At 39.3% G+C, this 68483-nt stretch overlaps 1 protein-coding gene across 1 annotated transcript; it reads left to right on the forward strand.

The window, feature by feature from the left end:
- Positions 1–28387: 28387 nt before the first annotated feature.
- On the forward strand, positions 28388–37473 carry LOC113775457. Its single transcript, XM_027320346.1, has 3 exons — positions 28388–28586; positions 28868–32028; positions 35669–37473. The coding sequence occupies exons 2-3, from the start codon at positions 28915–28917 to the stop codon at positions 37178–37180; spliced, it is 4626 nt and encodes a 1541-aa protein (XP_027176147.1). The 5' UTR covers positions 28388–28586; positions 28868–28914; the 3' UTR covers positions 37181–37473.
- The last annotated feature ends 31010 nt before the right edge of the window (positions 37474–68483 follow it).

A 68483-nucleotide genomic window follows, 5' to 3' on the forward strand; every position in this document is an offset into this window, starting at 1 on the left:
TAGAGACCCGTGTCTTTGGTTTGTCTTTGCATCAATTGAGAGGGCACTTGGTACATCAGATTTGGTGGTAAAGACAATGCATGATGTGCATGAGAATTGCAATCATGCTTGGAAGAATAAAAACATGACTTCTACGTGGCTATCCAATAAGTATATGGAGAGAATCAGGTCTAACACAAAGATGCCCGTTAGGGAGCTTAGGCAAACTGTTCATGAGGATTATGAGGTTGAGATTTCTAAATGGGTGGCTAGAAAAGCAAGAGCCAAGGCTATACAGCTTATTAAGGGGTCTGCAGAGGCACAATACAAGAAGATTTGGGAATATTGCAATGAGATAAAGAAGACACATGAGGGAAGTACTATGGAGGTCATGTTTACCCCATTCAAACTGCCTACAGGTAATCCAAGATTCATGCGACTATACTACCGCCTTGGGGCACTTAACCAAGGCTTTAAGAATGGTTGTAGGCCTATTATAGGCTTAGATGGATGCCACCTGAAAGGCACTTATCTAGAACAATTACTTACTGCTCTTGGAGTGGACCCTAACAATGGTTATTGGCCAATTGCATAGGCAGTTGTGGAGAAAGAACCCACAGAACAATGGAAATGGTTTCTGAAGCTGTTGAGTGAGGATTTGGAAATAGAAAACTAATACCACTACACTTTTATCTCTGACCAATAAAAGGTTATGCACTATATCGTTGTAATCTGGTTTCTATCGTCAAGTTAGGTGTTTACTTTTCTATTTATATTGCAGGGACTGGATAGAGCATTAGCTGAGGTGCTTTCAAACTATGAGCACCGATATTGTGTGCTAGAAATTTTAAGAAAAAGCATCCAGGAGAGGCGTTGAAGGAGAGATTTTGGAATATTGCATGCTGTACTACACCTGAGCACTTCAATAAGGCAATGTCAAACCTGGAGACGTATGACAAGGATGTGACGCCCCCACTTCTCCCTAAAGCAAACCAAAGTGTATCCGCGGGACGCCTGCCCAACTCTCGCCAAGACTCAGTACAATTCCAGTTCAAGCTTATTACCAATAATAACTAATAAGACAAGATGAAGTAAGAAAGAGAACTCGCTTCCATACATAAAATATTCAATCTTACATCACAAGTTCAAAATACATCCACTTTCCAAAATATACAACTTCCCAAAAGATGTCTAGACAAAACATTTCAAAATTCTAGCCAAAAGAGCCATCAAGTAGGCTTTTCCATAATCCCCTTCCAGTTCAGCTCCTGTTAAGGAAAACAAATCTAATGGGGTGAGCGGATGCTCGTGAGGCCAAGAAAATATGTAAAACACATAGTTCAAGTAACAACAGCATTTAAGCAAGAATTAAAGCTATAACATTCAAGTAATTCACAAATTTTCAATTAAACACATTCAATGAGGATACAGGAGCTAAGTTCCACTTGCTTCGCCAAGCCTCAATCGAATACCTTCTCACGATGACACTCCGTCAACCTGGTCGGCTTTTAAGTCCATAGAATTCCACTTAACGTCAATTCCGTCCACCATACACCGCATCGGGCCCAAACATCAATAAAAGGCACTACTACGCGAGTAGGCCAAGCAAGATCTCTCAATAGATCAACCTTACAGTTATCTCATGGTTCACCAAGCTCCTCGACCAAGCCCTTGCTGGCTCGAGTCGCAAGGTCGGCCAATTGAGATTTGGGCGTCCCCACAGTTCAGTTATAAGTCAAGGAGATTCACTCCAATGACTTGCAAGCAGTTCAGTTACAATTCAGTTGCAAGAAGTTCAATTCAGTTGTTCAATCAGTTAAAAGAGAACGAGTGCGATAAAGTACACACTCGACTCAACAATCATAAACCATTCAGTTCATAAGAAGCAATTCACATAATTGCAACAAATCATGCACTTGACACTCACCAATCAAAATAGGGAGTAAGTGCTCAAACAACTTTTAGGTGTCCGCTTCGAGTTCCTCTTGAAGGTTCCCTTGAGCGCCTGAGCAAATAATAATTGACTATCATACACTATTACTTATAAACCCCTTGTTAACAAGAAAGATTGTACACTTGTACAATACTAAGAAAATATCATGAAAGAGAGCCTTAATTACTCGTAAATCGAGGCTCAAAAAAGGGGTTTAATAACACAAGGAAAACTAATTTCCTTCATGAAATCAAGTTTAAAATGGTCAATCAATCTTAAAGGATAGGGAAGAGTTTTCCAAAAACTCATTTCCCATCGAGTCGGAAAATTTCAGTTTTGCACGTCAAACTTAGAAAAATCAGAACTTGCACTCAATAGGTCCAAAATTGGAAAACTTTATACCATTGGAATCTTGGTTCAAAGTACTAATCTAGAAACTTTTCCAAGATTCTAAATGGAACACATTCAAATTTCAGCTCAAAGTGGCTGACTTGAGCATACAAGACAGTTTCGATCATGTTTTTCGGCAAACTTTGGAAATTCGGCAAAATTCACAAAAAGTGAAATAGCCTCTAAAATTTGTAACACAAAAAGAATTTCAATCAAAGTTTCAAACAAACAAACAGAACTAAATTTGAAGTTTTGAGCGTCAAGATATAGTAGCTCAAAGTTGGTAAATTTTTACCACTAAACAGTGAATTTTCCAGATTTGAAAGTGAACTTTGGGACATCATTTGGGTATCAAAATGGTTTTAGAATGACACCAAATTTGGTACAATTAAACTCTCATATGAGGGCTATTCCTCTATCAAATTTCATGTAAAAAATCGTACGGAAAGGTAGTTAACAAAATTACCAAAGTTCAAGAAATTTCCAAGACAAATCTGTCTTCTTGTTTTCTTTCCTTTTTCAAACACTTTGCACCATGAAACCAGTCCCATTTTGATTCATTTGTGAAACCAAGATCCATGAAACATTTCATAAGCAATTGATAGTTGGTTGACATCAAAATTTCAAAATAAAACATCTCACAAACAACTAAACCAGTCGTCCAGCCAAAAAAAGGGTTTTCTAGTTTTGTCGCAGTTTGGAAATTGGACCATATCTCACTCAATACAATTTGGAATTGTGAATGGTTGGTGTCGTAGAAAACTAGAATCATAAGGCTACATTTCATCAGAACAAATTGTTTTCAAAATCAATTCATAAGTGAGAGAAAATAGAGCCACAAAATTCAGCATCTACCTTTCTCTCGGATAGGCCATCAGAACAGGGCAGTAACTTTGCCGACTCACTACGGCTCACTCATTTAGAACTAGAAAGTGCATTTTATACCATTGTAAAGCTACAAATGTCTAGTTTCAAATGCCATAAACAGCACTTCATTTTGACATCTATATAAAGAGATATGTTCGATCAAAGGGATACTGTTCAAGCTGCCAGAACACATTTTCCAGGTTTCTTCACATTTCGAAATTTCAAGTTTTACTCAACCAATTCAAATGATTTTTGGTAGAAACTTTCTGCACACCATATACAACATATATACATCAGTTTTATAGTCATTTGAGAATCAAAATTTCAAAACAAAGGCACGGCAAAAACAGGACAGATTTCGGCTAGCATCCATGCGCAATTTTTCCTTCATCTTTCCTTTATTTTCTATCCATAATCAACTCATCTAAACACATAACAACCACAATCAAGCATTTACACCTCAAGCCCCCTACCTAGAGGTCACCACAAGACCGCTAGGCTAACATTTAAGAGCAAGAAAAATAAATTCCTCAAGTCCTCTAGCCTAATCCATGTGTAGGGTTCAAACCCTTGCAATTGAAGCTCCAACTTTGAAGAAAAATGGAAAGATTAGAGGAGATAATGGATACCTCTTGAGCTCTTGAAAAACCAGAAATTTATCACTACAAAAGCTCCAAGAAAATCGCAAGATGGAGCCTTTCACCAAGCTAGAGTTGCTCTCCAAGTGATATGTAAGTTGTGTGAAAAATTTGAGGTGAAATGGTAGCAAGAATTGGAGTGAAATTTGGTGAGCCTTCTTCCTTCTTCCCTTGAGAGTTTCGGCCCGCTATGGAGGTGAGGAGAGAGAGTGTGGCTGATGAATGAAGCTTCTTGGGGAAGCTTGAGTGATTTGTGGTTAAAATTTGAGCAAAAGTCAACTATGAATAGTACTCGCGCGCGAGGGTTTCGTATCCGTTTTCTTTCAGGTTTGTTTCACTTGTGCACTAAACCTCCAATATAATTTCTTTAACACTATAATTATTCATTTTTAGTAGTCTAGAATAAATTTCTTAAATCTCCATTGGGTCGTTTTGACGCGAAAAACGCGAACTTTCGATTTGCGTGCGATAAAACGAAACTTAAAAGAAATTCTCGCAACGATAATATAAGAACTAATATTATGGTAAATAATCATAAAAATAACTATTTTAGAAATAAAAACATGAGTCCTCACAAAGGAAGCACACAACTGAGTGAAAAAGGCACCTCATCCTCGGCATTAGTGCAAGGCATTTTTCCCAACTCATACCAAATGTGATATGCTGGTCAATAACCTTTGTGAATCTTTCAATATTCATATCCTTGAAGCTAGAGATCAACCTATAATTTCACTACTGGAGACTATCAGAGAGTATATTATGGATAGGATTCAACAAAGAAAGGCAGCCATGGAGAAATATAAAGGTCCTATTGGACCATTGCCCACCGAAATTGTTGATGAGAGGGTGAAGCGTTCAACTCACTGGAATCCTATTTGGAATGCTGCTGTTGGTTATCAATTGAAGGGCCCTAAAGGAGACCAATATGCTATAGACCTAATAAAAAGGCATTGCACATGCAAATTGTGGGCCGTAAGTGGAATTCCTTGCTGTCATGCAATAGCAGCAATTCATAGGAATAATGGAAATCCTTATAACGAAGTTGAAGGTTGCTACAGTACAGATCTATTTTTGAAGATATATTGTAATGTCCTCCAACCAATTAGTGGTAAAATTCTATGGCCCCCATTCACCATGCCTATATTGGACCCACCACTCACTGTTGCTCAACCTGGGAGGCCAAGAAAGGCTCAAATGAGAGACATCACAGAAGGAAAAAATCATGGTAGAAAACTGAGAAGGAGAATTGTTATACATTGCAGAAAGTGTGAGAAAGCAGGTCACATGCAGCTACATGCTGAAAAGAAGGGTCTACTCAATCTAATCAAGTAGAAGAGGGTACTGATATTGGTGTACATACTCCACAGGGTGCAAAAAATCCTAAAAGTCCAAAGTCCTCTACGAGGCCATCTAAAAGGCAGACTATAAGTGTATAGAAATTGTGGTATACATGAAAAGGCAGATTAAAATCTTACTTTTTGCTATTTGCTGCCATTGACAGGTTAGAAAGGACCAGCAAAGGAAGAAAAAAAGAAATGTGCAGTGACAATCTCCTCAAGTACACGAGGCATTTGAGCATCAACATTCGGGATTTGAATCGGAACACCAACATGAGCATCAGAATGAGACACATCAACAACAAGTGGATCAGCAAGACCACCAATCATCATTCCAGCATGGCGCTAATCTTCAAGAACAGCAGGCCTCTTGTAGCACTCCCTTAACACAGAAACTACCTCCTAAGAGGTAGAAGCAGAAAAATTCAATAAACTAGCCTTTAACGAATGCTGATAAAGGATTTATCAATCTGAACTATGCATATTTGGGCAAGCAACCTCCCTTCACTATTGGGAATTGGAAGGGAAAATGGAGTGGCAGGGGTAGAGGAAGAGCTGGTAGACGAAGGGGAACTGGAGGTACAAGAGGATAGACAGCAGCTTAATCCAACAACACCTACTGTTTTGCAAACCTAGCAGTACTTTATTGTTGGATCTCTTTTGACTGGGAAATGTCTTTTGTCTTTTGTAATAGACAGCTTTTGACCAAGTAATGGTTTTGTCCAACTGCTTAGCTTTTTCTGTATAAGTGGATTAGTTTTTTGTCTACTAATTGTTAAATGGTCAAGCTTGACTATTGTTTTGACTGCTATGTTGGATGGTATCCACTTGTAAATGAATATAATAGCGCATTTTGTTTTGTTTTGTTTTATTCTGGTTTCTACTATTATTTTTAGCATTCATTCAATTTCAATTGGATGGTACAATTTTGTTGGATGGTACCCACTGTTTTATCTTGTAAAGCTATGTTGGATGGTACCCACTGCTTTATTCTATTTTGTCTACTAATTGTTAAATGAATGTCGTCTTCATGTGTGGCTGCCAACCTGCCATTACAATTTCACAGCTACACCAGTTCAGATCAAACTTCATTCTATTACTTCCATTCTTCCAAAAGCATAGAGTACAATTCAACTGCATATTCGTTAGCCTAGCTAACACTACAAAAGGCCAATATACAATGTGGCAGGATTACAACACAATTTTTACATTATCTTAAAATCATATTACTCCACAGTATCTTGATAGATACAATTTTCACATGAACACAATTTTCATAGAGCTTCTTCAATTTGCAGCATTCCAGAAGTCCATCTTCCATCTCGAGGCCAAACCACCATTAATAAGAATAAAACCCAAGAGAGTACCAGTAGTCTTACAAGCCACTTCCTAATATGCTTTTGCCTCGCCAATTCGTGTTCCATGTCCTTCACTTTCACCTTCAACTTTGCAACTTTTGACTCCAATTTGGTCAGTACAGTTTGCAATTCATCCCTTTTGATACGAACGTCGCCAACCTTGTGACGAAACCCGTAAAAGATTAGATTCAGGATCGACAAGAGGACACCAAGTTTGGAGCGGATGACCTCAACCCGTTAATCACGTGGTTAACGAACCTTGGTATAATGGTAGAAGACGCCACAACCTAGTGCGATTCTAGATTGATAAGTCACGAACACCTAGAGAAATTCTAAGGTATTCAAGAAGCCTTGGAGAAACCAAGAAAACTCTCAAAATCTGATTTATTGATTGAATGCCTAAAACCATTAGAAGTGTGGGCTATTTATAGCCTTACATAGAGATGAACAACTAAATGTGGAACTAGTCTAGAGTTGTGGTCTTGACTAAGACTAACAATTGTAGGCTTGACTATTTCCATAAGACTAAGAATTGTGGGCTTGACCAAACCTTATGAGGTCATCCCTTAGGTAAACAACCTTATGAGGTCATCCCTTAGGTAAACAACCTTATGAGGTCATCGCTTAGGTAAATAACCGTATGAGGTCATCGCTTAGGTAATTAAAGCAAGACTATGGACCATTAAGCCCTTATTACAATGACTTAACTAAAACAGCAAATGTGACTAGAGAAGGGTCACACATGGTTCTCTTTGACGTGCACTACATGGATGACTTTCATTCCTTCATGCTCAAGACTCTCAATGACCTTGGGGACAATTTCTTGGCCTTGTATCTCATGAACAAGTCCTTGGAGTTCCTCCCTCATCTTGTTAGCTCGTGCTCGAGTTACGGGTCCTAGGGGAACTCGAATAGTTCGCAATGGTGTCTCTTGGTTCGTATCACCTTTGTTGCTCAGTTGCATTCACCCTTCTTAGAAGACCAGGTATCACCTCAATTGACCGACGACACATTTCCCCATCGATCCAATCCTAAAACTCGCAACCCCTATCTGTGCATACTGCATACCTCCTGCCAGGATTCCGAGATGTCCACGAAGTCACCATCTTTGTCGATTTACCACAGGCGCACACAGGGAGAGTTGAAGTGTTCAATCTCCTCATTTTCGGCTCAATTGAAACCAAAAATCTACTACTACCACTCCTACAAGCTTCAGATGGAGTGAAAATAGAGAAGAAGGAGATTTTTAAGGTAAGTCCCTCTGCTATGCTGACGAGATTGCCCCCACAAATGTTATGAGAGTAGTCCGTGATGTCTCTCCCGTCCATCTTAATAGCAAAATTGGACGGATGAACTAGAAATATACACTTTTTTTAATTCGAAGACTACATTTGTGCAATTATTAGTTGGAGGACTAAAAATGTGCAAAGTTGAAAGTTGGAGGACCACCGCGGTTTTTTGCCCTTTATAATAAGATAGGGATTTTTTTGGGTCGCCAGAACTTGCACATGAGGTTCCTCTATACCATCAAGAAAGCAAGAAGCTCTCTCCTAGTTGGAAATAGTACGACCTCTCATCCCCCCTCCCCTTCTCCCTGTCATTTTTTTTTTTGCAAGCTGTTTCAAGATCAAATTAGGCTTGTTGTAGTTGAGTAGTTTGTTTGATGATTGTACATTCTTTTGAGTTGTGTCTTTGTTTGGTGCTGAGGTGCCAGTTTACTATCTAGGACTTACTTCTAATTTTTTTAAGTGTTAAAAATTTTCCATGATTCTCTAAATATCTCTCTGTTATTTGGTGGAGAAAATGCGACATAGGTTGTCATTTTATAAGTAGGATTTGTTTTGCAACCTTAGCACATTATTAGGCTATAGTGTTCCCTGTCACTGTTTGGTAGACTATATTATATACTTGTCAAAAAAAGATAATCTAATCTGTTTAAATTCCCTCATTAGCCTTTTTGATGCACATTTTATGGAGGTTTTCTCATTTTTAGTTCTGGATTCATGAAGATTGGCCACCACAAGCAATCATTTTGAAATACTTGATGATGATCTCTTGCTCTCATGTCAAGTAAAGATTTCTCGATGTTTTATACTTCTACTCATTCCAGACATACAAACATTGAGATCTCAAGACAGCACTTAATTATACTAATAAGTTGTAGTGATTCAATTGTTTTTCTAATGTCCTTATTTTTGGTTCGTTTGGCGATTCTTCCCCTGAATCTTCTTATATCATTTCTGTTGTTTGTTTAGTTGCAGGATGCTCCCTTGAGTAAAGACTTGTGTGATGAGTTTCATGTTGATGCCTGGAGTGTTCAGTTACAATTCTTGATAAATTGTTATTTTTCTTTCTCTTTATTTTTATCCATTTTACTAATTAATTTGTGATTGACAAGCTAGCCTTGCTTTCCAGTTTCTACTGAATTATACAACTGCTCCAAAAATTCTTTCTTTTTTACTCAATAAAAAGTTCTTGTCTTTTTTCCTTCTTTTATAGTTTGTTTTTCTTCTTGCCAAGGATTCCTTTTTTTTTTTTCCTTTTACAAATGGTTTTTCTCTCGTCTCTTGTGTGGTGGTTCTTTTGGGGTGTTTTCCTACATGCATTGGTTAAGTTGTTTTCCAATTTTGAATTTCTTTTGGCTTTTCTTTTGTGCCTCAAGTGGTTGAGTTGTTTTTCCAGTTTTGAAGTTCTTATCTTGTGCTTGGGCTATTTGATGGGATTTTCTAATATCAGCACCATAGCTCTTCTGGAGCAAACTTAACTTGTTTCCATCATTAGTAATGTAATATTCACACCGTCCTTTGCAAACTTCCACTCCGTAATAATTTTTCCAATCTCAGTATACAATTGATGAAGCCCCGTCGAATGAGGCTTCCTATCCTTCAAAGGACTCATGAGCAACATATTTGTTTCATCTCTCATTAAAAGTGCTTTTTTAGGAGTTGAATGCCCTATACTCGAACTCCTCCTCTTTCCACCATTATCAAACTTGACATGAACACCGTTATCATGAATCCCAGGGCTAAAATTCTTTAACCACCTGAAACACCCTGAATCACCCTTAACCCACCCAATGAACTTTTTTTCATACACTTTCAATTTATTGTCTTCCATGGCCATTAATCCATACATATTTTTACACAGGCAGTCCTGAAACATAGTGAGAAAAGCATATTTCTTGCTTGCTAAATACATGATAAGTCATATTTTCTTTTTTCTTATAGGACATTTCAGCTACTGTTTTTGATTCAATCGACTTCCAGGATGGCATGACAATTAAATTATATCATGGCATTCGCAGCTGGGAAATAAACATTAAGGATAAATGTTTTCAAGAAGGGTGAAGTTCATATTGTATTAACAATCTGATTCGTGAGAATAACATGCTTTTCTTGTGAAACAAATGGACATTTGAGCTATGCCTCTATGCCTTTCTGTGCTTCATAGTCAAATATTTTGATGACATGGACGCTCTCTTTGACTATGCTACCAAGCACTAAACTGGTTGCTTAAGCCTCAAGGTAATAGCTTCGACTTGAAACATGTGACGACCCCACCACCTCCTAAGGCATACTCTAGGGTTTAACAAACCGTCTGCTCAACTCTCGTCAAGACTCACTCGCTAATATTAACTTGAGAGATAATATTAACTCCAAACTAAGCATGAAACTCCTCAATCAAATATTGCAAACCATCTAGCTCTCCAAAACATCCATACTTATGTGTATAACTAGATGGATCTAAATACAAATAATTCAGTCAATTCATTAAGTACAAATAGGATAGTAATTACTTAAAGCGAAGACTGCAACTCTCGAACTCACTAATCTTCAGATTCACGATTCCAACCACTGTCTTGAAAACAAACTAAAGGAATAAGCAAACCCCAATAAGGTTCTAAGAAAACATGCAATCAAATTGGCAAGATAACAATCACATACATCAAAATCTTAAAGCAAAAAAAGTAAACTACAAGCAAAGTCATTAACAGTTCACATATTCAAATAAACAATTTAACACAGTAAGAAAAGGATATGGGTACTGATACAGCTTTAGAAGTGGCTTCGCCAGATTCCCGACGTAGCACTTATTCCCGTTCAGTATTCAAGGATAGATTCATGAACTGATACAGCTTTAGAGGTGGCTCCCATCAAGTTCTAGTCGTAGCACTTATTCCCATTCAGTATTTCACTTATAGCCAGTTCAGTAGCAGCGTTTTTCGAGTCCCCATGGTTCGTCAATCGCCTCGACCAAACCCTTGTTGTCTCGATTTGACTAACTAGCTAATGGGGTTTGGGATCCCAAGTACGAGTATAGTCGATGAAATAACATCTCCAACCGACTTTCAAGGTATGCACATGTATATCAGTTCACTTGTAAACAGAATAACAAGAGCTCAGCCAAGTTAGGTCGAGTGCGATAAATACACACTCGCCTTTGCAGTTTCAAGATATCTAGTAATTTCAAGTAACAAGTCACATTTCGATTAACAAGTCACATGAAACATCAGTCAAGTAAATTACATGGTCAAAACATGCAGTTGGAACACTCACCGACTTAGCGCAATCTTTATACTTCAATTACAGGTTCGCCTCCTAGGCCCTTCTTGAACCCTGCGATCATATATAGTAGAGCATGCACAAAAGTAATAAGGCATCAAATTTTCATCAAAACCCAAGGTAAAAAGCGACTAAACCTAAGTTCTTAAACCGCCACTCAAGTTGTCAAATTTCCAGCAAGTATAACTCGTATTGTCCTTCAAAATTCACACGGTTTTCTTGTTCAAATCAAGTGGAAAACCACGTACATGATAGGTCAATGATTCAAGCATATTATGGAACAAAAACATGTCGATTATAGTTAAGATTTTTACTAAAATGGGACAAGGCTCTTGGCAAGAAAACTAAAACTACAGCTTTAGGGTTTCCTCCAAAAATCTATTTTTTTCTAACTTTTTAACTCTACACATACCTCATGCATGTTTAGCTAAAAGAGATAAATGATACATGAAATGAGTTCTGACCAAAACTAGTAAAAATTTTGGAGTTAAAGCTACAAACTCTAGGCTCTAATCCAATGGCCCTTAAGAGTCAATCATAAACAGAAATTTCAGCAAGGTTCCCTCAACACCACCATTTATCTCACTTGAATTTCAAGCAAAACATTCCTTGTATGACATGAAAAGAGGGATAGAAAGTATATTATGTACATGGAGACAAAATCCAGTAAAGTATTTTGCAAGAAAAGAACCAAAATTGCAGCTTTATCCACTCGGATTCAACCGCAAAGTTTCATCTAAAACAGGTTACATGCATGCTGATTTCTAATCAAAATCTTAACTTTCTTTCATGGTTCAAGCATAAATCCTGCAATATATCATAGCGTGACTATATGGCATAAATCTCTTTGAAAAACTTCAAAAAAAAATGGAAGTTACAAGCTGGAAAACACAGCTCACACCATACGGTTTAGGCAAGAAAATTTCCAGCAACTTAACCCCAAGTTCCTCCATCTAACTTCCAACTTTCAACCTTAACTTCATGACTAAAATACAATAGATCATAATGAACATTTCATGAGGTGTATGGTACCTATTCTTGGCAAGATGATACGAACTCGACCCAACAAGAACCTGTCTTGAAGAACCAAGTTGATCAGGCAGCGGAAGGATCTATCTTGACCAGGTTATGGAACAATAGCTACCTTACTAGACCTAAAGAGAACCCGTCTCTAGAAACCTAGTGGATTGGTTATTGGTTTGAAAGAACAAGATGATGTGATCATCTTGCCTTGAACATCACAAGTATCCAAGCTAAATATTTGATACAGTTCAAGAAGAAATTCAAGTTCCATCAAGGAACTCCATAAAAGGAGACAACTCAGTTTTATTAATTTATCTCTGAAAAGGTTGTCTTGCAATGGAATAGAAAAGGCCTATTTATAGCTAAAAACTAAACCACTAAGACTAATCCAATTTGGATAAGGATTTAGTCACTTATTTAGTCACTAAGACTAATCCAATTTGGATACTGTGACAGCCCCGCCTCCCCCTAAGGCGTACCAAAGGGTTCGGCGGACTGCCTGCCCAGCTCTCGTCGGGACTCAGTCGTTCACGTCAATCCTCAATCGAAACTAGAATAAACCCACAAGACTAAACATAACAACGATCCAAAACTTAAAGCAAAACTTATATACATTGCTAGCTAAAAGGGAGTACAAACATCGAGTATACAAAGGTTCTCAATTCACCATACATCCAGTCCGTGCCGAGCACTAGGGCGAGAACCATTACAAAACCAAAGAAACCAGTCTAGGCTAGACTCTACCGAGCTCTCGTCCTTGCTCGCCGTCCCCTGTTAAGGAAAACAAAACTAAAGGAATGAGTTAAAAGCTCAGTGAGGTTCCGAACACATAGGCAACAAGAAGTTCAATGCATTCATTACATATAACCAATAATTCAAGGTACAAATACAAAATAAAGCGATAAACACATTCATTAAAAGGATACGGGCTCACAGGGAGCTATATATTCGTTCGTTCTCCTGTCATTCCCCTTATTCCTCCGGTCAATTAAATAAAATGCATTTTTGGTAAATAAAACCCTCGTTCGTTCTTTCGTTTCGTTCACCCCCTCCTGGAAATTGGCCAGGCTCCACCAGACTACAAGGTAATACTCGAGTATACCAAATTCACCCAGGGTTACCATATCGCCCGACCGAGTCTGCTTCTGGCTCGAGTCGATCGGTAACGAAGGGCACGGCCCAGTTCAGCCAAAAGGCTTACATCATGCGCAACTAATGTAGCAATCATTAAATCATTGAAAATTTCACGTTTCATTTAGGTCGAACGCGGTAAAGTACACGCTCGCCTAGAAAACTCGTTTTGGAAATCCTTGAAAGCACTTAACACATTATCAAATAAGAACACAAGTCATGAAGTCAAGAAAAATATAGCAAACAAGGAACACTCACCTATTTACGCAAAACAACGTGCAAATATCCTTCCGGATATTACCTCAGTCACCGAGAAAACTTAAGATTAAACGAGAGAGAATATTACAGTTCATCGAGCAAACAAGTAAGTGAAATCAAAGAAAAACCGGCAAATGATAAGTAAAACGTATAAAGACGCCTTTATAGTGAAAAGGGGATATTTGGATCGGAGGACGGAAATAACTAGGGTTATAAAATGTCCGGCGAAAAACACTTGGACCAAAGACAACTCGAACTCCAACGAGATAGGCTAAAAATATTATTTTCGGGATTGTTTATGTGGTTCAAAATCATCTCATATTCAAGTAGATATTATAGACTAAATATCTTAATGAAATTCATGTAAAAGGGAGGACAAAATACCCAAGAAAACCCTAAACCACTCCTTTTTATTTGGGTAAGAGTAAGTAAACATTTGGAGTTTCCAATTGAAGAAGGATCATGTTTTAAGATGGAAAACGGTCATAGTATTTGCCAAACGAAAATATACAAATTCAAATAGAAACTTAACCCTCGAGCGAAAATTTGGGCAGCACGCCCTTTGTATTTACCTATTTTTCCAGCCATTTATGGCTTCATTGTTTTTCTCAATCAATCCTAAAGTCACACACAATATCATCTCATTTCAATAGCCATTCCATAGGCTCAAAGTCATATAAGTACAAAAATCAAGCTAACAACATGTGCGGAAATGAAGTTTAACAAAACACAGATTTGACGGGTTTTGCGTAACGGACATATCCGAAACTACGCTTATCGGATTGGGATGTAATTTATACCGTTTTGAAGCTAAGAAGAGGGCTACAATTTTGATGAAGACCACTTAGTCCAAATTCCAGTGTAACCTAGTCAAATTCCCAATTCCCAGAACCAAGTTCCAACGAATCGGCTAATTAACCGTACTACCTTTAAATGGCCATATCGTAGGTTACCAAAGTCCGTTTAAGGCGTTCTTTGAGGCGTTGAAAAGCTAAGACAAAGACCTACAACTTTCATGAAGACCACTCAGTCCAGTTCTCACCCTAACTAGGTCAAATTTACCAAAACAACTCCAGATTTTCCAGTTCGAAATTTACTGCGGAAATCAACTAGCAGTCCTGCTTTATTCACTCATATCTCAACACACACAACTCCAATTCAGGCAATTCCAAAGCCATTTGAAAGATAAGATACAAGGCTATAATTCTTAAGAAGACATCATCAACCAATTCGGTAATATTCCTGGTCAAACTAACCACTTACAGAGGCTGATTTTCATTTTCGGACAGAAACAGGGCAGCAGGGGTATTTCGGTCTTTTCACAGGCTACGTTACTCCGATTGAGCTGAAATTTTGTAGGCAACTATAAAACATCATTCTCTACAACTGTTATGTTTTAACCCAAGGCTAATTCGGCCTCTAACTAGGAGAAACAGTACCGGGCAGAATGGGGTAAAAAATGAAACCCTAAACTGGAATTCATGCATTCAAGTGCTAATCTTCCACAAAACAACATCTAAAACAACTAAAAACCACTAATAAGCAATTAATTGAAGTAAAGAGGATGTTCTTGGCAAAATACCTTATCTCCCTAAGAAAGATGGTAGCTTAGGCTTTGTCCTCCAAACATCCTTCCATTCAAGTTCCTAATCTTCCTTAACTAGCACTTTGTATGGAGTAATTTGTGAAGTTAGTGGCTAGAACTCAAGATCCAAGCAAGGATTGAAGTTGGAATTGAAGTTTTCTTTTCTCCTTTTCTAGCTAGAAGATTCGGCCAAGAGAGCATAAGAAATGGGAAAGTTTTGGTCAAAATTAGCTTTAAGAAGGAAACAAATATCTTGGTCAAAAGTCCACCCTCGAATAGAAACGTGACATGTGGCACCCTTTATATTTAAGCTTATCTTCTTGTCTCTCCATACTAATTAATCTAGCAAACCTCTAATTATCTCCTAGCATCTTGTAAATTAATCCCATAACACAAAACTTAAGCTAGTTGTCCGAATAATACGCACTTAACGCACTAGCGGGTCCCACGTCAATACTACACTTCAAATTTAACGTACACTAACTTATATCAAGAAAATGATTTGAAAACTATATTCACTTACTTATAAAAATGTATAGAAAATTAATATATTGAAGAAAAGTATAAATTTATAGACAAGGAAATAAAATAATGTCTAGAAAACATATAAAATTTTTTCGGGTTCTCACAGATAAGGATTTAGTTACTTATTTCCCTAACTACTTTTAAATTGCTCAAATAACTCACATAGCTGGCCATATTTATTCATAATAATAACTAGCTAACCAACTAAACAAAAAAAAATCAAACAAAACAAAAAGAAACCAAAAACATGAAAATCAAACAGCTAGCGCTCCATCCCCTCCACGACTTCATGTATTCCAATAGAGTCTTGAACATCATGGATTGGATTGAAAAAACTCTCAAGCATCTTGGCGCGAGATAGTGATGGTTCCACTGCTCGTATCATTCCCCTCCTCTTGAAAGCGATTCGTCCTCGAATCGAGATTTGGCCAAAAGAAACATACACGTGTAGCAATAATAGAGAACTTTCAGTATTGCAAAGGGAGATGGAATTGGTAATGGAAATAAACTGAAATTTTTTTCCCCACACAATTAAGGATTAGAAATAATAGTTTTGATGGACTCCCAAAGATGCTAGGAATTCAACAGCAAAGGAAAGTTGTGCACAATGGGGAAAGGAAAATCACGAACTTACTAATTCTAAGTAAACTAGGAATTGGAAACCCTAAGGACTCTTCTACCACTTAACCACGGATGGATACCAAAAATGAAAAAGCAAACACAACAAAATACAATCTAAAATTTTTTTTTTTTAATTTGGATGAATAGTAACATGGATGAACAGTAATTCGGATGAATAGTAATGCTACAGTAGCGATAACAATAACGCTACAGTACCCCCTGTGAACACTATCCGCAAAATTTTTTTTTTTTTTGGCTTTTGACGACTCGACACAAGGTTACGACTTCACTTGGAAGAAATTTAATTGAGAGTTAAACCCTCGAAAAACCTGTTTTCAAGAACCTAATCACACCAAGAAATTTCAATCTCGATCAATCAAGGGGATAGGTTAGACTCAAGCGATAAAATCAAGAAAACAAGAATAAAATTTTTTTGTTTCTTTTTTTAAATAAAAAGGCGGCTAGGGTTTAGGTAGAAAAACAAATAGGAAAAATAAGAAAAGAAAAAGGATATTAACCTGGGTCAAGAGCCGAAACTCTGATTCTAAATGAGACGAACTCGATCCAACAAGAACCTGTCTTGAAGAACCAAGTTGATCAGGCAGCGGAAGGATCTATCTTGACCAAGTTATGGAATAATAGCTACCTTGCTAGACCTAAAGAGAACCCGTCTCTAGAAACATAGTGGATTGGTTATTGGCTTGAAAGAACAAGATGATGTGGTCATCTTGCATTGAACACCACAAGTATCCAAGCTAAATACTTGATATAGTTCAAGAAGAAACTCAAGTTCTATCAAGGAACTCCATAAAAGGAGACAACTCACTTTTATTAATTTATGTCTCAAAAGGTTGTCTTACAATGGAATAGAAAAGGCTTATTTATAGTTAAAAACTAAATCACTAAGACTGATTCAATTTGGATAAGGATTTTGTCACTTATTTCCCTAACTACTTTTAAATGGCTCAAATAGCTGGCCATATTTATTCATAATAATAACTAACTAACCAACTAAACAAGAAAAATCAAACAAAACAAAAGAAACCAAAAACATGAAAATCAAATAGCTAGCGGTCCATCTCCTCCATGACTTCATGTATTCCAATAGAACTGATGTGTGCACGGACCTTAGCCCAAGTAATGATCCAGTTCGAGTTCCATTGGGCCCAGTCATACGTGCACGGGCCAAGCGCTTCAAGGAGTCCCTTCAAGCTCTTGTGCGAAATGTTCAAGACCAACAAGGAATCCATTGGGATATTGAAGGCTTGGAAGGTGATAATTAAGCTGTCTACATGATGATCCAAGCCCATGAAGAGAGCCCATGAAGGGTTGATCGACTAGGCCCTAAGCCTTAGTATTAGGTTCAATTGTTTAGAGTTGGATTAGATTAGTTTATTTGAGTCATGGGCCGGCCCACCTTGTCCAAGGAGTGGCCGACCTTCCTTATCTAGTTTCTTAGGGTTTCATTAGCCCCTTAGCCTATATAAAGGCTCACTTTGTACGGTTAACGGGTACACAATTTTCATAATAAAATTCTGATTTGTTTCTCTTCAATTATTGAGAGCATTCGATCCTTTACTTGCTTTTGGCAAGGGTTCTTGAGCAATCTCGCGAAGGTCCTTGATTATTCTACCGACCTATCTATTAGAGTAATCACCTCTGTTGGAGTCGTCGTTCTACTACCCTTCAACCAATTCGTGTCGTCCGTTTTGGTTTTAGGTCCCGCAATCCAAGCGTTGGACAACCTCGCTAGATCCTTGGGCAAGCGTGCTACATGTCTCGAAACGAGTTGATCGAGAGCCGTATCAGTTGGCTTCAGAGATTAGGTGGAGGTATCTTTCGTTATATCTTTGTTTCTCGTAGTTGTGTCGTAGGGTTTTTTTTTGTGTTTTGTCCGCTGCATTGTTAAAAAAAAAATTCTGTCCGCATTGGTTTCGTCCTTTGTCGCATCAATTTTGAGTCGTTTGTTTCAAATCTATCCGTAGTAGTTTGTTGCATCAAGTGCTAGTCGTTTGTGTATCCATTGTGCGTGCTTGTTGATCATCCAAATTCCAGTCCGTTAGCATCTCTTGTGTGCGTCAAATCTGGCCGCGACTTGTTTGTGGCAATGAGTCGTTAGTTGTCTTCAAATTCTGTCCATAATCTTGTGTCTTGTTTCGTGCCAAACTGACTTGAGTAGTTGAGCGACGCTTGGGCAGCAAGAAGGTCGGACCTTGGGCGGCTAGGGTTTTCCTTGCAGCTAGGGTTTCTCATTGCGCTAGGGTTTTCTTCGTCCAAACCTGTCCAAGTTCTTGTGAGTTATCCTAGTTGTTTGTTCTTAATTTTCTAAACTGATTTTTGGTAAAACTAGTTGGCGTTTGTGAATCTTGAGAGAATCTACAAGATTTTAAGGGTTTCTTAAAAGTCTTGAAGTTCTTGAAACTTGGAAGTTCTTGTAAGAACTTGTGGTTCTTGATCGTTGATTGTGGGAAGATAGAGGGCTGACTAGATTTTGATCTTGACCCATTCGACCAAGTGTTTGTGGCGTTTGTTAAGTCAAAAAAAAAACAGAAACAAAAAAAAAGAAAAGAGAATCCGATTGGCAAGATACAAAGAAAACAAGAGAGGAAAGTGAATTTTATTGCCCAAAACCGTCTCTTACATCTTGCTTCCAATCCAAAACAGAAAATTAAGCAAAGGAAAAAGAAAAGTACTCAAAAGTTTTGACCTACCTCTTCTTGAGGTTCTTGATCACCTTGTGTCTTGGAAACTTGTACCACCTTTCGAATAATCTGATCACCTTGCGTCTTGGAAACTTGTACCACCCTTCGAATAAACATCTTTTTATACTCTCTTACGGTGGTGAAGGGCTTCCTTGGTTTGGGAGTAAAATTCTTGGGAAATTCTTGAGTAGCCAGCCCGTTGGGAGGAAGCTTGATGCATCTTCTTGAGACGCCATCTTCTTGCCTTGACCAATAGTCGAATTATCTTGAGCAGTAGGACCAGAAATTCTGAATTGCACTTGTGTGGTGTGTGAGTTTGGATTGTGCGGTGGGGGAGCTTTAAAGGTTGTTGCCGCCGACTTTAGATTAGGGTTTGGAAGTTTCTTAAAAATGGTTTCCAAGAGGAAAAGGATTTTCTAAAGGTTTCCAAAACTAACTTGCTTTCCAAAGTCAATTAGGAAACTAAGTAAAGCACTTGGATAACTCTTGTCTCACCTGGATACTCTCCTACATTCTCTCCTACATTTTAGGAACACTCTCCTACATTCTCTCTTACATTTTAGGAATACTCTCCTACATTCTAAGAACCAACTCCTATATTTTAGGAAGCTAGGGTTTCTTTCTTGTGTGTTTCCATTAGCGCACTTCCATTTTTGTCCGCCACTATTGGCCTTCCAAATTCGTCCATTCCCACTTCATTTTGCATCCACATTTGTGTCTTACCTTTTTGGTTACTCTTGTGGAAAAAGTTGGTGACAATTATTGGGCTTGAGCGGCCTTTCTCAACTACCTGACCCAACAAGTAAAGGTATTTGGTAAGTCCATTAGAGTGCTTTTGAGTGATACACACGAGAGTGAGTGATACACTAAGGGAGTGAAGTGAGGATATACTTGTGTTGTTTTCCTTGTTACTAACCTTTTGCAAGGCATAAAGAGGGACAGAGCAAAATCAACCGACCACAGACTACTCGTTGATGTTCACCACCATGAGGAACGAGCTCAGGTGAATTAGTGAGCAACAAATGGGAGAGTTGCACACTCGCTTTGAGGAGCTATCCAAGCGTCTTACACGAGGCTCTCGTTCTCGGTCGTACAACCGGAGTAACCATGGCACCAAGGAGGCAAATAGTGATGAATACTCGGGTAGTGAAGATGACGAGAGAGCCGAGAGGCCTAGAAAGGACACGCCTAAGAACGAACTCAAGGGACTCAAAATTCAAGTGCCTGCGTTCAAAGGCAAAAGTGATCCTGAGGCTTACTTGGAATGGGAAGGCCGCATCGAAATGGTCTTCGACTGTTATGACTATAGCGAGGAACAAAAGGTGAAAGTTGCCACCGTTGAATTCACCGATTACGCCCTAGTTTGGTGGGACTAAGTGAGGACCCATAGAAGGAGAATGGGAGAACCACAAGTCCGAACTTGGCGAGAACTCAAGGCATTGATGCGCAAGAGATTTGTTCCTAGCTACTACAATCGTGATCTCCACTCCAAACTTCAAACCCTCACTCAAGGTAACATGAGTGTGGAGGACTACTACAAAGAGATCGAGATGGCCATGATGAGGGTGAACCTTCAAGAAGATAGTGAAGCGACCATGGTGAGGTTTCTTAGAGGTCTCAACCCTGACCTTCAAGAAGCCTTGGAGCTCCAACATTATTTGGACATGCATGATCTTCTTCAACTCACTATCAAGGCCGAGAGGGGAAAGAAATTGAGGTGAGGAGCCTGTACCTTCCAAACTTCCAACTCGACTTCATGGAGGGGCAACCAACCACGGAGAGCGACCCACGAAGCTGGAAATTTGGCTACACCAACTTCATCTAGCCGAGCTCAAGGTAATGCTCCTAACCGGAATTCCAATTTTACCCTTAACAAAATTGTTGATGCATCCAGGTCCACTTCTAAGGCATCTTATGAGACTCCTAAGACTAGGAATAGAGATGTCAAGTGCTTCAAGTGCCAAGGGTTTGGACATATCCAGTCCCAATGTCCAAACCAAAGGATCATGTTAGTCACTCACAATGGAGAGATCATGTCCGATGACGACGATTGTGAGAATATGCTTGGATTAATCAAGGGCGATTGCTTGGAGGATGACTCGGCTGAGGAAGAATGTTCTCCTATTCAAGGGGAATAGGGTGTTTGGTGGCACGACGGGTGCTAACCGTCCGAGTCAAGGAGGACGAGCAATTGCAAAAGGAAAACTTATTTTACACTCGTTGTAAAGTAAGTGATAAAGTGTGCAGTCTCATCATTGATGGTGGGAGTTGCACCAATGTGGCAAGCTTACTAATGGTTGAGAGCTTGGACCTTCCTACCACTAGACATCCACATCCATATCGTCTCCAATGGCTAAGTGAAGAAGGTGAGGTACGTGTCTATAAACAGGTACGTGTTCCTTTTTCAATTGGCAACTATATTGATGAAGTTGTGTGTGATGTTATCCCTATGCATGCAACACATGTCATTCTAGGAAGATCTTGGCAATTTGATAAACATGTCACATTTGATGGTAGGGCAAACAAGTACACTCTATTGCACAATGGTAAAAGCATGGTCCTGACACCACTCACACATGCACAAGTGTATGAGAACCAACTTAAATTGCAAAGGGAGTATGAATTGGACCACCAAAAGAGGAAACAAAAGGCGGTCGACCCTGGCAAATGCTCCACTTCTACAAGTAAGCAATCGACCAAGGGTCAAGTGAGCACACCTAGTGTTACATATGACTATTCACTCATTAAACCCACTACTAGGAAGCAAAACATGATCATTAAGGCTAAGGATGTTAGAAAGATTGTGAATTCTGATCAGCCTGTACTCCTCATGATTTGTAAACATGTGCTTTTAGATGTTGGTGAGCTCGATAAGACATTGCCTTCGAGTATTGTTGCTCTTTTGCAGGAATTCGAGGATGTGTTCCCTGATGAGGTCCCTGATGGCTTACTACCCATTCGAGGGATTGAGCACCAAATCGACCTGATTCCTGGAGCACCACTACCCAACAAACCGGCTTACCGCATGGGTCCTGAGGAGACAAAGGAGCTTCAAAGGCAAGTTGATGGCCTATTAAGTAAGGGTTGGGTAAAGGAAAGTCTAAATCCTTGTGTTGTGCCTGTGATACTTGTTCCTAAAAAGGATGGTACTTGGCGCATGTGCACTGACTGTAGAGCCGTTAATGCTATTACTGTTAAATATCGTCATCCCATTCCTAGGCTAGATGATATGCTTGACGAACTTGATAGTGCTGTTATTTTCACTAAAATTGATTTAAGGAGTGGCTATCATCAAATTAGGATGAAAGAAGGCATGAATGGAAAATGGCTTTCAAAACTAAACATGGTCTTTATGAGTGGCTAGTCATGCCCTTTGGATTGACTAACGCCCCTAGTACATTTATGAGATTAATGAACCATGTTTTGAGACACTTCATTGGGAAGTTTGTGATTGTCTATTTTGATGACATCTTGATATATAGTCGAAATGAGCATGAGCACATGGAGCATTTGAGATTAGTTCTTAATACACTTCGAGAGGCGCGTCTATACGCCAACCTTAAGAAGTGCACCTTTTGTACTAATGAGCTTGTGTTTTTAGGCTATGTTGTGAGTTCACAGGGGATCAAAGTAGACGAGTCCAAGATTGAGGCCATCAAGCAATGGCCAACTCCAACATCCGTCCCTGAGGTGCGCAGCTTCCATGGATTGGCGGGCTTCTACCGGCGATTTGTCAAAAACTTCAGCACCATTGCTGCTCCATTGACCGCCGTGACAAAGAAGAACGATAAATTCCATTGAGGAGAAGCCCAAGAACAAGCATTCCTTACCCTCAAGGACAAACTCACCCATGCACCTGTTCTAGCATTACCAAATTTTAACAAGACCTTTGAAATTGAATGTGATACTTCTGGTGTAGGTATTGGCGCCGTCTTCATGCAAGACAAGAGACCTTGTGCCTTCTTTAGCGAGAAACTGGGAGGTGCTGCCTTAAACTACCCTACGTATGACAAAGAGTTGTACGCACTGGTGAGGGTTTTGGAGACCTGGCAACACTACCTTCGCCCTAGGGAGTTCGTGATACACACTGATCACGAGTCATTGAAGTTTCTCAAAGGGCAATCAAAATTGAGTAAAAGACATGCCAAGTGGGTAAGTTTCATTGACACTTTTTCTTATGTCATTAAGTACAAAACTGGCAAATCGAATGTGGTAGCTGATGCCTTATCACGTAGACATTCCTTGCTTGTTTTTCTTCATGCTAAGTTACTAGGGTTTGAAATGATTAAGGAACTCTATGCACATGATCATGATTTTGGTGACATATATGCTGCTTGTATTAAGAACCCGCATGGAAAATACTTTTTGCATGATGGATTCCTATTCCATGTAGATAAGTTGTGTGTCCCTAATTCTTTCATTCGTGATCTTTTGGTTAGAGAGGCACATAGTGGTGGTCTCATGGGACATTTTGGTGTTGTTAAGACTTTAGCAATGTTGCAAGAACACTTCTATTGGCCCCATATGAGTAGGGATGTTGAATGCATGGTTGGTAGATGTGTCACTTGTCACAAGGCCAAGTCTAAAACAAATCCATATGGCTTGTATACCCCATTGCCCATTCCATATCATCCTTGGGTAGACTTGTCTATGGACTTTGTCTTGGGCCTACCTAGGTCACCAAGGGGTAATGACTCCATCTATGTGATAGTTGACAGATTCTCGAAGATAGCTCATTTCATCCCTTGTCACAAAACTGATGATGCATCTCATATTGCTAACTTGTTCTTCAAAGAAATTGTTCGCTTGCATGGTATGCCTCAAACCATTGTTAGTGATAGAGATGTGAAGTTCTTGAGTTATTTTTGGAAGACTTTGTGGTCTAAGCTTGGCACTAGATTATTGTTTTCAACCACAAGTCATCCCCAAAGCGATGGCCAAACTGAGGTTGTCAATCGCACACTTGGAACATTACTCAGGGTTTTGATTAAAAAGAATCTTAAATCTTGGGAAGAGTGTTTGCCACATGTGAAATTTGCTTACAATAGAACTGTTCATAGTGCAACACACTACTCACCATTTGAGATTGTATATGATTTTAACCCCCTGACTCCCCTTGATTGAGCACCCTTACCTTCCTCTGAGCACACAAGCTTAAATGGGAAAAAGAAAGCTGATTATGTGCGCAGGTTACATGAAGCTGCTCGTGCAAATATTGAGAAGCGTACGTAGCAATACATCCAGCAAGCTAACAAGTACCGTCGCAAGATGACCTTTGAACCTGGCGATTGGGTATGGCTACACTTGTGAAAAGAAAGATTTCCCAAGCAACGCCAAGGGAAGCTATCCCCAAGGGGTGATGGACCATTTCGAGTGCTCCAACGCGTCAATGACAATGCCTACAAATTGGAACTACCTAAGGAGTACACTGTTAGCGCGACTTTTAATGTCACCGACTTGAGCCCATTCCTTGGCGAGGAGGATCCAGATTTGAGGACAAATCCTTCTCAAGTGGAGGGGACTGATGTGTGCACGGACCTTAACCCAAGTAATGATCCAGTTCGAGTTCCATTGGATCCAGTCACACGTGCACGGGCCAAGCGCTTCAAGGAGTCCCTTCAAACTCTTGTGCGAAATGTTCAAGACCAACAAGGAGTCCATCGGGATATTGAAGGTTTGGAAGGTGATAATCAAGTTGTCTACATGATGATCCAAGCCCACGAAGAGAGCTCATGAAGGGTTGGTCAACTAGGCCCTAGGCCTTAGTATTAGGTTCAATTGTTTAGAGTTGGATTAGATTAGTTTATTTGAGTAATGGGCCGGCCCACCTTGTCCAAGGAGTGGCCGACCTTCCTTATCTAGTTTCTTAGGGTTTCATTAGCCCCTTAGCCTATATAAAGGCTCACTTTGTACGGTTAACGGGTACACAATTTTCATAATAAAATTCTGATTTGTTTCTCTTCAATTATTGAGAGCATTCGATCCTTTACTTGCTTTTGGCAAGGGTTCTTGAGCAATCTTGCGAAGGTCCTTGATTGTTCTACCGACCTATCCATTAGAGTAATCACCTCTGTTGGAGTTGTCGTTCTACTACCCTTCAACCAATTCGTGTCGTTCGTTTTGGTTTTAGGTCCCGCAATCCAAGCGTTGGACAACCTCGCTAGATCCTTGGGCAAGCGTGCTACGTGTCTCGAAACGAGTTGATCGAGAATCGTATCAAGAGCCTTGAACATCATGGATTTGATTGAAAAAACTCTCAAGCATCTTGGCACGAGCTAGTGATGGTCCCACTGCTCGTATCACAAGAAATCCATCAAAGGTTCACTTATAGAAACTCTAAACTAAACTATATATCTTATGCACCAAAGCTGAAAATTTAGAGCATAACTTGAAAAACATGAATCCTCCCTAAAATCCTTCCTTTTCATCAAAATTGCACATATATAAATCTCTAAACTAAGCTAAATAGATTACACACCAAAAGTAGAAATTGCAACATAATTTGACAAAAACATGAAATCTTTCATAAAGATCCTTCCTTTAGCTTCTATAACATCATACCTCAACTAAACTGAAAGATAAGGGAAGAAAACTAGGGTTTCTAGCTAAGTTTACCTCTTTACCTCCAAAACCTAGGATGACAAGCAAATCAAGAAGGTTGCAAGGCTTTTCTCCTCCAAATACTTCTTCAAGAGCTTCCTTCCAAGCTTGATTCAAGGTTTAATGGAGTAGATTAAGGTTTCTCTCATGTTTTCTCACTAAATAGACAAGAAATTAAGGTTAGGAAAGGAGTTTTTTCTCTCCCTTTCTCTCTCTATAAATTCGGCCAAGGTAGAAGAAAAGAAGAAGAAATGGGGATGGAATGAAAGCTTGGTGAAGATAAGAAGAAGGCTTGGTCTTGGTTAAAGGTTTCTAGATGATTGACACTTGGCAAGCCAAGAAGAAATACCTATCCATTTGCCTCTCATACACTAAAATATCTAGCTTTCCTCCAATCATTTCTTAACACCTTTTGTCACATAAACCTTTTTTGTACAAAACTCCCTCTTAACACCAAATTTATTGCACACACCTCACTAGTTGGTCACATTAGCATAATGCACTATGAAACTCAATATGCAACAAATTGAATGGGGCAATAGTAATAAAAGTCATGACTTAACCATTAAATCAACCAAAAATTCAAGACAAGTAGATTAAAATACAAAATATAAAAACAAATTTTCGGGTCCTCACAAAACATACATTCCTTGGTTACTAACTTACTATACTGATAATCACTCATGTTTATGCCTTTTTTTAATATCTGTAGACTGCATGCACGAGCAAGCTAGCTTGTCTAAACTTAATGAGAAGACACTGACAATAATTTGTACAAGTGGGTATATAACCTATACCATTGGTATGAGCCAAAGGACTTTCCACTAGAATTGATACAGCTTGGTTGTTGACCACACTCTTTGTGCCAGTGAAATATTCCTTTATATTCCATAAGGTTAGAACTCTTTTATTGTTATCCGATTCATCTTAAGAGGAATTCAAAGACTGTACCCATGGCATTTTAATTTCACTGTTTAGCTCGGTTAACTCATAGTCAACTAAATCTAAGAATCCAATCACTTGTTTTTTTTTCAAGCTACTATATCACAATTGGATCAATGTTGTCGCATACAATGAAGATGTCTTTATATTTAGCTTAGTATTTCCCTTTTTTGTCCTGTGAAGCATAATATATACATGTGGTCACACTCTATTCTACAATTCATGAAAAATAGTAAACTTGATTCTCATGTTAAACAAGAAATGGAGTGAGATAAAAAAAGAATTTTCCAAGTTCCAGCTAAAGTGGCTCTATATCTCAGCAGTACTTTTTCTCTCCTACGAAGTACGATATATTCGAATCATTACATCCTATACTTCTACCCTTCATGAAAAATGCTGAACTTTATTCTCATGCCAAACAAGCAATAGAGTAAGATAGGAGAAGAATTCACCAATTTCTAGCTAAAAAAGTATTAACTTTAAATTCCAGCAATACCTCTCTATAAATCTAAAAAAATATTCATACTATTTTCGTGAAACGATTTTGCCTTCTACTTATTCATGTATATTTATGCTTAGCCGTGTACACAAATTATTAACCAACAAACATTTTTGTTCCATGAATCCATATGCTTAAGGGGGCATGTTTTATGTTTATTCCAATGCACAACGCGCGTTTTATGCCTCCTAATATTATTAATCAAAACTGAAACACACAAACACCCCATTCCGGAGACTAGCGGGGACTTCACCTCTAGTACTAGTTAGTGGTTAGTTGAAGTCCAACCTCATTTTTAACCTCCTCCCCCACCCCCCCTTCCCGTCCCAAAAAAAAGGTTTAGAAAAAATAAAAAGACGGGCCAAATTGGTCGGCACTCGGCAGCCAATCTGAGTCAATTTTAACCGTAAAGTGAATGTCCCGGTCTGATCCATTGTTGCTGCCATGCCATCCCAACCAACTTAAACAATTGGACAAATTAAAGTAAAAGATGAGAATAAAAATCCTAAACGCGAGAAAGTAATGATCACCCACGTCCAACCCCAAGGCCATATTGACAACAAATAACATCTGGTATATACAAATATATCACATATATATTAGTAGGAGATTTCTTGGGGTATTATCTTATTTAGACACAAGTAGGGATGGCAATGGGGGCGGGCACCCTTGCGGGGAGTCATTGGGACGGGGTTGGTGGCGGTGGGGCGGGTGGGGGGAATTTTTTCCCCCCGTTTGAAAATATATATGTATATAATTATATATATATAATGATATTATCAATTATACTACTAATTATACATGTCTATTAATAAAAATTATTAATTATTTATACTAAATTTATTAATACATTTATGTTAAATTCCTAACTACACTTAATACAATAACATTTTTTTATAAAAAAAAACACAATAATAATTTAGTGATTGTATTTGTATCAAAAGTGAAAACTTGATTATTTTAGTTATATTTGTTTTAACAAATTAGATTATATTCAAATAACCTTTGTTTAATTATTTTTATAAGTTTCAATTGTGAAGTTACAATGAATAATAATTTGGTGATGTGTTGATATTTTAGTACTTGATTATTTGCTCAAATTTAATTATAATAAAATTATATAATAAATTTTTTTTAACTTCACGGCCATGGGTGTCCCCGCGGAGGAGGCGGGGGACGGGGTGGGGGCGGGAGGAATTAAAATGCAACGAGACAGGGGTTGGGGGAGGTGTCCCCCGCCCCACTCCCGCCCTATTGCTACCGCTAGCCACAAGCACTTCTAATGGAATCATATCCATCTAATCCTTTCCTGCAGATCATAACTTGTAAAGGGCTTGATCTAATGGATTCGATTATTTGTCCGATCAAATATAAACCAAGATCCGAAACAAAATCTCAAAAAAGATAAAAAATTAATTCACCTTGGAAAAACAGAACAGGAAGGTTGACCGAACCAAAAAGAAAAGAACGGACTTTTCCTTTTCCACATTGCCTTTTCTCTTCTTCGATCACTTTATACAATTATTCGCATACATTCACAAAGCTCAGCATTATACGAGTGTTGTCACAGAAGATCATTACTTTCCACTTCATTTTCTTCTTGTATTTTCTGGGATTGATCTCCTGTTTCAAGCTGGTAAAGTAATTGTTTCCAATTCTTTTTTTATTAAATTTTTTCATTCATTTTTTTTTCTGCCACTGTAAAAGAAAAACAAATCTTATCTTCCATAGTTTGGGTTTTGGGTACTGATTGCAATATTATCTGATTCTACAATTTTGTTCTTCCTCACTTAATTCTCTGATTCTTTAGGTTGGTTTTTGGTTTATGTACTTCATAATTTAGTTTTCTGTTTGAGATATGAATTGACTTGATCTTACGGAACTGGGGATTGTTTGTAAAAATGTATTTGTGTGCAGATTATCAAAGATAAAAGAAGAAGGGAGCGTTTCGAGAAAAAAGAAAAATGGCTGTTGAAATGTTGGAGATGGTGGTTAAAATGAGGAAAATTGTGATCTTTACGACCAAAAGATGTTATAGATCATTTTGCAGTCATCCGTTCCTTGTGGGTATGCTGTGTTTTTTATTATTTCTGTACAGATCATCTCCTTTTGTGTTTTCTTTACTGGTGTCTGCTTCTCCTGTTCTTGTTTGCACTGCTGTTTTGCTGGGCACCCTTTTAAGTTTTGGGCAGCCGAATATACCTGAAATCGAAAGAGATGAGAAAACGAACCATGAGATTGCATCTTTGAGAACTGGGGTATTTGGGGATGATGTTGTTGTTGAGAAGAATGAGAGCTACAATGTTGAGAAGTTCACAGATAGGAGAGGGGATGTGGTAGAGCAGCTAAATGGTGTTGCAAGTTCAATTGCAAACAGGGCTAGTGAGCTTCATCGAGGTGATGGAGTGGACTATGGAGCTCCACTCATCAAGGCAAGGTGTCAGGATATTGAATTTGAGAATAGGCTAGTTGCGGAAGAAGGGAGAAAATTACGTGATGAGGGATTTGAGGAGAAAAATGAAATAAATGATGACAGACCAGTTGATGGCAATGCTAAGACAGATGATGAGGATCTTGAATTGGAAAATGATAAATCACCAGCTGAATCCTTTGATTCTGAAAGGGTGAATGTAGATTCTCTAGATTCTCCTCCTGGCTCACCTTGGAAACATGTCGAGGAAGGGGAGGAACGAGAAGAAGAAGAGGAGGAGGAGGAGGTAGAAGATGATGAGGCTTTGGATTCTGGGTCTGATAGAGCTGAAAGTTCCTCTCCTGATGCTTCCATGGCTGACATAATTCCAATGCTTGATGAGCTCCACCCCCTTTTAGATGAGGATGCTCCTCAACCTGTTTCATTGTCACATGATGTCTCAGATGCTGCTTCAGAACGTTCTCTTAGATCCAGTGACAGCAGTAGTGAATCAGATGATGATAATGATGAAAAGCAGGAAGATGCGGAAGCTGCTGATGAGGAAAATGATGATGGCGATGATGAGGATGAAGTACAAGGAAACAGAGAGGGCCAAACAAAATCTGCTATTACATGGACAGAAGAGGATCAAAAGAATCTCATGGACTTGGGGACATCTGAGCTTGAAAGGAACCAGCGTTTGGAGAGTCTTATAGCAAGAAGAAGAGCACGGAAGACCATGAGCATGATGGCCGAAAGGAACTTGATAGACTTGGACAGTGCCGATCTTCCTTTCAATGTCGCACCCATTTCAACTGCAAGAAACAATCCTTTTGACCTTGCTTATGATTCCTATGATGATATGGGACTTCCTCCAATACCAGGATCTGCCCCATCTATTTTACTGCCAAGGAGAAACCCTTTTGATCTGCCTTATGACTCAAGTGAAGAGAAACCTGATCTTATGGGAGACAGTTTCCAACAAGAGTTCACCTCATTTCAACCAAAAGAGCCCCTCTTCCGGAGGCATGAGAGTTTTAATGTAGGGCCTTCAATCTTTGGCCCAAGCAGGCAAGAGAGACAAGACAGCAGGTTAAGACCATACTTTGTCGCGGAAAGGATGGATTCAGATGGAGCAGGCTATTCATCTTTTCAAAGACAATCCAGTGAACTTAGTGACTCCAAGGCAAGTTCTGTTCCTGAAACAGATTCTGTGGCTTCAGCTGGGGACATAGATGAGAAGTCCCTGGTTGAAGAAAATATTTCTCATCAGGCAGAGGCACTGAGTTCAGTTCCTGAGGTGGTGCTGATGGACCCAGCTGGAGATCTGGATGACAAGAACCTCTCTGAAGAAGATATATCCCAAGAATCAGATCTCATCTCAATGAAAGAATATAAGAGCCCCACTGAAGAGGATATTTCTCATGAACAAGAGCATATCTCCAAGATAGAGCATGTCTCGGAGCATGTTGGACATGGAAGCCAATCTTCTGAAGAAACAGACACCTTGGAATTGGACGAAATTGAGCACAGAGATGTGGAAGCGAATGGGGTCAAAGTTGGTTTGCTGCATGTTGATAGTCATCACAAAATTGAATCACTATCAATTGAGGAAGGAAGCTTTTCCAGTAGCATGGAATTGGATCAAACTGAAACTTGTTCAAATGCAGAAGCTGTGAAACAAGTATATCAAAGTACTTCAAGCTCATCTTCATTGTCAGATGTGAGTGAAAGGATCTCTTCAGAGAGGGAAGTAGGAGGATTTTCTAATCTTGTGGAAGGATGCATTGATGTTGGTGAAGAGGCTGGTGTTTCTGCAAGGCCTTCAGAAGAAGGGTCAGATTTGAATATGGCCCGTGATACTCCACAGAAGGAGCCAGTTTATGATTCAAGTCCACCTGCAGTTAGGAAGAACTGTTCTTCATCTTCTATGTCATCTGACTTTCATGTGGAAAAGGAAATGCCAACTCTGTCAATTAAGAGACCTCTTTCTTTTACTGAACGAGAATCTGAATCTGGTAAGGAGGAGAGGGACAAGAATGCCTCTGATGATAATGATATGTCTGCATCGGTTGCTTTTCCAGTAGATGAAAATCAACGTGAAACTTGGATGGCAACTGATACAAGTGGCAACCACATGATCGGAGTTGATTTGTCAGGAGCTGATGAAGTCTCTAACAGCACAAGTGCTCCTGAAGCACCTGAACCACATGTGAAGCTTGCTTCTAGGGACTCAAAATCATTTCAGGACACTGCTGTCAAGGGAGATCTTACACATCAACGTGGAAGTGAGCATCAAGCTGATAACAGCTTCGCTTTGGTTGATGCAGATGTTCATCTTTTGGTCCAGAATGTTGTTCATTCAACTTTGGAGTCTATGGCCACTTCTTCTGAAGATCAAAAGTTTGTTGAGTCAGATGAAACACCTTCACTGGCTGTTAAGCCAGTTCTGCATGCCAACATGCCATACACTGTCGGTCAATCTACAGAATACCATCCAGAGCATTCAGTTGGTGATGATGTTCATGTTGAAGGAAAGGAGAAACAAATATTTGCACATGATCAATTTACTGCAGAAGAGAAGCCTACAACTGAATATAGTGAAGAGTTGGTTTTCTTAGACAAATCTAGTGATGAAACCTATTCCAGGGCTAATCATGAAGGGCAGGTTAGTCTCCCTCTCCCCCTTTCTGTATTTGCTTCCCTTGTGTTGGTGGTTTTAAATCTATTCTCTATTTTCAGTGCTTTTTTCATTGATGGATATTCGGACATTATGGTTAAATTGCCCAACATTCACATTATCGCTGCATATAAAATAATTAATTAGGCATATGTTGCCAGAAGTTCAGATCAGCAGTATGAGTTCTCATCAGTTTCAGATGGAATCTCTTTTTCCACTGAAATCAAGTTAGATTACAATATATGTCTTAATAGTAACCGCTCGCTGGTATTTTGAGGCATTAAAAAAAAATGCTTAGATAATCAAATTTGTGAGCTCTATTCATTTGGGCGCTGAGATGACTGTCTTTGCTGTGCTCCTTTCCCCTTCACAACTATCTCCTTTGACTCAAAAAGAAAAAGAAAATATACCAGTTGTTTTGTTGGCATGTGGACAGATATTCATAAGATTCAGTGTCCTGTGAAATAGAGGAGGTAAGGAGCAGATGCCCATACAAGCCTTGGGCAACTTCTAAGAGGGTTGTAATAGAAGTCAGTATTGAATCTCTAAACACGCTGACACCTTTTATTTGTGTAGTTGCTCGATTTTGTTATATCATATGTACTGTGGTCCATAGTATAGATGCTTCCTTTATCTGTGAAGAATTGTCACTTTTTAGAGTTGCTACATTTCTCTAAAAAAGGATTTATATTTTGTAGTACAGTTGTTGACCCAAGTAACAATATTTTTCAGTCATTGTTTTGGGTAATTATTTTTACTATCATTATCATTAGTTGTTCAATTCTGCATTAAATAAATCATTTTCCTTGATTTTAGCATTCTATTGTTACATAGTCTAGCTGTAAAGATGTAGCTCTAATTTGCTAGTCCTATGAGCAAATATGACGTGTTGATTATACATTTTTTCTTCCAAGTCGTTTAAGCAGACATGCACAACATGCCTGCTTGCCTTACTGACTGACCCATCAATGGAGTTTCATGTGTCTGACATTAATTAACTTTCAACTGTCAATATCCTTGTGGGTTCTCAGACCTTCATTCTTTTCTAGTTTGCCACATTATGACTTATGAGCTTCCTTCGTCGTCTTTAACCTATCTCATTTTATTTATGCACATTACCCTTTAATAGGCCATAAATTATGAAGGTTGGGAGCCATATCTGCTACACCAAGTTGTGCAGGTTGGCTTTAAGAATAGTTGCAGTAAATCCTTGTTTTGGAAAGGGAAAATGACATGTTTCATCCCTCACATTTCACAAAAATATTCTTTTCGTCCCTCACTTTTAAAATGAAGCAATTTCATCCCTGACATTTAAAAATTAAAGCTATTACATCCATGAACCTAATTTTCAATCTGAATCAAACCATCCAATAATCCAATAATAAATTTCGGAGATATAATTGATAGGTCACTCGGTCAATTTCATCATATTCACATGACATTTATCAAACCAAAAAAATAAATATTATAACATAAAGGCCATTATTTGTTTTGGAATAGTCGGGTTTTTCTTTTGGGTAAATCTTTTCATGCACCGTTAGTATATTCGCTTGCGAGTCTAAATGTGTATCATAAATGTGTTTAAATTTAAATTGAAACGATATGGTAGGTACATAAAACTATCAGTGTATACAATGACAATGTAGGAATTCAAGTTGAGTTATATTCAAGTTGAGTTAACCAAGTGATCTACCAATTATACCTCCAAAATTTGTAATCAGGTTGATAGGTGGTTTGATTCAGATTGAAAATTGGGTTTAAGGATGTAATAGCTTTAATTTTTAAATGTCAGGGATGAAATTGCTTCATTTTAAAAGTGACGGACGAAAAGAATATTTTTGTGAAATGTAAGGGATGAAACAGGTCATTTTCCCTTTTGGAAATGCTGAATTCTATACACGACTGATTGGAACATTTGGTTGTTAATGGAGGAAAAGAAGTTCATTTGTCCAACATGCTGATAAGTTATAGAGAGGCTATGTGTCAAGGTATGCAGTAGAGTTGGCCAGCGAACATGAGCACTTATACATGATTTAGGACTGCCCAAGTTCTACTGCAACTTATATCTGCATAGTATTCTTTTGAAGTAAATTTTATTCTTTTAAATATTATCATATCAGATAGCAACCAAAAAGTTTAGGTCAGATCAAAGTTTAACATATGAGCGATTGCTATCAGCATCTCAAGAGAACAAATAAATAAATAACAAAAAAGTATGGACTCCCTGATTGTCATCCAGGGAAGATGTCATTCAGAGTCCAGTCCATTAAAAATTTAGTTTACCATGTTTAATATGCTGAGATGTTGCTATACCAATGTTAGGAAAAGCATTGGAACTGTATATTTGAAATTTTAAGTAATTAGAACTGAAAGGAAAAAGAAAAAGATAGCCAGAATGGAAAAAACTCATCTTACTGGCTTTTCTGTAAACAAACACTAATAGGGACTTTGGTTGTAGATAACAAATCCTGTAAGAGGGATTTTGTGCTATCATAAATTTCAAGTAACTTAAACCTTTGACTAGCTGGTTGAATGATATTGTGGTCTTTCATTGTTTAAAGAATATGCAACAATTTGATATATGACTCTTGAGATTGCTATCATTTTTATTGTTCCATGGGGATGGGGAGATGAAATTGTATTCTAGTTTTGTAAATCAAGTGGAAAAGAAACAGTTACATATGTTTGCAAAACTTGTAAAAGAGTAAATTACAATAAGCTCCTTTGAGTTTACTATTTTGATAAAGAACATTTCTTTGGGTTTCTGAAATTATGGATTGGCTCCTTCATGGTTTGACTGACAAACTGGAGGAATAAATACCATTTTATTAATTTCCGAATAGGGGGAAAAAAGAAGAAAAGAAAAGAGGATATACTTGAGATGGTACAAAGGGGAATTCAACACAGAATAGGAACAAATGCTTCAGGAATACTTGAAATGGGTTGTCCTCATGATCATGGTGATTTGCATAGGGAGGTTAGTGTAAAAGGACAGATGAAGAGCTTTTTTTGAGATGCTTTGGTCTGACTTAGGTACAGTTTCCATCAAAGTCTCCTTCTAGAAGCTAATAGATCATTACAAGACCTAGAATCAACAGCAAACTTCTAGATCTTGATGATGATAAAGTCGTAGATAATGATATTGAGGAAACTCAGATGAATCCATATTCTCAACTTGGAGCCTGCCACCTGTTTCCTATTGGAGGAAAAGATGTCTATTCCAAATTCAATTATTCGGTCACCAGATCCAGCTCAGTTATTGATAAAGTGAATGTGCAGTCACATCATGTAAAACACGAATTTGTTCTCCATAAATCCAAAGGATGAAAAGGTGCTGAAAATATGGAAGAGTCGTTATATTTGTTTTCTAGTAATTCAACTTAGACTGGTAATATGGTTGCAATTCTATTTTGTACAGAAGCCTTAGTTCTCAAATGGCAATTTTTTATGCTTTTTGAGTGTTGGAATGCAGTTTTGTGCAATACTCAGTCCTTTTTCTTTGTGTTAGTAAAATCAGTTCCATAAAATGTACTTCTAGCGGATATGAGAGTGGAATATGAAATATACTTCTAACTTCATCATGATTTGTGCAACTCATAGCTTCTCTAATTTTTCTAACAAAACTCAGGAGAGTGCAGTTATCGCTGAGGAGATAATTGAAGAATTAAGCTCTCGAGACAACTCGAACATCACAAGTCCCCATGAGCTTGTGCAGGAAGCTTCAACTAAGATCAACTCTCCAACTAGCCCTGTATCCATTTCCATTCTGTCCGAGACTTATGAAAGCAGAGCAGCTGAAGCTTATTCGGATATTGAGAGCAACAGTGTTCATAATTTTGGAAATGATGACCGGCTTCAGGCTTTGGAGGACATAAATTTTGCAGCAGAGGCAACTATTTCTCAAGTTAATGTGGAAGATATTGAAAATGATGCAGATGAGATAAAGGAAATTGATGAAGTATTATTATCAGAATTAGATGCAGTTGGTGATTTTAGCATAAAAGAACTGCTCACAACCTCAAATGAATTTGAAAAGCATGTGGGTTCTGTTGAAGAGGGTTTTTCTATCTCGGATGATACTATACGTAGCACTAGCCCACTTGATGGTGACTCTATTAAAATGCATGAAAGTATCTCTATACCACCTGTGATGAATGCATGGCCATCCGAGGAGGATGATGTTGCTCAATATGTAGAGGAGATTAAATGTATCTCAGAACCTCAAACGTCTGTGACAAACACAACTGAGCTTGCTAACTTATCTAGTGGGAGTTCAGTTGAGGGAGTTCAGATTCACATAGATTCCAGATCAACAGAACAAGAGATGTTGCCAAGACAAAATCAAATTGGGCTTGCAAATCCCTGCACGAAACAAAATGCAGAAGAGGTCATGCTTGATATGCCAGTGATTGAAGCACAATCAATACAAGATGTTGAGTCCAGCTTGAAGATATCTGAATTGATGTCAGCAGAAAAGGTGGTCATGCTTGGAAGTACTGAGATTCCCCCTCAAAGTGAAGCCAATGAAGCAAGCAGTTCCGGGATGCATGTGCTTGAAGCACGAATGCATCTAGGTGCTGAGCTCACCTTTGAAGATACCACTCCGTTTGGCTCCTGGGACCATGGACTGCATGAAGGGTCAAGCCCTTCTGAGCATAAGATGGATTTTCCACCAAGTCAATTAGAAGATGCTGATTTGGATCTTAGGCAATCCAACAAAATTGGCGTAGAGAGAGAGATGCTGCCTGATTCAATTAGTGATGGTTTGCATGAGGCAGAAATTAAATATTTGGAACGAAAAGATTCAGAGTTGTATATTTCAGGAACTGGATCTCTAAAGGATCCAAGCTTGGATCTGAGACAAGCCTCAGAACATCAACAAGATAAGGTGCTGGAGTCATCAGCATTATTTGAACAGAATGAAGCAGGCACCTCAAGATATCTGCAGTCAAATACAAATGAATTGGGTGTACAAGAGGAAAGCAATGGTGCTGATGAAAAGCTGGATCTAAATAATGTTGAAAGTCCTGAAAGTTTGAGTACTGATCTTGCTAGTAATCAAGGGGAAAAATCTCACAAGTCAAGCACTAGATCTAGCTCTAGCTCTGATTCAAGTTCAAGCGATTCTGATAAAGAATGAGAGCATGATTCAATAACTGAGAAGGAGAAAGGGAGTGCTTCTCGAAGTTGGGTTTGAGTTTATTCTTGGGACTGGTATTATAGTGGGTTGTTCTTAATTTCTGAGGAATTGTGACTTGGGTTTGGTTTATTGTGCTTGATTGAGATGATTGATTTTTTCAAGAATCAGGCTTGTTTCGAATTCTTGAAGTATGATATTTTCTTCTTCGAGCAGTTTTGGCATTTTCACCATGTATTGCTGAGTGTAAATCTAAGATGTCTTCTTCTTGTTTAACAAATCCCATTTTGTTTTCACTTCTCTGTGTTATTTTCTCCATCGGAGTAGATTCCCTGATCTGAACTGCTAAGCGGCAAGGAAAATAGAGATTCTTTGTCCAGCAACATTTCCAAATGTTGATGGAATGCTTTCTGAAATATTGCATCACACGTCTGGGGATACGATATTGTCAATGGCAGTTAGCATGCACCTTTCTTCACATTGCACTAGAGTACCTCTGCCCATTGTTCCATTAACCTTACCTCAGTATTATGCGAGACAGTAATTTCAGTGACAAATTTTAGACACAAATGTGATTTGGAAAAGCATAAAGAATTAACTTTATTGATCCACTTGGGCTGCCTTCGCAATTATGTGAGATTTCACGTTCCCTGTCAACTTGAATTGTTATATTATTATTCAAAGTATAAAGAAATACATGTCATCGATCGACTTGCACTACAAAAAGTAGAAAAAGTATAAATTTAAGGTAAATTATAGTAACATCCTTTTAGTTTTTACAAAAATCAGAGACCTTCTCTCTTGATTTATGAATAACAGCTATATCCTCTCTTGTTTGTTAGATAACATAAAAAATCTCCCACACTCTTAATTAATTGAGAGAAATTGATTAATTTTGTTATAAATTCATTTTAAGATCTCCAAAATGTCCTTATAATTACATAGTAGATATTAAAAAAAATAAGAAAAGGGGGCGGAACTAAGTTTTCTTTTCTTCAAAATTTATGGTTGTAAAAATTTGATGACACCTAATTCTTTGCATAACCATAAAAGTTGGCCCTCCATCAATTTTTTTTCATTGTTCGAATAAGTGCTTATATATTTAGAAGTACATATAGAATTTTTTTTTCTAACTCAACTTCGCAACTTAATTGATGCCTTGATGCTATTATCTAATGCTCACGTGTGGATGAGTTGCGGTTCCATAGGATCAAAAGATTTGTTGAAAATATGTGTGAACAATGGAATTTTAATTAATTTTAAAAATTATCATTGGTCTATAAATCATGTTTATGATTTATTTTTTATCCAATTGAATATTGCCACATATCATGCACACTTGGAAATTTGGCTATTCGACAGCTAATCATGTCTCTTTACATGTCAAGTTGAGGTGTTTCGACCAATTAAAATTGTTGAAATGTCTTTGCCAATCAAATTATGCCATGTCATATGTCTCTATGACTTGGCAAAATTATGGATAAATATCTAAATAATTATTTCTTTATTAAAGAGATAATATTTAGAGTTATTTAATCAATGTATATGTCTTATATATTGCAATGGTTCGTCCAATTAAATTGTGTCATATCATATGCCCTTACAAGCCTAATCAATCAAGGAAATATTTATTAATATTATCTCTTTATTAATAAATATCAAATGAAGATATAATATTTAAAGTGGTATAATTCTGATATGATTTCATGTTTTGAAGACAAGCAAAGTGGCATGCGTGGTTTCAAATTCCACCCTATTCTACAGCTATAAATAAGGAGTCTTTCCACTAAAACTCACAAATCACATATCTCATGCTCCCATATTTTCTTGAAACTCCAAGGCTGTGAAGGTTCTGCATCTTCAAGGTCTTCAAGTTTTTCAAATATCAAGACTTGAATCTTCAAGTATTCAACTCCATCAAGTTCTTCAAATCTCCTCGGATTAATGTTTACGGAGAAGAATCAAAGGAAACTCTTTACAAATTAGAGAAAATTTCGAAAATTGTAACTCGCATATTTTCTTAAAATGCATGTAATTCATATTTGTCATATATTTTTCATGTATTGTAATTTTATTGCAGACTTGAATTTTATCGCATACAAATTTCTTGCATGCCTGGTAGGACCATCTCTGCCTTCCATCTCTTCTCTTTGCATATCCAACCGCCTATATCAATCAATGGTTCTGAAAAACAACAAATCCATGACTACTCGCTCTAAGGCTACTATTACCAAATTCGCTAATAAGGCTGCATATGATGATGCTACAAATACTCTCTTGCTGTTAGACCTGTGACAAGAAGCATGATAAGAGTTTCCACCCAAAATAGTATGGAAGTTCCATCTGCATCAACTTCCGTCTTTGGTTCAACATCACCAATGATCTCTTCTCCGACACTGGGTCCATGGATGTTCTTGCCTCAATCGAGAAGACCCTTGCCATGCTTGAGTTTGGATCTAGATCCAAACTTTCTAAGCATGAAGATGACCTATCAAGTACTAGATCAATATCTTCTCATGAAATTGCTGAATCAAAACTCCTTGTTGAAGATTCTGCAACATTTTATACTTTCTCCACAATGCCTGCAATGATGACAAATATAGCAAGTTTGGAAGAGCAAGTCATGAACATGTCCAAGATGATGGAAACGATGATGAAGCACATCAAAGACCAAGATGCGCTCAAACCAAAAAGATTGAGCTACTAAAGGAAGTTGCATGAATTTCATGGACAAGCACGTGAGACTTCCTCGTCCCAAGGCAAAGATAAAATAAAAGAAGTATACGTCACCGATAAAGGAACAATTCCGATAGAACAACTAAAAGAGTTTTGTTGAAGATGTGATCAAAGTCAAGAAAGAGAAAGGTTCGAAGGCAAGTTTCACTTACTTCAACCCTTATACTGCAAGGATTGACTACTGTATCTTTGATCTATTCCAATGGTGATCTTGACTACTGCTCCCACTTGCTGATGAGTGGATTTCTTCTCCAATTGACTCTGAAGACTTGGCTTGAGTTTCCCTCTTATTAGTTACTTTTACAAACTCTTGATTGTCTAATACTTTAGTTTCATCATCCTCTTTCCCAAAAGTTGCTTAAAACCTCTTGCACATCTTCTCTATTAAAGTTGTCTACCTTATTTCTTTTGCTATCTCTTGTTGATAGTCCTTAGAAGAACCATCCATCAAGACTATACTTTTTAAGTGGGCGTCAATGTATTTTCCTTTCTTTTTGTTGATACTTGAAGAATTGGTAGCAATATCCATTCCAGTCGTCTTCATTAATGCCTTGCTTATTTTCTTTGCTTCAGTATTGCCTTCATGCATTGGTTCGTCAATAGGGATAGCCTTACACTTCTTTGGTGATGATGGTTTTCTATTTTTCTGGGGAATTTTGACGGTGAGCTTAAAAGCATTTGGAGAGACATTGTTCGATCGTGATGACTACCAAGCATCATAGTCCTTTGTGATCAAAGAGTGCTTCCTTTGTATAGGTATAATAATTCTGGATTGTATTTGCGTGCGAACTGAGGAATTTCATAGTTAAATAGCCTCTCCTAGAGTATAAGTATGAGTGATCTCCTTCAAGTTGTTCAGTATGTCTTGACAAAAGCCAAATTGCCTACTAAATCTGTAAGAATTGTAGCTCTCAACAATGAAGAAATTGTAGCTCTCAAATAACAAGATCGCTGACTAATGAAGTAGTTTACAAGTCTTGATGATAAGGATCCATTGTCAATCAATACCATCTCTTCCTTCTTAGTCCAACAAAGTCTCAAGAGTGTCAATCAGTTTACTTCTTTAGGCCTCTCCTCGGCATCTGATCTACCATAAAATATTGCTATTTTCTCACCACTAAATCTTGTCATGCGAGCATAGTGGCCTCTTACTTGAATGTTTTCATAATACACATCAAAGTATTGGCCAATCCAAGCATAGAGATAATGGATGGGGGAAATAGCTTCAGATTCTTCTAGATTAGGGGCGTGAACGATCTCCCTCAACCCATGATATATACCTGCAAATAATGGAATTGCAAGGCAAAACTTCTTTTTGGTGGCCATTAAGCATGCTATCTTGAAGACACTTGGGGGAATGCAGTCGACTTTCTTGTTTGGCAAGAGAAATTTGCAGATCCAACATGTAACGGACACAACAATATAAGCCTTTTTCCTCAATGATTCTTGAATATTCAAGGTATCAAAAGGAATATCATAATCTTTTGTATCTATGAGGTGATAGGATCTCACGCTCTCGGAGGATTGTGCGTCAGCTTGGGTTTTGATGTTGTCTTTCTTCTATTTGCCCTATCTGGAGGAGCTTGGTATCTCATCTCTCCTTTAAACCAAACGTGGATCCAGTCCTTAATTTGCACTCCTTGATCATCCGTCCAAAGATGATAATATGCCGAGAAGAAATGCCTGCAACTCTTAGGAAGAAATGGTTTTCCTTTTTTATCAATATTGAGAAGCTCCTTAACTGATGGGACAACTTTGTCAAAGAAAGTCCCTTCAAGGGAAAGACCACCAAGTCGATAGAGATCCCAAAGTGTGATGGATAACTTCCCGATAGGTGTATGAACTGTGTTTGTTGAAGGACTATCACAAACTTGCCTAAAAGGTGCTGGTGCATTAGTTAACCCAAACGGCATAACCAACCATTCATATAAACCATGCGTAGTTTTAAAGGAAGTCTTCCATGCATCCCCTTTTTTCATTCTTATTTGATGGTAGCCACTTTTTAGATCAATTTTAGTAAAAATTATAGCTCCATGTAGCTCATCCAGCATGTCATCTAGTCTAGGAAAAGGATGGTGATGCTTTACCGTTATAGCGTTTATGGCGCAACAATCGGTGCACATCCTCCAAGTTCCATCCTTCTTGGGCACAAGTAGAACGGGAACGGTGCATGGGCTCAAGCTTTCACGTACCCACCCTTTGTCTAGAAGCTCACCTACTTGACGTTCCATCTCTTTAGTCTCCTCAGGGTTGCTTCTATAAGGTGGTCTGTTAGGCAAGGTTGTGATATGCTCCTCGGTCAACTTGTTCCGAGACTCGTAGCACGATTGCCCAAGGACCTAGACGGTTAATCAACTCGCTTGGATTGCGGAACCTAGAACCAAGAGGGACGACTCAATTTGGTAGGAGGCGGTAGAACGACGACTCCAATTGAGGTGGTTACTCAAGTAGATAGGCCGGATGAACAACCAAGGACGGCACACGAGATTGCTCAAATAACCCTTGCCTTGCAAGGAAGAATGTACTCTCGAAATTGTAAGAGAACAAACTGAAATTTTATTATCAAAAGTGTCTAACCCTTTGCTTGTACAAAAGGCGCCTTTTTATAGGCTAGAAACCTAGGAGCCTAATCCTTTGTGGTCAAGGATTGGTGGTCCATCTACTTAACTAGAAAGGGAAATTCGGTCCACTCTTTGAACAAGTGTGGGCCGATTATTCAACTCCAATAACTAATGAAATTAAAACATGACTAACAATGCTAACTAACAACTAATCACTCGATAATGATCAACCCGACTTGCAAGTTAAACGACTAATGGTGCAAGGGTTCGGCCCACTCCTATTAGTCACATGCGTGGTTCGCATTTGGCTACTCATGGGCTTGGATCAACGTGTAGACAACTTGTTTAACCCCGTCCAAGCCTTCAATGTTCCTATGGACCCCTTGTTGGTTTTGAACAACCCTAACAAGGGTTTGAAGAGACTCTTTGAAGCGCTTGGCCCGTGCACGTGTAACTGGGCCCAATGGAACTCGCACTTGTTCATCACCATCACCATTCGTGCACACATCAGTCCCCTGCACTTGAGAAGGATTTGTCCTCAAATCTGGATCATCTTCTTCAAGGAACGGACTCAAATCCGCGACATTGAAAGTCGAACTAACATTGTATTCTCCACAAACTGAAATTTTATTATCAAAAGTGTCTAACCCTTTGCTTGTACAAAAGGCGCCTTTTTATAGGCTAGAAACCTAGGAGCCTAATCCTTTGTGGTCAAGGATTGGTGGTCCATCTACTTAACTAGAAAGGGAAATTCGGTCCACTCTTTGAACAAGTGTGGGCCGATTATTCAACTCCAATAACTAATGAAATTAAAACATGACTAACAATGCTAACTAACAACTAATCACTCGATAATGATCAACCTGACTTGCAAGTTAAACGACTAATGGTGCAAGGGTTCGGCCCACTCCTATTAGTCACATGCGTGGTTCGCATTTGGCTACTCATGGGCTTGGATCAACGTGTAGACAACTTGTTTAACCCCGTCCAAGCCTTCAATGTTCCTATGGACCCCTTGTTGGTTTTGAACAACCCTAACAAGGGTTTGAAGAGACTCTTTGAAGCGCTTGACCCGTGCACGTGTAACTGGGCCCAATGGAACTCGCACTTGTTCATCACCATCACCATTCGTGGACACATTAGTCCCCTGCACTTGAGAAGGATTTGTCCTCAAATCTGGATCATCTTCTTCAAGGAACGGACTCAAATCCGCGACATTGAAAGTCGAACTAACATTGTATTCTCCAAGTAGCTCCAACTTGTAGGCATTGTCATTGACACGTTGAAGCACTCGAAAAGGTCCATCGCCCCTTGGGGACAACTTGCTTTGGCGTTGCTTAGGGAATCGTTCTCTCCTTAAGTGTAGCCAAACCTAATCTCCAGGTTCAAAAATCATCTTGCGACGATGCTTGTTAGCTTGCTGAATGTATTGCTGAGTACGCTTCTCAATATTGGCTCGAACAGCTTCATGTAACCTATGCACAAATTCAGCTTTTTTTTTTCCCATCTAAGCTTGTATGCTCAGAGGAAGGTAAGGGTGCCAAGTCAAGGGGGGTTAGTGGATTAAATCCATAAACAACCTCAAATGGTGAGTAGTGTGTTGCACTGTGGACAGTTCTATTATAAGCAATTCAACATGTGGCAAACACTCTTCCCAAGACTTAAGATTTTTCTTAATCAAAGCCCTTAACAAAGTCCCAAGTGTACGATTGACAACTTTAGTTTGTCCATCGCTTTGGGGATGACTAGTGGTCGAAAATAAGAGTTTAGTGCCCAGTTTAGACCACAAAGTCTTCCAAAAGTAACTCAAGAATTTTACATCTCTATCAATAACAATTGTGTGAGGCATACCATGTAAACGCATAATTTCTTTGAAAAATAAGTTAGCAATATGAGATGCATCATCAGTTTTATGACAAGGGATAAAATGAGCCATCTTTGAAAATCTATCAACTACCACATAGATGGAGTCATTACCCCTTTGAGACCTAGGCAGTCCCAAAACAAAGTCCATAGATAAGTCTACCCAAGGATATTTTGGAATTGGCAATGGGGTATACAAGCCATATGGGTTTGTTTTAGACTTAGCCTTATGGCAAGTAGCACATCTACCAACCATGCGTTCAACATCCCTTCGCATGTGTGGTGCTCTTGCAACATTGCTAAAGTCTTAACAATGCCAAAATGTCCCATGAGACCACCACTACATGCCTCTCAAACCAACAAGTCACGAATGGAAGAATTAGGCACACACAGCTTATCAACATAGAACAAGAAACCTTCATGCAAAAAGTATTTTCCATGGGGGTTCTTAGTGCATGATTTAAACACTTCACCAAAGTCAATATAATGTTCATAGAGTTCCTTTAACATCTCAAAGCTAAGCAACTTTGCATCAAGAAAAACTAGTAAAGAATGTCTACGAGATAGTGCATCAGCTACAACATTCGTTTTACCGGTCTTATACTTAATGACATAAGAGAAGGTGTCAATGAAACTTACTCACTTGGCATGCCTTTTGCTCAATTTCGGCTGCCTCTTGAGGAATTTCAAAGATTCGTGGTCCATGTGTATCACGAATTCCCTTGGACGGAGGTAGTGTTGCCATGTCTCCAAGGCTCTCACAAGTGCGTACAGCTCCTTGTCATATGTGGGGTAATTTAGTGCCGCACCTCCCAACTTCTCACTAAAGAACGCACAAGGCCTTTTGTCTTTCATCAACACAGCTCCAATTCCTATACCAGAAGCATCACATTCAATTTTGAAAGTCTTATTAAAGTTAGGTAATGCTAAAATAGGTGCGTGTGTGGGTTTGTCCTTTAAAGCAAGGAACGAATTTTCTTGTGCTTCTCCCCAATGGAACTTGTCGTTTTTCTTCATCACCGCGGTCAATGGTGCTGCAAGGGTGCTGAAGTCTTTGACAAAACGCTGGTAGAAGCCAGCGAAGCCGTGGAAGCTTCGCATATCCTCGACTGTTTTTAGAGTCGGCCATGGTTTGATGGCTTCAATCTTTGTTTCGTCTACTTTGATGCCCTGTGAGCTAACAGTATAGCCTAGAAACACAAGCTCATTAGTACAAAAGGTGCACTTCTTAAGGTTCGCATAGAGGCGCGCCTGTCGAAGTGTATCAAGTACCAATCTTAGGTGCTCCATGTGTTCATGCATGTTGCGACTATAGATCAAAATATCATCAAAGTAAACAATGACAAATTTCCCTATGAATTGCCTTAAAACATGGTTCATCAATCTCATGAAAGTACTGGGTGCATTTGTCAACCCAAAGGGCATGACTAACCACTCATAAAGACCATGTTTGTTTTAAAAGCTGTTTTCCACTCATCTCCCTCTTTCATCCTAATTTGATGATAGCCACTTCTTAAATCAATTTTAGTGAAAATAACAGCACCATCGAGTTCATCAAGCATATCATCTAATCTAGGAATGGGATGACAGTATTTAACAGTTACAGCATTAACAGCTCGACAATCAGTGCACGTACGCCAAGTACCATCCTTTTTTGGAACAAGTATAACAGGCACAACACAAGGACTCAAACTTTCTTTAACCCAACCCTTACCTAATAGGCCATCAACTTGCCTTTGGAGCTCCTTAGTTTCCTCGGGTCCCATTCGGTAGGCGGGTTTGTTGGGTAATGATGCTCCAGGAATCAGGTCTATTTGGTGCTCGATCTCTCAGATGGGTGGTAATCCATCAAGGACCTCATCAGGGAACACGTCCTCGAATTCCTACAACAAAGCAACTACACTGGAAGGCAAAGCCTTATCGAGCACATCAACATTCAAAAGCACATGTTTGCATATCATGAGCAATACAGGCTGATCAGAATTCACACATTTCCTAACATCCTTAGCCTTAATTATCATGTTTTGCTTCCTAGTGTTCGAACTTGTTAGAGCTTGATCATTTGTGACACTAAGGGTAACGACCTTGCCCTTGGCCGAATGCTCACTTTTTGAAGTGGAGCAATTTCCAAGTTCGGCCGTTTTTGTTTCCTCTTTTGACGGTCCAAGTCACATTCTCGTTGCAATTTAAGTTGGTGCTCATATACTTGTGCAGGTGTGAGGGATGTTAGGACCATGCGTTTACCATTGTGCAATAGAGTGTACTTATTAGACCTACCATCAAAGGTAACAAGCTTATCAAATTGCCAAGGTCTTCCTAAAATGACATGAGTAGCATGCATAGGGACAACATCGCACACAACTTCATCAATATAATTGCCAATCGAGAAAAGAAGACGTACCTGTTGTAGACACGCACTTCTCCCTCTTCACTTAGCCATTGTAGTCAGTACGGGTGTGGATGTCTAGTCGTAGGAAGTCCCAAGCTTTCCACCATTAACAAACTGGCGACATTGGTGCAACTTCCACTATCAATGATGAGACTGCATACTTTGTCACTTACTTTACATCGAGTGTAAAACAAGTTCTCTCGTTGCAATTGCTCATATTCTTTGACTCGCGCGATTAACACTCGTCGTGCCACCAAGCAACCAATTTCACCTTGAGTGGGTGAACACTCTTCCTCGGCCGAGTCATTCTCCAAACAGTCATCCTTGGTCAAGGTCGGCATCTCCTCACAATCGTCGTCATCAGATATGACTTCTCCAGTGTGAGTGATGAGCATGATCCTTTGATTCGGACATTGAGATTGGATATGTCCGAATCCTTGGCACTTGAAGCACGTAATGTCCCTACTCTGAGGCTTATGAGTCTCTTGAGCAGGCTTTGAAGTGGACCTGGATGCATCAACAAACTTGTTAGGGGTAGAATTGGAATTTCGATTAGGGAAGTTACCTTGTGTTCGGCTAAAAGTGGGTGGTGTAGCCAAATGTCCAGCTTCATGTGATGCTCTTCTCGACTGACTTCCCTTCCAGACATTCGGATTTGAGGAGGGATATGGTCGGCCACCTCTCCTCAATTTCTTTCCCCTTTCGGCCTTGATGGCTAATTCAAGTAGGTCGCTCATGTCCAAGTAGTGTTGTAGTTCCAAGGCTTCTTGAAGGTTAGAGTTTAAACCTCTAAGAAACCTTGCCATTGTGGCCTCACTATCTTCCTAGATATTAGCCCTCATCATGGCCATCTCGATCTCCTTGTAATAGTCCTCAACACTCATGTTGCCTTGAGTGAGAGTTTGTAGTTTTGAATGGAGATCGCGGTTGTAGTAGCTTGGAACAAACCTCTTGCGCATCATGGCCTTGAGTTCACGCCAAGTTCGGACTTGCGGTTCACCATTTCTCCTCCGTCCAGTCTGTACATGATCCCACGAAATGAGTGCATAGTCGGTGAACTCAACAGTGGCAACCTTCACCTTTTGTTCCTCGCTATAGTCATAGCAATCGAAGACCATCTCAATCCGGCCTTCCTATTCCAAGTAAGCCTTAAGGTCACTTTTTCCTTGGAAAGTAGGTACTTGGATTTTTAGTCCCTTAAGCACGTCCTTAGTAGTGTCCCTTTTAGGCCTCTCGATTTTTTCTTCTTCCTCACTTGCCGAGTAATCCTCATAGTTTGGCCCTTTGGTACCATTTGGATGTCGATTGTGAGATCTAGATTGAGAGCCCCTTGTGAAGCTCTTGGAGAGTTCATCAAAACGGTTGTGCATTTCCTCCATTTGTTGCTCACTAATCTGCTTGAGTTCAGATTTCATAGCATTGAACATCAAAGTGTAGTCGGCGGTTGGGTTAGCTTGCTCCATGTCTTTCGTTTGCCCTGCAAAGTGTTAGTGACCAAGAAAGTAATATAAATAGAACCTCACTTCACTCCCTAAGTGTGTCACTCGCGCTCGTGTTTTCACTCCAATTCACTCTAATGATCTTACCACAATTCTTACTTTGCCGGTTTGAGTAGTTTGAGAAACGCCGCACAAGGTCCTCAAATTGTTCACCAAACTTCCCACAAGAGTAACCAAGAACAAGACATAATTTTGGAAACAATTTGGACACGGTGGAGTGTGGTTTGGAAGCTTCCTAAAGGCGGACAGATTTGGAAAAGTGGCGCTAATGTGAAAGGGAAATGAACAAAACCCTAGTTTCCTAAATTGAGAGGACTTATTCAAGTGAAAATAGGAGAGTTTCCTAATTGAATTTGGAAACAAGTTAGTTTTTGGAAACCTTTTGGAAAACTTTTTCTTCTTGTAACAACTTTTAGGAACTTCCAAATTCTACTCCAAGAAGGATTGCACAAATTAGATTTGGTTCCAACTCCCAAAAAAAATTCGGTTGCTTTCTTTCTTTCTCTTGTTTTGTTTTCTTGCCAACCGATTCTTCTTTTCTTTCGTTTCTGTTTTTCTTTTCTTCTTTTTTTTTTTTTGACTTGTAACGAACAAACACAACACAAAGCTTTGACCGATTGGATTATTTTCCAAATTTGCTTTCGGTCAATTCAATTTCACAAGACACCTTCAAGAACTTCAAGCTCCTTCAAGAACTTTCAAGGAAGTTATCAAGAACTTCAAGAATTTCAAGAGTGTGTTCAAAAAATTCAAGAAACTCAAGATTCTTGTAGGTTCTCTCAAGATTCACAAATTACCAACAAGTTTCACCAAAATCCAGATTTGAAAACCAAGCAAACACGTTGGACAGATTTTGGACAGATTGGACAGAAAACCAAGAACAAGATTGGACAGATTTTGGACAGCAAGACACGACAACAATGGGACTTACGACTCCACTTCGTTTGGACAGATTTGACAACTACGGACAAACTTTTGTTTTTACCAAGCAACAACACAAACCCACGGACGCAAGTTCGGATAGAAATTGAAAGCTACGACAAGGTACAAACACGGGCAGAAATTTGATGCAACAATTGACACAATTTCGGACAGAAATTGAAAACGCCAATAACGAAACAACTTCAGACAGATTTGAACACTTATGGGCAGACTTCAACAACGCAACAAGTGATCATGAACTTCGGACAGATTTCAACAATGGAATAAACAACAAGTAAGTTCGGACAGAAATTCAATGCAAAGGACGGAACATTGCACGACACAACAAACAACACGGCAGCGAAAAACAAGGAACCGTAGAACGAACTAAACAAGAACAAGGAAGTGGATATAACGAATTGATACCTCAACCAGCTCTGATACCAACTGATACGCTCCTCGGTCAACTTGTTCCGAGACTCGTAGCACGATTGCCCAAGGACCTAGACGGTTAATCAACTCGCTTGGATTGCGGAACCTAGAACCAAGAGGGACGACTCAACTTGGTAGGAGGCAGTAGAACGGCGACTCCAATTGAGGTGGTTACTCAAGTAGATAGGCCGGATGAACAACCAAGAACGGCACGCGAGATTGCTCAAATAACCCTTGCCTTGCAAGGAAGAATGTATTCTCGAAATTGTAAGAGAACAAACTGAAATTTTATTATTAAAAGTGTCTAACCCTTTGCTTGTACAAAAGGCGCCTTTTTATAGGCTAGAAACCTAGGAGCCTAATCCTCTATGGTCAAGGATTGGCAGTCCATCTACTTAACTAGAAAGAGAAATTCGGTCCACTCTTTGAACAAGTGTGGACCGATTATTCAACTCCAATAACTAATGAAATTAAAACACGACTAACAATGCTAACTAACAACTAATGACTCGATAATGATCAACCTGACTTGCAAGTTAAATGACTAATGGTGCAAGGGTTCGGCCCACTCCTATTAGTCACATGCGTGGTCCGCACTTGGCTCCTCATGGGCTTGGATCAATGTGTAGCAACTTGTTTAACCCCGTCCAAGCCTTGAATGTTCGTATGGACCCCTTGTTGGTCTTGAACATTCCTAACAAGGGCTTGAAGAGACTCTTTGAAGCGCTTGGCCCGTGCACGTGTAACTGGGCCTAATGGAACTCGCACTTGTTCATCACCATCACCATTCGTGCACACATCAGGTTGCCCCAGGAATGAGATCAATTTGGTGCTCAATTCCCCTCAATGGAGGTAACCCACTAGGCACATCCTCCGGGAAGACATCTTGATATTCCTGCAAAAGGTTAACAATAGAACTAGGCAAGGAAACATCAAGTGTGTTAGTCACATGTACTTCTTTACAAACCAAAAGGAATAGACTGGTCAGAAAATAAATCCTTTAGCACGTCCTTGGCTTTCGCTAGCAATACTTGTTTTTTCTCCCTTTTCCCCTCTTTGGCCGAGCTTCCTTCCCCCTTTTCCCTTCAATTTTATCTCAGCCTAACTCCCCTTTCTCTCCATTCTCTCGATTTTTTCCCTTCCCTCACTTTCTTGCCTTTTCTATTTCTCAAGTTCTAACTCAAACTCCCTTTGAAGAGTAGCTTGATTCTCATGCACTTGTTGAGGTGTAAGAGGCACAAGCACAATCTTTTTATGACAATGGAAATATGAATATTTGTTAGTGTATCCATCCCAACTAACTTTCTTATCGAATTGCCAGGGCCGGCCTAAGATGATATGAGCAGCTTGCATAGGCACAACATTGCATAAAACCTCATCAGTGTATCTACCAATGCGAAAAGATACTAAGACTTATTTAAGTACGTATACCTCTCCGCTATTGTTGAGCCACTGCAGCTTGTAGGGCTTGGGGTGGTTAGTAGTAGTTAAGTTTAATTTCTCCACCATGTGTGGACTTGCTACATTGGTACAGCTTCCAGGGTCTACCACCAAGCTGCAAACCTTGTCCTTGATGTGACAACGCGTGTAGAATATATTTTCGAGTTGTAGATCCTCCATGGTAATTTGAGTAGCTAGAGCTCAGCGAGCTACTAGGCCAACGCGTTCTATTGTGGGCTGCTTCTCTTCTATCTCTTCTCCGTCATCCTCAACCAAAGGTGGCATTTCCTCTCCATCCGTTAGCACTTCTCCATTGAGCAACATAAGCATGGCCCGTTGGTTTGGACATTGGGAAGCAATGTGTCCAAACCCTTGACACTTAAAACATTTAGTGTCACGATTTCTTGGCTTAGAGACTTCTTGATTGGCCTTAAATCCTTCCCTTGGAGTCGGCTTGGAAAATGGAGCGTTCGGCTTCAAAGCTCCTCTCGACACTCCACTTGGTTTTGATGAATTTTGTGCAACCACTTGACAGCTTGGTTTTGATGAATTTTGGGCAACCACTTGACACTCCACTTGGTTGGCTGATCTCACTCTTCATGGTCAAGTTTCTCCAATTTTCGGTTTGGAAGTTGGAGTTTTGACGGGTTTCACCCCTTCTCTTTGAGTCTCCTTTCTACCCTGATAGCTTTGTCCAATAGTTCCCCCATGTCAAGGTAGTGTTGAAGCTCCACAACATCTGCAATTTCGGCCCTTAATCCCCTTATGAAATGAGCCATAGTTGCCTCCTCATCTTCATGAACATCAGCCCTCATGATTGCCATTTCCATCTCTTTGAAGTACTCTTCGACTGTCATACTACCTTGAGTGAGGGTTTGCAATTTATGGTGCAAATCCCTGTGGTAGTAACCAGGTACGAAGCGATTTCTCATGATCCTTTTTAACTCCTCCCAAGTTCGGATGGTTGGCTCCTCATTCCTCCTTTGTTTGATGCGAAGTTGATCCCACCAAATAGCTGCGTAGTCCGTGAACTCTATGGCTGCCAACTTCACCTTTTGGGGCTCCGTGTAGTGGTTACAATCGAAAATCAACTCAATCTTCCTTTCCTAATCCAGGTATGCTTTGGGATCCGATTTACCTTCGAATGTTGGAATTTTCAGCTTTATTCCCTTGAGTTGATCATCCCCATGTTTGGATCGATGTACCTCTTCCCTCGGCCCTTGCTCTTCATCCTCAAACTCACCCACCGAATTGGAGTCACTTAGTTCATTCAAGGGGAGTTTTCCTCTAGTTTTCTTAGAGGATTTCCTTGATGATTCCGGTTGTTCGATTTGCTCTTGCATGGACTCGAGTTTGCGATCGAATCTTCTTCGCATTTCCGTCCACATAGCATCCATTTTTAATACTAATTGGGCAAGGGTAAGGTCGTTTTCGTGAGCCATGTCAAATCCTGCAAAACTTAACAAACATTAGTAGTAAATGCCTCTCCTCCCTCCCTTGCGTGTTTTCTTTCATGCTCGTGTATCCCTCAAGTGTATAAGTCACTCTAATGCTCTCACCAACTCCTCTCAAATCACCGGATTATCCCTCTTGAAGAAGTAGAATTCCTCAATGAGTATCAATCAAACTTCTCTCCAAGTTACACCAAGAATGTAACGTTTAATTGGTTGAAATTTGGAGGATAATAGCTGACTTTGGTTGGCTTAAAAAGGACTTAAAATAGGCTGGAAAAATTTGACTTGACTTGGTCGAACAATTAAACTCGAGATTTGGAAACTTAGGACTCAAATTAGGAAACTAGGAAGATTAAATGTGACACCGAGACTGATTTGACTTTCCTTTGGGACCTCTTAGACACGAATATATTCTGGAAAGAGACTCAAAGGCACTTTTAACCCACAAGTTTGTGGCTGGACAACTTGCACAAACGGACAAGAATGTAGCAGAATTTTGGACACCTAGAAGTACTCTACCCGACTTGCACTTGGCTGCTTTGTTTCTGGGAAGTGCTTACGAAGTTTCCTTGGAATTGTTTTTGGCAAGGATTGGTAGCTATTTTGGGTAGTTTCCAACGGCTGCAAACAGTTTTGGAAAGTTAGGAATTGGTAGTATTTGATGGTGACTAGAATTTGTTCTACAAGCCCAAGCCAACTAGGATTCCCAAAACAAGACACCTTCTTGATCCAAATCTGTTTGCCTTTCTTTGGTTTTTGCGTTTCTCTTTCCTCTTTTTTTTGTTTTGTTTTGTTTTCTTTAACGCAAAACAGATTGGTTCTTCTTTTTTTTTGTCAACTTCGGATCAAGAATTCAAGAACAAGAAACGGTTGGGACTTGTGCTAAAGGCAGCCGCATTTTTTTTTTATCAAGAATAAGAACTAGGGTTTATCAAGAATTCAAGAAAACCCTAAATTACCAACCCAACACCCCAAGATATATCAAGAACTCCAAGAAACAAGGTAGATATATCAAGAACTTCCAAGAAACAAGGTAAGTATGTCAAGAATTTCAAGAAAAATAATGCAAAACAGCTTCAGTCTTTTTAGCGCAAGATACCAAAACCCTAGCCCCCTTTTGACAAGAAGAAATCCTATAGTTTACCCACGGTTCCTTCAAGACATGACAACCAGATTGTTTTGTTATTTGTTTTTTTTTCTACTCTTAGACAACTACAAGAACAAGAAACAAGAACGACAAGGAGACCCAACAAGACCAAAGACACGATGCAATAAAAACGAACTTGGACAGCCACCAACAAACGACACAAGTATGATATGGATTAATCAAGCATAAGCGACAAGACAATCTAGTGACACAACTAACAAGAACAAGCGACCAGATTTGGAAAACACAAGGAAAACTTACAAGACTCGACAAGATATACTTGATAACGTCAACTAGCTCTGATTAACAGCTGATACAAACTCGCCCGAAGGTATGAACTCGTATCCCACGTAGTCTCGGATCTAGACGAAGAACATCAAGTTCGAGTTGCAAAATAACACTTGACTCCTATAGCCCTAGACTGCGAACCTTGAACCGAATCTCAACCCACAATCGTTCGAGTAAGAGAATCAATGTTACGAGTAGATGAACGCCACAACCAAGGTGTATACTTGATTGATAAGTTCGACGAATACTTTCGAACAATTCTCAAGTATTCAAAAGGGACTTTCCTGGATAAGAGAAAAGGGACTCAAGGTGTAAACACTCAAATTCTGATTTATTCAAAAAAACTAATGGAAACGTCGGAAGTGTTTGGCTATTTATAGCCTTACATAGACTCTAGGCCTAATGTGATTTGGACTCACTAATTACCCACAATTTAAATGACAAATTCGGCCCTTTTGGAAACCTAACCTTGGCCGACTTATTGAAAGCAATTAACAACTAAATTAAGCAAGGTAATTTAACATTAAAGCCTTGCTTAAATGACACTAAGCAGAACGACTCAAATAATAACGAACAAAAATAGAAATTGAACACTTAAACTTCGGTTGAAGCTTCCAACTCCACTTCACTCGACTCAAGAGCTTGAATTAGAGTATAACGAATTGTTTTGTGCTGCTCAAGCTTGTGACTAATGCTCGCATGGTCAACTCCATCGTACGTGGCACAAACTAGGGCTTGCATCGTCTCTTTAAGCTTCTTGGCACGCACTCTAGTCATCGGACCACTTAGCTCAGTTCGAACGTCACTTGCCATTCTTAGGTCAGCTTGCCCTCTTGCATCAGCTAGACCCTCGATTTGACTCCGATGCTTAAATTGGCAAGGATTAATAGTTCGGGAATGAAATGCTGAATAGTGGAGCTAAGAAGCAGCTATCTCAGAAATTGAAGAAAAGGGAGTATTTATAGTAGAAACAGGAAGGTGTTCTCTGTGACAACCCTACCTTCCCTTAGGGCGTACCCCAAGGGTTAGCGGACTGCCTGCCCAACTTTCGCCAGGACTTACTGATCCAAAAATTCGTAAAAGGTATTAAAATGCACAATTAATTTCAAATCGTCAACTTAGAACCATATACAATAGAGTTACTATCGATTCAAACTTAAGGTACGAACCAAAGTATTCAATCTTATACAATACATGTAAGGTTTACTAATACAGAGGAGTTTAAACAAAATGCCTAAAAGCTATAACTAGCTCAACTCTTCCCTAAAAACCACGTTCCCATGACTTCGTCCCCCTGTAAGGAAAACAAAGGTGACAGAGTGAGCTTTCGTCCAATGAGGTACCACAGGTCATGCAGTTGAAAATCACTTAGTTAGAACTTTAATTTATCAAATATAAGCATCAAGTAAAAGAATAAGTAAACACCACAACTAATACAATGCGGTTCAAGTAAAAGGATACAGATGGCTCTCAAGAGCTAAATTCCCCAGTCACATTAGTTTGATCCAAATTCGTTGACCCTCAGTCAACGTTTAGAGAAGCAAAAATATTGACCGTAGATCCCTATTTTACCCCAATTTCCGTCCACCAAACATACCTCTTACCAGACTCGAACACCAAACAAAAACAGTGGTGGCAATTCTCGAGTATACCAAGTATCAAAAGAATCCGGTATTCAGTAAATCAGTGACAGTTTTCTCATGGCTCGTCAATCTACCTCGACCAAGCCCTTGCTGGCTCGATTCGATTAACTACCAATGAGGTTTGAGCTCAAATTCATAGTAAGGTCGTCGGATATTGTGTTCCAGATGACATCAAAGTCATGCACAAGTAATAGATTTCAAATGAACAGTAGACTAGTCAAACAGTCAAGTGGAATCGAGTGTGATAAAGTACACACCCGTCCAGTCCAGATTAAACCAAATCACAGTCATACAAATCATACATTTCCAGTCACAAGTAGTTCACTTAAACAACAAGTTATGCAAGTGGTACACTCACCTTTTTAAAGTAGAATAACGCTAAACGTTCGACCCCGGGTTGTGCTCGTTGCCACCGTCAAATCCAAAAAGTAACCAAGACAAGATGTCATGGTCCGACCATTTAAAGCTTAGGTTAATGAAGTGCACGCTTTAGACTCAACTAGGAGCCATACACCTATCCAAGTTTGGCCTCTCCAAAACACAAAATTCAAAGACAAACTTGAAAGTGCTAATCGAAGAATATCCAAGTGCATAGTAGAGCTATGATTCAAGTAAGTTATTAGTGTGAAAAGAAAAACACTTAAATTCAAAAGATGTAAGAGACCAAAAGAGGAAAATTAGGTATTTGTAACTCATGAAGTTTAGCAAAATATACGCACAACTTTTAGAAGAAAAACAACCTACCTCGAGTTTAAAGTTGGAACTAGAAAGCATGGTTTTTAACAAAAATTCAGCTTATGCGTCACTACCAATGTGAACTCAAGCAATCATAAGTAACCTAAGCCCAAACCAACCCAAAATCACCCCTCTAACATAACTCATATAACAAGAAAGAAAGTAACAAAATTTCAGCAGCACCTCCCCTTATTTCCTTAACTTTCCCTTCCAAACTCAACACATATATTCATAGCAATCCAACCTTAATCACAACCACAAGTTATAGGCTATAAAAGACACTTGTTTAAGGCCACAAAGCTACCCAAAATAGGCAATTATCTAGCTCAAACACAACCATAATAAAGATGGAAAATGTTAACCCTAAGCTGAAATTTATCTCTACAAGCTGAAAATTTCTAAATGAAGCCAAAATAACATATAAAGCTAGAAAATTCACATGGTAAAGCTAATAGATCATAGCCAAGCTCAAATCAACATATCAAAGCTGAAATTTCTCACTCAAAGCTGGAATTTTCCAATCACCACACAAACCATGAAATTTTCCATGAAATCTACCAAAATCAAGCCTTAAATCTATTCATATGCAAGTAATGAAAAAAAAGATGGTTTCTTGATATGTTTACCTTCAAGCCCTAAGGAGATATGCAACCAAAAGTTCCCTTTCCTCCAAAATCTCTCCACCAAAGTCCTTAATCCTTCCTAAATGTCACTTTTTATGGAGTGGTTTGCAAGCTTTGAATGAAACTTCAAGGATTCAAGCAAGAATGGAAGGTTGAAGATGGAGTTTTTTCTCTCTTTTCTCTCTCAAAGTGGTCGGCCAAGAAGAAGAAAGATGAAGGGTTGTTTTGATTAAAGGCTAAGGATGGTCTTGGTCCAAGTCAAAGCTCCATGGCTTTGTTGACAAATGGCATTCCAAGGTTAATCCTCATCTATTTGTCTTCCAAATACTAAAATATCTAGCCAACCTCTAATTATCCCTTAACACCTTATAAAATAATATCCCTTTGCACAAAACTCCTCCTAATCTTCAAAAATTTATCGCACACACCTTATTAATGGGTCCTACTTCTATAATGCATAATACAGTACGAACTTAACATGCACTAACTTATACAAGAAAAATGATTAAAAATCTTAACTCTCTTATAAAATATCTACGAAATCAAGGCAATAAAGTAAAGTAAAGAAAATGCATTCAAAAAAATAAAATAAAATAAAAATAATTTTTGGATCCTCACATTCTCGAGGTTCGGGCCGCATTGATAGGACAGAATGTGGCGATAGGTCAGTTCTAAATTTGCTGCTGTTGCAAGGACATAGGTCTGCAACAGCCTGTAAGATGTCACATCAATCACTTCATGTTGTAAGGGTATTCGGCTAGCAAGACCTTAGCTACAAGATCGTTCCTTGGATTTAGAAAGTATCTAGGAAAGGTGATCATCTCGTGATACGCTCCTCGATCAAACACGTTCCGAGACACGTAGCACGTTTGCCCAAGGATCTAGCAAGATTGCCAACCGTTTGGATTGCGACTCCTAGAATCAAGAAGGACGACATGACTTGACTCGAAGCTGTAGAACGGCGACTCCAATTGAGGTGGTTACTCAAGTAGATAGGCCGAATGAACAATCAAGGACAATCGCGAGATTGCTCAAGAACCCTTGCCAAGCAAGTACTGGATTTGTAACTCTCGAATGTAAGAGAAAACAATGCTGAAATTTTAATTATCAAAGTGTGTAACCCCCCAATCGTACATGAGGGAGCCTTTTTATAGGCTTGAGACTAACGAAAACCTAAAGCCTAAACTAGATGGAAGGTCAGCCATCCTTGGACACAAGTGGGCCGAGACTCTACTTTTAACAACCAACAATGACACTTAGACCGAACTAACACTAAGGACTAAATGCCTAGCCATCCATCTCCATAGGCAGGCCACTTGGATCGTCATGGGCTTGGATCGTCGTGTGACAACTTGGTTATCACCTTCCAAGCCTTCAATGTTCCTGTGGATCCCATGTTGATCTTGGACACTTCGAAGAAGGGCTTGAAGTGATTCTTTGAAGCGCTTAACCAGTGCACGCGTAGCCAGACCCAATGGAACTCGAACTGGATCATCACGTGGGCTAAGGTCCGTGCACACATCAGTCCCCTCCACTTGAGAAGGATTTGTGTGAGACCCCGGTTAGTTCTTAAGTTTGATATTAGGTGAGATTAATTATTTGTGCGGTGAAATTGGGTTTTAGGGCTAACTAGAAAACCCTAATTGGGGTTATGGTTAAGACCCTAGTTTTGTATGGATCATAAGTTCGAGTTGTAGTTAAAGTTCGTTATGCTAGTGTGTGTTTTAGTGCAGGTAAGTATAGGATTTGATTCATGTTATATAGGTTAAGTAAGTTTAAAAGGTTAGAAAACCCTAAAACTATTAAAATCTCTAGTGTTATAATTTATTAGAACCCTAAGTTGGGGGTAAAACCCTTAATTTTGCTCATGACAAGAAAGTTGTTGTTTAGTTGTTTTATGTGCAATAAGGTGTGATTAAGTTAGTGGGGGTGATTAGTAGAGAAACTAAGTAAGATTAATTAGTTTGGATTAGATTAAGTTAATGACCTATGGACTAATTTTCAAAGAATTAAATGATTTGGGGCAAGAGTGTGAAAGGGGACAAAGAAGCTTGTGGTGGAAATTAAGCCATGGTTTGTTTGTGTGACAGCCCCACCTCCTCCTAAGGCGAACCAAAGGGTTCGGCGGGCGGCCTGCCCAGCTCTCGCCGGGACTCAGTCGTTCACTCACACAAATCAGAAATAGAACCACAAGAAAGGGCAAAACGAGGATCCAAAACTTAAAACAGAGCTTATATACATTGCTATCTCAGAAAAAAGTACAACCGTCGAGAATACAAAAGTTCTCAAGTCACCATACAACCAGCCCGTGCCAAGCACTAGGGCGAGAACCAAAATAAAACCAAAACTAGACCCAGCCAGTCGGTACAGAGCTCTCGCCCTTGCTCGCCTTCCCCTGTTAAGGAAAACAAAACTAAAGGGATGAGCTAAAAGCTCAGTGAGGTTCCGAACATAGAATCAAGTCATAAATCAAACGATAAGTCAAGAAACAGCTACAACATTTACAATAAACCATACATGAAAAGGATACGTTCGTTCGTTCATTCGTTCGTTCGTTCGTTCTCCTGTCATTCCCCTTTCCTTCATTCATTTGAAAATGCATTTTTCGTTCATACATAAAACCCTCGTTCGTTCGTTCGTTCATTTCATTCACCCTTTCCTGGACATTGGCCAGGCACCACCAACCTCCACCAACCTATAAGGTAATACTCGAGTATACCAAACGTTCACCCAGGTCACCATATCGCCCGACCGAGTCCGCTTCTGGCTCGAGTCGATCGGTAACAAGGGGCAGTGGCCAGTTCAGCCAAAAGGCTTACATTCATGCACAAGTAACATTTCAATCGTTCAATCATTGAAAAAAGTTCACAATCATTTAGGCTGAGTGCGATAAAATACACACTCGCCTAGAAAACTCGTTTTGAAAATCATCAAAAGCACTTAACATGTTATCAAACACTAACACAAGCCATGAAGTCAAGAAAATACGAAAAACAAGGAACACTCACCGAATTATGCTAAATAACGTCCAAAATGTCCTATCGGATCTTACCCTCGGTCACCGAGAAAACCTATGATTCAACGCGAAAGAATATTACAATTCATCTAGCAGAACAAGTAAGTGGAATCAAGGAACTCGACTAGTTACGAGTACAACGGATAAAGGTGACTTTAAAGTGAGAAACAACCATTTGGATCTGTGGACGGAAATAACTAGGGTGTCATAAACCAAACACAAAGGGTTATAACAGTTCCAATGGAAAACACTTGAATCAAAGTCAAGTCGGAATCCAACTAGATAGGCTCAGAAATATTATTTTTCAGAATCGTGTGTGTGGTTCAAAATCGATATACATTCAAGTAGGTATTATGGCCTACATGTCTTGACTGAGAAAACCTTAGGTCATACCTCGATATTTTGGTATGAAGTAGTAAATAAACATTTGAATGTTCAAATGGAAAAGGTATCATGTTTTAAGATGGAAAACGGGCATAGTATTTGCCAAACGAAAATATACAAGTTGAAATAGAAACTTAGCCTTCGAGCGAAAATTTGGGCAGCACGCCCTTTGTATTTTCCTATTTCCAGCCATTTATGGCTTCATTATTTTTCTCATCCAGTCCCAAAGTCACACACAAAATAAGTTCATTCAATAGCCGTTCCGTAAGCTCCAAGTAGTACAAGTACAATTCAAGCTAGGGAAAAGTCCGGAAATGAAAGTCAAGCCCTAAAATATTCAAATAAGCACAATAAGACTCGATTACAAGTCATAAACCAATTCCACATACTACCAAAATAGGGCTCCATAAGCATACATAAGCATTAGAGGAAACCAGAAAAATCCGGAAATGGAGTTAAGTGTTAACCCAAAAAAAATAGTTTTTGACATCATTTTGCAGTTTTGGTACCAATGGCACTACGATGATCGGATGGAGGTGAAAGATACACCGTTTCGAAGCTAAGAGATAGGGCTACAATATTACAGAAGGTCACTCAGCCCAGTTTCGAGTGTAACCAGGTCAAAAATGCAATCTACTACACCAGAACCGCAAAAACAGATTCACAAATCGCATTCTGGTGCAAACATCATAAATCAGGCTACCTAAGCCCAAATTCAGTAATTCCAAAGCCATCTGAAAGCTAAGAAACAGGGTTACAATTCATCAGAAGACTTCAACAACTAATTCTGAAGCATTCCCAACCAAAATAACCCATTACAGAAGCAATTCTCAAATTCGGGTAAAACCAGGGCAGCAAGGGTAATTCCATCTCTTCTCAAGTTACGTTGCTCCGATTGACCTGAAATTTTGCAGACGTCTCTAAAATATCATTCCATATAACTTTCATGTTTTAACCCAAGGCGAATTTGGCCTCTAACTAGGTGCAACAGTGCCAGACAGAATGGTGAAAATTGGAACCCTAACTTCTTAAATTTCCGTACAATGCGGAAATTTTCCGCAATTAACCACAATTTACATCCTCTAGCTTCATTTTAGATCATATACAATCATCATCCATGGCCACAACATATGAATCATATTAAAACAGAAAAATCATGAATAATTATGAAAATTCACCAATCTTCACCAAAAGTCACAAAACCTTGCACAAATCCAACTCTATGACTAACACAAGTCACTAATTAAACATTATTAAGAACAAAGAAAGGATTGCTAGACATGATACCTTGAAATCTCAAGAAAGGTGATGGCTTAGTCCTTTCCCTTCTCCAATCACTCCACCACTACCTTCAATCTTCCTAAACAAGTGACTTTTGTGGGAGGAATTTGAAATTTTAACGGTTGATTCACAAGATTGAGCAAGAAATGGAGTTGGAGTTGAAGGCTTTCTTCTTGTTTTTCCTCCTCAAGAATTCGGCCAAGATGCTAGAAGAATGAAGATGTTTTTGGTCAATTTTGATTTATTGGTAAAGTTGGTCCAAAGGTCAAAGTCTAACCAAATCACAAAGTGACACTTGTCACTCTCATTAATGCTTGGCTATCCTTTTGTCTCTCCACTCTCATCCATATAACAACCTTTAATTATCTCTTAGCACTTGGTAAAATAAATCCGGTATCCAAAACTTAACCTAATTGGCCGAATTTTTTCCGAACATTTCGCACTAGCGGGTCCCACTTTCGATATACACTCTTAATTTCACATGAACTAACTTATACTAGAAAAATGATTTAAAAACTATATTTTGCTCATAAAAATTATCTGGGGAATTTTCTAATAAAGAAAAGGTATCAAAGTGTGAAATTAAATAAAATAAAGCCTAGAAATTCGGTAAATTTTCGGGTCCTCACACCCTCTCCCCCTTAAAAAAAATTTCGCCCTCGAAATTTTACCTTCATTTGCCTCAGACGAGTCCGGAACTGTTTGGTTGCCTAACGCGTACACTTTTGCTGGCCCACTAGTTCGGTTCCCTCTTTCATTTGCTTGTTTTGCTTTAGCTCCTTCCAGTTGCGGAATACTACCTCCGCGTGACTGTCTCCTCGGACAGTTGCTAACTTGGTGCTCACCACTCCCACAAATCAAGCACTTCCGCCCTTTCCGCCAACAATCGTTCTCAGTATGATTGGCCTTTCCGCAATAGCTACAAGTCAAGTAGGAAGCCATCTTTTGGCTTTCTGGAGAAGTCTCCCCCTGTCCGGTTTGGCTTCCTTTGGTAGACCTTTCATTTCCCGCCCCTACTGTCCATGGCGGGTAGGACAAAAAGTTCACTTTCTGCATTTTAGAAGGTGCTATTGATTCACTAGGAGGTTCTTCAATCACACTACCAACTGCACCTCTTTTCCGAGTTTGGGAGGCTTTTACTTGTGCCTTTGCATTCTCGATTCGTTGAGCCTTCTCAAGGGCCTCCGTAAAGGTATTCACTTGCGCCGCGGCTAACGCCTCTTGGATGTCCAAATTCAGTCCCTGTATAAACCGTCTTACTCTGCGCCGTTCAGTGGCTACCAGTTCAGAAGCAAACTTGGATAATCTTGTAAATTTTGTTTCATATTCGGCCACACTTAACGTTCCCTGGCGTAACCCAATAAACTCCTCCTCCCTCCTTTCTTGGACTAAAGGTGGAAGGTACTTCTCGTTAAATTCTCTTATGAAGTTTGCCCATATCCAGATGGTCTGTTCTCTTTCCCGCTTTGCTCTAATTACGTTCCACCATGATCGAGCCGGTCCCTCAAATTGAAATACTGCAAAGTTCACTTGCCTTTGCTCAGTGTAGTTTAGGGCTGTGAAGATATTAACCATGGTTTCTATCCATTGTTCAGCCACGTCCGGATCGGGCCCTCCAAGGAATTTTGGCGGAGCAAATTTTTGGAACCTTTCAAGAGCCTTATCCTCGCCCATCTCAGGGTTTCGATTTTGGTTTACGGGTATTTGGCCTTGTTGATCCACCAGTCTTGCCAAGATATCCGTCATCTGTTGCATTGTCGTTGCCATTTGGTCTCCAGTCGCAGCTCTTGATCCCTGCCCTTGCTCGGCTGACGTTTCCCTTTCTCCTCTTGATTCCGGGGTCCGCTCAGTTCCCCGGCCTCGACCACGTCCACGACTACGTCTCCCGTCCATAGATATGTTTTTCCCTCTCTCTTTTCTTTTCTTTTCCCCAAAAGGTAATTTTAGTGAATAATCACAGTAAATTGTCTAAGCACCAATTCCAGCATACCCAATACACAAGTAAACATATACGCACATAACACGCCAGATCAAGGAGGCAGATAATCAAATACACAAATACATATCACACATACATATCCAGTTTGACAGATAATATATACACGAATTCACATGCTAACGTCATGTAGTAGCCATATATGGGTGCATCAAAAGAAAAGGGATACGTTGCCCCACACCATGTTAACCCCGTCCGGTCTCTCACGTCACTTTCTATCCCACTAGATGTCCATTGGACTCTTGAAATCATTCTAGCCAGACCAAGCCTGTTCATTTCCCAAAATGCGAATCTCAAATACCGAGCATCGCCTCAACGCTAAAGTACTCGGGCACGAGAATTCGAAATAAGACAATTCACATCTCGAGCTGGCCAGTCCCAAGAGTAAACCATCATCTACAATCGAAATTCCTACCCGACATACCTATCTATGGTCCTCAAATACCATGAGAGAGATTTAAGGCCTATAACATTCACAATTCATAGCTTATGCTCAAATGAGCACTAAGTCCTTTATACTCATGCACCACTTAGTCCAGGCTCACTCGGCGCAGAGACCACGCGAAGCAGGCTCTGATACCAACTGTGACAGCCCCACCTCCCCCTAAGGCGAACCAAAGGGTTCGGCGGGCGGCCTGCCCAGCTCTCGCCGGGACTCAGTCGTTCACTCACACAAATCAGAAATAGAACCACAAGAAAGGGCAAAACGAGGATCCAAAACTTAAAACAAAGCTTATATACATTGCTATCTCAGAAAAAAGTACAACCGTCGAGAATACAAAAGTTCTCAAGTCACCATACAACCAGCCCGTGCCAAGCACTAGGGCGAGAACCAAAATAAAACCAAAACTAGACCCAGCCAGTCGGTACAGAGCTCTCGCCCTTGCTCGCCTTCCCCTGTTAAGGAAAACAAAACTAAAGGGATGAGCTAAAAGCTCAGTGAGGTTCCGAACATAGAATCAAGTCATAAATCAAACGATAAGTCAAGAAACAGTTACAACATTTACAATAAACCATACATGAAAAGGATACGTTCGTTCGTTCATTCGTTCGTTCGTTCGTTCTCCTGTCATTCCCCTTTCCTTCATTCATTTGAAAATGCATTTTTCGTTCATACATAAAACTCTCGTTCGTTCGTTCGTTCGTTCATTTCATTCACCCTTTCCTGGACATTGGCCAGGCTCCACCAACCTCCACCAACCTATAAGGTAATACTCGAGTATACCAAACGTTCACCCATGTCACCATATCGCCCGACCGAGTCCGCTTCTGGCTCGAGTCGATCGGTAACAAGGGGCAGTGGCCAGTTCAGCAAAAAGGCTTACATTCATGCACAAGTAACATTTCAATCTTTCAATCATTGAAAAGTTCACAATCATTTAGGCTGAGTGCGATAAAGTACACACTCGCCTAGAAAACTCGTTTTGGAAATCATCAAAAGCACTTAACACGTTATCAAACACTAATACAAGCCATGAAGTCAAGAAAATACAACAAACAAGGAACACTCACCGAATTATGCTAAATAACGTCCAAAATGTCCTATCGGATCTTACCCTCGGTCACCGAGAAAACCTATGATTCAACGAGAAAGAATATTACAATTCATCTAGCAAAACAAGTAAGTGGAATCAAGGAACTCGACTAGTTACGAGTACAACGGATAAAGGTGACTTTAAAGTGAAAAACAACCATTTGGATCTGTGGACGGAAATAACTAGGGTGTCATAAACCAAACTCAAAGGGTTATAACAGTTCCAATGGAAAACACTTGAATCAAAGTCAAGTCGGAATCCAACTAGATAGGCTCAGAAATATTATTTTTCAGAATCGTGTGTGTGGTTCAAAATCGATATACATTCAAGTAGGTATTATGGCCTACATGTCTTGACTGAGAAAACCTTAGGTCATACCTCGATATTTTGGTATGAAGTAGTAAATAAACATTTGAATGTTCAAATGGAAAAGGTATCATGTTTTAAGATGGAAAACGGGCATAGTATTTGCCAAACGAAAATATACAAGTTGAAATAGAAACTTAGCCTTCGAGCGAAAATTTGGGCAGCACGCCCTTTGTATTTTCCTATTTCCAGCCATTTATGGCTTCATTATTTTTCTCATCCAGTCCCAAAGTCACACACAAAATAAGTTCATTCAATAGCCGTTCCGTAAGCTCCAAGTAGTACAAGTACAATTCAAGCTAGGGAAAAGTCCGGAAATGAAAGTCAAGCCCTAAAATATTCAAATAAGCACAATAAGACTCGATTACAAGTCATAAACCAATTCCACATACTACCAAAATAGGGCTCCATAAGCATACATAAGCATTAGAGAAAACCAGAAAAATCCGGAAATGGAGTTAAGTGTTAACCCAAAAAAAATAGTTTTTGACATCATTTTGCAGTTTTGGTACCAATGGCACTACGATTATCGGATGGAGCTGAAAGATACACCGTTTCGAAGCTAAGAGATAGGGCTACAATATTACAGAAGGTCACTCAGCCCAGTTTCGAGTGTAACCAGGTAAAAAATGCAATCTACAACACCAGAACTGCAAAAACAGATTCACAAATTGCATTCTGGTGTAAACATCATAAATCAGGCTACCTAAGCCCAAATCCAGTAATTCTAAATCCATCCGAAAGCTAAGAAATAGGGATACAATTCATCAGAAGACCTCAACAACTAATTCCGAAGCATTCCCAACCAAAATAACCCATTACAGAAGCAATTCTCAAATTCGGGTAAAACCAGGGCAGCAAGGATAATTCCATCTTTTCTCAAGTTACGCTGCTCCGATTGACCTGAAATTTTGCAGGCATCTCTAAAATATCATTCCCTACAACTTTCATGTTTTAACCCAAGGCGAATTCGGCCTCTAACTAGGTGAAACAGTGCCGGGCAGAATGGTGAAAATTGGAACCCTAACTTCTTAAATTTCCGTTCAATGCGGAAATTTTTCGCAATTAACCACAATTTACATCCTCTAGCTTCATTTTAGATCATATACAGTCATCATCCATGGCCACAACATATGAATCATATTAAAACAGAAAAATCATGAATAATTATGAAAATTCACCAATCTTCACCAAAAGTCACAAAACCTTGCACAAATCCAACTCTATGACTAACACAAGTCACTAATTAAACATTATTAAGAACAAAGAAAGGATTGCTAGACATGATACCTTGAAATCTCAAGAAAGGTGATGGCTTAGTCCTTTCCCTTCTCCAATCACTCCACCACTACCTTCAATCTTCCTAAACAAGTGACTTTTGTGGAGGAATTTGAAATTTTAACGGTTGATTCACAAGATTGAGCAAGAAATGGAGTTGGAGTTGAAGGCTTTCTTCTTGTTTTTCCTCCTCAAGAATTCGGCCAAGATGCTAGAAGAATGAAGATGTTTTTGGTCAATTTTGATTTATTGGTAAAGTTGGTCCAAAGGTCAAAGTCTAACCAAATCACAAAGTGACACTTGTCACTCTCATTAATGCTTGGCTATCCTTTTGTCTCTCCACTCTCATCCATATAACAACCTTTAATTATCTCTTAGCACTTGGTAAAATAAATTCGGTGTCCAAAACTTAACCTAATTGGCCGAATTTTTTCCGAACATTTCGCACTAGCGGGTCCCACATTCGATATACACTCTTAATTTCACATGAACTAACTTATACTAGAAAAATGATTTAAAAACTATATTTTGCTCATAAAAATTATCTGGGGAATTTTCTAATAAAGAAAAGGTATCAAAGTGTGAAATTAAATAAAATAAAGCCTAGAAATTCGGTAAATTTTCGGGTCCTCACACCCTCTCCCCCTTAAAAAAAATTTCGCCCTCGAAATTTTACCTTCATTTGCCTCAGACGAGTCCGGAACTATTTGGTTGCCTAACGCGTACACTTTTGCTGGCCCACTAGTTCGGTTCCCTCTTTCATTTGCTTGTTTTGCTTTTGCTCCTTCCAGTTGCGGAATACTACCTCCGCGTGACTGTCTCCTCGGACAGTTGCTAACTTGGTGCTCACCACTCCCACAAATCAAGCACTTCCGCCCTTTCCGCCAACAATCGTTCTCAGTATGATTGGCCTTTCCGCAATAGCTACAAGTCAAGTAGGAAGCCATCTTTTTGCTTTCTGGAGAAGTCTCCCCCTGTCCGGTTTGGCTTCCTTTGGTAGACCTTTCATTTCCCGCCCCTACTGTCCATGGCGGGTAGGACAAAAAGTTCACTTTCTGCATTTTAGAAGGTGCTATTGATTCACTAGGAGGTTCTTCAATCACACTACCAACTGCACCTCTTTTCCGAGTTTGGGAGGCTTTTACTTGTGCCTTTGCATTCTCGATTCGTTGAGCCTTCTCAAGGGCCTCCGTAAAGGTATTCCCTTGCGCCGCGGCTAACGCCTCTTGGATGTCCAAATTCAGTCCCTGTATAAACCGTCTTACTCTGCGCCGTTCAGTGGCTACCAGTTCAGAAGCAAACTTGGATAATCTTGTAAATTTTGTTTCATATTCGGCCACACTTAACGTTCCCTGGCGTAATCCAATTAACTCCTCCTCCCTCCTTTCTTGGACTAAAGGTGGAAGGTACTTCTCGGTAAATTCTCTAATGAAGTTCGCCCATGTCCAGATGGTCTGTTCTCTTTCCCACTTGTGCTCCTAAATTACGTTCCACCATGATCGGCCGGTCCCTCAAATTGACATACTGCAAAGTTTCACTTGCTCTGATCAGTGTTAGTTTAGCGGGCTTGTGAAGATAATTAACCATGGTTTCTATCCATTTGTTCAGCCACGTCCGGATCGGCCCTCCAAGGAATTTGGCGGAGCAAATTTTGGAACCTTTCAAGAGCCTTATCCTCGCCCATCTCAGGGTCTCGATTTTGGGTTACGGTTATTTTGG

Source organism: Coffea eugenioides, chromosome 6, assembly GCF_003713205.1.
Source record: "Coffea eugenioides isolate CCC68of chromosome 6, Ceug_1.0, whole genome shotgun sequence".
Lineage (NCBI taxonomy): Eukaryota > Viridiplantae > Streptophyta > Magnoliopsida > Gentianales > Rubiaceae > Coffea > Coffea eugenioides.

Bases quoted from the DNA above. Each gene is read 5' to 3' on its own strand.
- LOC113775457 (XM_027320346.1), top strand. From the start codon at position 28,915: ATGGCTGTTGAAATGTTGGAGATGGTGGTTAAAATGAGGAAAATTGTG. The intron at 32,029-35,668 runs GTTAGTCTCCCT...AACAAAACTCAG, and splicing joins GGGCTAATCATGAAGGGCAG to GAGAGTGCAGTTATCGCTGA.